Source organism: Scyliorhinus torazame, chromosome 6 (assembly GCF_047496885.1).
Source record: "Scyliorhinus torazame isolate Kashiwa2021f chromosome 6, sScyTor2.1, whole genome shotgun sequence".
Lineage (NCBI taxonomy): Eukaryota > Metazoa > Chordata > Chondrichthyes > Carcharhiniformes > Scyliorhinidae > Scyliorhinus > Scyliorhinus torazame.
This window is the reverse complement of record NC_092712.1, coordinates 8993185-9065273: the sequence shown is the minus strand read 5'-3', so window position 1 is coordinate 9065273 and position 72089 is coordinate 8993185. Positions and strand designations below refer to the sequence as shown.

The 72089-nt window shown below is 49.9% G+C and overlaps 1 protein-coding gene across 2 annotated transcripts; it reads left to right on the top strand.

Moving 5' to 3' along the window:
- Positions 1-38432: 38432 nt before the first annotated feature.
- LOC140424664 (protein rapunzel-like) lies at positions 38433-66153 on the top strand. Of its 2 annotated transcripts, none has more exons than XM_072507919.1 (3): positions 38433-38601; positions 43200-43255; positions 64008-66153. In XM_072507919.1, exon 3 carries the CDS (start codon positions 64057-64059, stop codon positions 65239-65241), a length of 1185 nt encoding a protein of 394 aa, XP_072364020.1. In that variant the 5' UTR covers positions 38433-38601; positions 43200-43255; positions 64008-64056; the 3' UTR covers positions 65242-66153. The 2 variants fall into 2 exon arrangements, with proteins under 2 accessions (XP_072364020.1, XP_072364019.1); XM_072507918.1 differs by having other exon boundaries at positions 38438-38601; positions 43203-43255.
- Positions 66154-72089: the final 5936 nt, after the last annotated feature.

Here is a 72089-nt window from a genome sequence, read left to right as displayed (position 1 = left end):
CGCATCACTCGCTGCAGCAGAGGGTCAGTCGCCGTCTCTGCGCGTATGTGGGCCAGACAAGGATCATCAGCTGGCATATTTGCTGCTGTCAGAGTCACGTGTGCCTCAATTTGACGCACGAACCCCTCCGCATCTGGTGGTGTGCTCACTGCTCGGGAAAGAGTGTCCGCCACTATGAGTTCCTTCCCCGGAGTGTAGATCAGTTCAAAATCGTACCTCCTGAGTTTGAGTAAGATGCGCTGGAGGCGAGGAGTCATGTCGTTCAGGTCTTTGTTAATGATGTTGACCAGGGGGCGGTGGTCAGTTTCGACCGTGAATCGTGGCAGGCCATACACATAGTCGTGGAACTTGTCCAGTCCAGTTAACAAGCCCAGGCATTCTTTTTCGATTTGCGCGTAGCGCTGTTCGGTAGGGGTCATGGCTCGTGAGGCATACGCAACCGGGGCCCATGATGACGTGCTGTCTTTTTGCAGGAGTACCGCTCCAATACCAGATTGGCTGGCGTCTGTTGAGATCTTTGTAGGGCGAGTCGCGTCAAAGAAGGCCAGCACTGGTGCCGTGACCAGTTTGTGCTTGAGCTCCTCCCATTCCTGCTGATGCGACTGGTGCCAGTTGAATTCCGTCGATTTTTTTACGAGATGGCGCATGTTTGTTGTATGAGAAGCCAGGTTGGGAATGAACTTCCCAAGGAAGTTGACCATGCCCAGGAATCTTAAGACAGCCTTCTTGTCAGCCGGTCGTGGCATGGCTGTGATGGCGCTAACCTTGTCTGCATCGGGACGGACCCCGGACCTTGAGATGTGGTCCCCGAGGAATTTCAGCTCCGTCTGGCCGAAAGCACACTTCGCACGGTTGAGACGCAGGCCATTTTGCCGTATGCGGGTGAAGACACGTCGAAGACGATGCATGTGTTCCTGCGGAGTGGTGGACCAAATGATGATATCGTCCACATATACACGTACCCCTTCGATGCCTTCCATCATCTGCTCCATAATGCGGTGGAATACTTCAGATGCCGAAATGATGCCGAATGGCATCCGGTTGTAGCAGAATCTGCCAAAAGGGGTGTTGAATGTGCATAGTCTTCGGCTGGCCGGGTCCAGTTGGATCTGCCAGAATCCTTTGGACGCATCCAATTTAGTGAATATGTTGGCTCGCGCCATCTCGCTGGTGAGGTCTTCTCGTTTTGGGATGGGATAGTGTTCCCGCATGATGTTGTTGTTCAGATCTTTTGGATCTATACATATACGGAGCTCGCCAGAGGGCTTCTTTACACAGACCATGGAGCTGACCCATGGCGTGGGCTCCGTGACCTTGGATAGGACCCCTTGGTCCTGAAGAATCTGCAGTTGTGCCTTGAGGCGGTCTTTGAGAGGCGCAGGAACCCTGCGAGGTGCGTGAACGACAGGGATGGCGTCCGGTCTGAGTCGAATCTTGTACGTGTGTGGCAATGTCCCCATGCCTTCAAAAACCTCCTGGTTGTGAGCGAGGAGGGAATGGAGATTCGCGTGGAACTCAGCATCCGGGAAGTCGGATATCTCATCTGGAGAGAGAGACATGATGCGCTGTACCAGGTGAAGGACCTTACACGCTTGTGCGCCCAGTAACGAGTCCTTTGATGAGCCCACAACTTCGAAGGGGAGTGTGGCCGTGTACCTCTTGTGAGTCACCTGTAGCTGGCAAGATCCTACGGACGGGATAACGTTCCCGTTATAGTCAACCATCTTAAGCCGGGATGGTGTGATGAGTGGTTTGACCTTCATGGCCTGGACTGCAGAGTAAGCAATCAGGTTGGCGGATGCGCCGGTGTCCAGACGGAAGGCGACGCGCGATCGGTTGACCGTCAGGGTGGCACACCACTCATCGTCTGGATTGATGGCATTGACCTTGTTGACATCAATGACGGCAACTCTGAAGTCATCCTGGTCATCTGCATCACTTAACTGGAAGTCTTGATGCGTGGGCTGGACGGTCCTGACTCGTGTGCGAGGTTGTCGAGGATGCGCCGGATCCATGGGTTGAGCCGCACGACAGCGGGCTGCGTAGTGGCCTATCATGGCACATCTGTTGCACTGTTGGTATTTTGCAGGACATTGCCCTTTTAAGTGTAGACCTCCACACTTGCTGCACGTCATGACGTCACGGCGTTCGTTGCGCCACTGCGCATGCGCAGTGCGATCTTGCGGTGGGCGCGCCTGCGCAGTGCGTCCCTCGTTGTGGCCGTTATTCTTGGCGCGCACCTGCGCGGGAGACCGCGAAAAGCGCGGGAAGCGGCCGCTGTCGTCCGGGCCGTGGGGCGGGAAGAAATCGACGGCCTGGATGCGTTCAACGTCGTGGGCGGCCTGGCTTGCCGATTCGACGGCTGGGGACCCCCTCCGTGCCAACTCGGACGCCTGAAATCGGGCAAAACGGCAGGTCGCATTTTCATGGAGGACACAGGCTTCCACAGCAGACGCTAAGGTGAGGCTCTTTATTTTAAGAAGCTGCTGGCGTAGGCCACTGGAGGCAACGCCAAAAACAATCTGGTCCCTGATCATGGACTCTGTGGTGGTGCCGTAACCGCAGGACTGCGCTAGAATCCGGAGGTGCGTCAAAAAGGGTTGAAAAAGCTCCTCCTTACCTTGCAGGCGTTGCTGAAAGATGTATCTTTCGAAAGTTTCGTTTACTTCAGTTTGAAAGTGCTGGTCCATTTTGAGGATGACCGTGTCATATTTGGCCTGGTTTTCGCCTTCCTCGAACACCAGTGAATTAAAGACATCATTTGGGTGGGGGCCTGCGTAGAAGAGGAGCATTGCAATCTTCGAATCATCCGAGACATTCTGTTTTTCGGTGGCACGGATGTACAGGTCAAATCGCTGCCTGTAGAGCTTCCAGTTGGTGCCTAGGTTCCCCGTGACTTGCATCGGCTGCGGTTTGCCGGTGTGGTCCATGTCCAGAATGGCAGGTTGGTAGGCAGGTATCGATCCACTCCTGTACCATGTGGTGTTGGGTGTTCTAACACACAGAAGAGCCAACACAGTTGCATATGGTACAACACTTGTTTATTTAAACTCACTATTTACAACTTGGTCTTTGCACTCTGCACGTGGGGGGCTCCCTGCTTGTGGTGTTTCAACAGCTCTTTCATGCTTCCTTCTCCCCAGACCTACTGCCCTCCAGGTGTCGTGCTCGTGCTTTTTATGTGGTTGGTGTTCTTGTCTGTGATTGGTTGTGGTGTTGTGTACTCTGATTTGCCTGTTAGTGTGTCCATCATGATGTGTGTGTTTGAATATCATGACAATATTTACATGGGGTCTCTGGGAGTGGGTTAATATTTCCAGGGAGTCTCTGGGAGTGGGTTAATATTCACAGGGAGTCTGGAGATTTGTTAATATTTACAGGTGGTCTCTGGGAGTGGGTTAATATTTACAGCAAGTCTCTGAGAGTGTGTTAATATGTACAGGGGGTCTCTGGGAGTGGGTTAATATTTACAGGGAGTCTCTGGGACTGGATTAATATTTACAGTGGGTCTCTGGGAGTGGGTTAATATTTACAGGTGGTCTCTGGGAGTGGGTTAATATTTACAGGGGTTCTCTGGGAATGGGTTAAAATTTAGAGGGGTCTCTGGGAGTGGGGTAATATTTAGAGGGGGTCTCTGGGGGTGGGTTAATATTTACAGGGGGTATCTGGGGGTGGGTTAATATTTACAGGGGGTCTCAGGGAGTGGGTTAGTATTTCCAGGGGGTCTCTGGGAGTGGATTAGTATTTTCAGGGGTCTCTGGGAGTTTGTTAATATTTACAGGGGGTCTCTGGGAGTGGGTTAATATTTCCAGGTGGTCTCTGGGGGTGGGTTAATATTTACAGGTGGTCTCTGGGAGTGGGTCAATATTTACAGGGGGTCACTGGGTGTGGGTTAATATTTACAGGGGGTCTCTGGGAGTGGGTTAATATTTACAGGGGGTCTCTGGGAGTGGGTTAATATTTACATGGGGTCTCTGGGAGTGGGTTAATATTGACAGGGGGTCACTGGGTGTGGGTTAATATTTACAGGGTGTCTCTCAGAGTGGGTTAATACTTACAGGGGGTCTCTGGGAGTGGGTTAATATTTACAGGTGTCTCTGGGGGTGGGTTAATATTTACAGGGGTCTCTGGGAGTGGGTTAATATTTACAGGGTGTCCCTGGGGGTGTGTTAATATATACAGGGGGTCTCGGGGGTGGGTTAATATTTACAGGGGGTTTCTGGGGGTGGGTTAATATTTACAGGGGGTTTCTGGGGGTGGGTAAATATTTACAGAGGGTCTCTGGGGGTGGGTTAATATTTACAGGGGGTCTCTGGGTTTGGGTTAAAATTTACAGGGGGTCTCTGGCGGTGGGGTAATATTTACAGGGGGTCTCTGGGGCTGGGTTATTATTTACAGTGGGTCTCTGGGGATGGGTTAATATTTACAGGGGGTCTCTGGGATTGGGTTAATATTTACTGGGGGTCTCTGGGAGTGGGTTAATTTTTACTGGTGGGTCTCTGGGAGTGGGTTAATATTTACAGTGGGTCTCTGGGAGTGGGTTAATACTTACAGGGGGACTCTGGGAGTGGGTTCATATTTACAGGGGTCTCTGGGGGTGGGTTAATATTTACAGGGTGTCTCTGGGAGTGGGTTAATATTTACAGGGAGTTCTGGGGCTGGGTTAATATTTACAGGGTGTCTCTCGGAGTGGGTTAATACTTACAGGGGGTCTCTGGGAGTGGGTTAATATTTACAGGGGGTCTCTGGGGGTGGGTTAATATTTACAGGGGTCTCTGGGAGTGGGTTAATATTTACAGGGTGTCGCTGGGGGTGTGTTAATATATACAGGGGGTCTCGGGAGGTGGGTTAATATTTAAAGGGGGTTTCTGGGGGTGGGTTAATATTTACTGGGGGTTTCTGTGGGTGGGTAAATATTTACAGAGGGTCTCTGGGGGCGGGTTAACATTTACAGGGGGTCTCTGGGTTTGGGTTAAAATTTACAGGGGGTCTCTGGCGATGGGGTAATATTTACAGGGGGTCTCTGGGGGTGGGTTATTATTTACAGTGGCTCTCTGGGGATGGGTTAATATTTACAGGGGGTCTCTGGGATTGGGTTAATATTTACTGGGGGTTCTCTGGGGTGGGTTAATATTTACAGGGTGTCTCTGGGTGTGGGTTAATATTTACAGGGGCTCTCTGGGGGTGGGTTAATATTTACAGTGTGTCACTGGGGGTGGGTTAATATTTACAGGGGGTCTCTGGAGGTGGGTTAATATTTACAGCGGGTCTCTGGAGGTGGGTTAATATTTACAGGGTGTCTCTGGGAGTGGGCTAATATTGACAGGGGTCTCTGGGGGTGGGTTAATATTTACAGGGTTTCTCTGGGGGTGTGTTAATATTTACAGGGGGTCTCTGGGGGTGGGTTAATATTTACAGGCTGTCTCTGGGGGTGGGTAATATTTACAGGGGTTCTCTGTGGGTGGGTAAATATTTACAGGGGATCTCTGGGATTGGGTAAATATTTACAGGGAGTCTCTGGGAGTGGGTTCATATTTACAGGGGGGTCTCTGTTGGTGGGCTAACAATTACAGGGGGTCTCTGAGAGTGGGTTAATACTTACAGGGTGTCTCTTGGAGTGGGTTAATTTTTACAGGTAGTCTCTGGGAGTGGGGTAATATTTACAGGCTGTCTCTGGGAGTGGATTAATATTTACAGGGGGTCTCTGGGGGTAGGTTAATATTTACAGGGGGTCTCTGGGGGTGGGTTAACATTTACAGGGGGTCTCTGGGGGTGGGTTAATATTTACAGGGGGTCTTTGGGGGTGGCTTAATATTTACAGGGGTCTCTGGGAGTTGGTAAATATTTACAGGGGGTCTCTGTGAGTGGGTTAATATTTACAGGGGGTCTCTGGTAGTGGGTTAATATTTACAGGGAGTCTCTAGGGGGAGGGTTAATATTTACAGGGGGTCTCTGAGGGAGGGTTAATATTTACAGGGGGTCTCTGCGTGTGGGTTAATATTTACAGGGGGTCTCTGGGAGTCGTTAATATTTACAGGGGGTCTTTGGGAGTGTGTTAATATTTACAGGGGGTCTCAGCGAGTGGGTAATATTTACAGGTGGTCTCTGGGTGTGTGTTAATATTTACAGCGGGTCTCTGGGAGTGGGTTAAAATTTACAGGGGGTCTCTGGGGGTGGGTTAAAATTTACAGGGGGTCTCTGGGGGTGGGTTATTATTTACAGGGGGTCTCTGGAGAGGTTAATATTTACAGGGGGTCTCTGGGTGTGGGTTAATACTTACAGGGGGTCTCTGGGTGTGGGTTAAAATTTACAGGGGGTCTCTGGGGGTGGGTTAATATTTACAGGAGGTCTCTGGGGGTGGGTTATTATTTACAGGGGGTCTCTGGGACTGGGTTAATTTTTACTGGTGGGTCTCTGGGAGTGGGTTAATATTTACAGTGGGTCTCTGGGTGTTGGTTAATATTTTCAGGGGGTCTCTGGGAGTGGTTAATATTTACAGGGGGTCTTTGGGAGTGGGTTAATATTCATAGGGGGTCTCTGCGAGTGGGTAATATTTACAGGGGGTCTCTGGGTGTGTGTTAATATTTACAGGGGGGCCTTTGGGAGTGGGTTAATATTCATAGGGGGTCTCTGGGTGTGGGTTAATATTTACAGGGAGTCTCTGGGAGTGGGTTAATATTTACAGGGGGTCTCTGGGTGTGGGTTAATATTTACAGGGGGTCTCTGGGTGTGGGTTAAAATTTACAGGGGGTCTCTGGGGGTGGGTTAATATTTACAGGGGGTCTCTGGGGCTGGGTTATTATTTACAGGGGGTCTCTGGAGTGATTAATATTTACAGGGGGTCTCTGGGTGTGGGTTAATACTTACAGGGGGTCTCTGGGTGTGGGTTAAAATTTACAGGGGTCTCTGGGGCTGGGTTAATATTTACAGGGGATCTCTGGGGGTGGGTTATTATTTACCGGGGGTCTCTGGGAGTGGGTTAATTTTTACTGGTGGGTCTCTGGGAGTGGGTTAATGTTTACAGTGGGTCTCTGGGAGTGGGTTAATACTTACAGGGGGACTCTGGGAGTGGGTTCATATTTACAGGGGTCTCTGCGGGTGGGTTAATATTTACAGGGTGTCTCTCGGAGTGGGTTAATATTTACAGGGGGTCTCTGGGAGTGGGTTAATATTTACAGGGAGTTCTGGGGCTGGGTTAATATTTACAGGGTGTCTCTCGGAGTGGGTTAATACTTACAGGGGGTCTCTGGGGCTGGGTTATTATTTACAGGGGGTCTCTGGAGTGATTAATATTTACAGGGGGTCTCTGGGTGTGGGTTAATACTTACAGGGGGTCTCTGGGTGTGGGTTAAAATTTACAGGGGTCTCTGGGGCTGGGTTAATATTTACAGGGGATCTCTGGGGGTGGGTTATTATTTACCGGAGGTCTCTGGGAGTGGGTTAATTTTTACTGGTGGGTCTCTGGGAGTGGGTTAATGTTTACAGTGGGTCTCTGGGAGTGGGTTAATACTTACAGGGGGACTCTGGGAGTGGGTTCATATTTACAGGGGTCTCTGCGGGTGGGTTAATATTTACAGGGTGTCTCTCGGAGTGGGTTAATATTTACAGGGGGTCTCTGGGAGTGGGTTAATATTTACAGGGAGTTCTGGGGCTGGGTTAATATTTACAGGGTGTCTCTCGGAGTGGGTTAATACTTACAGGGGGTCTCTGGGAGTGGGTTAATATTTAGAGGGGGTCTCTGGGAGTGGGTTAATATTTACAGGGGGTCTATGGGGGTCGGTTAATATTTACAGGGGGTCTCCGGGAGTGGGTTAATACTTACAGGGGGTCTCTGGGAGTGGGTTAATATTTAAAGGGGGTCTCTGGGGGTGGGTTAATATTTACAGGGGTCTCTGGGAGTGGGTTAATATTTACAGGGTGTCGCTGGGGGTGTATTAATATATACAGGGGGTCTCGGGGGGTGGGTTAATATTTACAGGGGGTTTCTGGGGGTGGGTTAATATTTACAGGGGGTTTCTGGGGGTGGGTAAATATTTACAGAGGGTCTCTGGGGGTGGGTTAATATTTACAGGGGGTCTCTGGGGGTGGGTTAATATTTACAGGGGTCTCTGGGAGTGGGTTAATATTTACAGGGTGTCGCTGGGAGTGTGTTAATATATACAGGGGGTCTCGGGGGGTGGGTTAATATTTACAGAGGGTCTCTGGGGGTGGGTTAATATTTACAGGGGGTCTCTGGGTTTGGGTTAAAATTTACAGGGGGTCTCTGGCGGTGGGGTAATATTTACAGGGGGTCTCTGGGGGTGGGTTATTATTTACAGTGGGTCTCTGGGGATGGGTTAATATTTACAGGGGGTCTCTCTGATTGGGTTAATATTTACTGGGGGTTCTCTGGGGTGGGTTAATATTTACAGGGTGTCTCTGGGTGTGGGCTAATATTTACAGGGGCACTCTGGGGGTGGGTTAATATTTACAGTGTGTCACTGGGGGTGGGTTAAAATATACAGGGGGTCTCTGGAGGTGGGTTAATATTTACAGCGGGTCTCTGGAGGTGGGTTAATATTTACAGGGTGTCTCTGGGGGTGGGTTAATATTTACAGGCTGTCTCTGGGGGTGGGTAATATTTACAGGGGTTCTCTGTGGGTGGGTAAATATTTACAGGGGTTCTCTGGGATTGGGTAAATATTTACAGGGAGTCTCTGGGAGTGGGTTCATATTTACAGGGGGGTCTCTGTTGGTGGGCTAACAATTACAGGGGGTCTCTGAGAGTGGGTTAATATTTACAGGGGGTCTCTGGGGGTGGGCTAATATTGACAGGGGTCTCTGGGGGTGGGTTAATATTTACAGGGACTCTCTGGGAGTCGGTTAATATTTAGAGTGGTTCTCTGGGGAGGGATAATATTTACAGGTGTCTCTGGTGGGGGAGTTAATATTTACAGGGGGTTTCTGTGGGTGGGTAAATATTTACAGGGGGTCTCTGGGAGTGGGTTAATATTTACAGGGGGTCTCTGGGAGTGGGTTAATATTTACAGGCTGTCTCTGGGAGTGGATTAATATTTACAGGGGGTCTCTGGGGGTAGGTTAATATTTACAGGGGGTCTCTGGGGGTGAGTTAACATTTACAGGGGGTCTCTGGGGGTGGGTTAATATTTACAGGGGGTCTTTGGGGGTGGGTTAATATTTACAGGGGTCTCTGGGACTTGGTAAATATTTACAGGGGGTCTCTGGGTGTGTGTTAATATTTACAGCGGGTCTCTGGGAGTGGGTTAATTTTGACTGGTGGGTCTCTGGGAGTGGGTTAATATTTACAGGGAGTCTCTGGGATTGGGTTAATATTTACAGGGAGTCTCTGGGATTGGGTTAATATTTACAGGGGGTCCCTGGGAGTGGGTTAATATTTACAAGGAGTCTCTGGGAGTGGGTTAATATTGACAGGGAGTCTCTGAGAGTGGGTTAATATTTACAGGGCGTCTCTGGGAGTGGGTTAATATTTACAGGGGGTCTCTGGGAGTGGGTTAATATTTACAGTGGGTCTCTGGGAGTGGGTTAATATTTACAGGGGGACTCTGGGAGTGGGTTAATATTTACAGGGGGTCTCTGGGAGTGGGTTAATATTTACAGGGGGTCTCTGGTGGTGGGGTAATAATTACAGGGGGTCTCTGGGAGTTGGTTAATATTTACAGGGAGTCTCTGGGAGTTGGTTAATATTTACAGGGGGTCTCTGGGGGGGGGGGGGAGTTAATATTTACAGCGAGTCTCTTAGAGTGTGTTAATATTTACATGGGGTCTCTGGGAGTGGGTTAATATTTCCAGGGAGTCTCTGGGAGTGGGTTAATATTCACAGGTAGTCTGGAGATTTGTTAATATTTACAGGTGGTCTCTGGGAGTGGTTTAATATTTACAGGGAGTCTCTGAGAGTGTGTTAATATGTACAGGGGGTCTCTGGAAGTGGGTTAATATTTACAGGGAGTCTCTGGGAGTGGATTAATATTTACAGTGGGTCTCTGGGAGTGGGTTAATATTTACAGGGGATCTCTGGGAATGGGTTAAAATTTAGAGGGGTCTCTGGGAGTGGGGTAATATTTAGAGGGGGTCTCTGCGAGTGGGTTAATATTTACAGGGGGTCTCTGGGGGTGGGTTCATATTTACAGGGGGTCTCAGGGAGTGGGTTAGTATTTCCAGGGGGTCTGTGGGAGTGGATTAGTATTTTCAGGGGTCTCTGGGAGTTTGTTAATATTTACAGGGGGTCTCTGGGAGTGGGTTAATATTTCCAGGGGGTCTCTGGGAGTGGGTTAATATTTACAGGGGGTCACTGGGTGTGGGTTAATATTTACAGGGGGTCTCTGGGAGTGGGTTAATATTTACAGGGGGTCTCTGGGAGTGGGTTAATATTTACATGGGGTCTCTGGGAGTGGGTTAATATTGACAGGGGGTCACTGGGTGTGGGCTAATATTTACAGGGGGTCTCTGGGAGTGGGTTAATATTTACAGGGTGTCGCTGGGGGTGTGTTAATATATACAGGGGGTCTCGGGGGATGGGTTAATATTTACAGGGGGTTTCTGGGGGTGGGTAAATATTTACAGAGGGTCTCTTGGGGTGGGTGTTAATATTTACAGGGGGTCTCTGGGTTTGGGTTAAAATTTACAGGGGGTCTCTGGCGGTGGGGTAATATTTACAGGGGGTCTCTGGGGGTGGGTTATTATTTACAGTGGGTCTCTGGGGATGGGTTAATATTTACAGGGGGTCTCTGGGATTGGGTTAATATTTACTGGGGGTCTCTGGGAGTGGGTTAATTTTTACTGGTGGGTCTCTGGGAGTGGGTTAATATTTACAGTGGGTCTCAGGGAGTGGATTAATACTTACAGGTGGACTCTGGGAGTGGTTTCATATTTACAGGGGTCTCTGGGGGTGGGTTAATATTTACAGGGGGTCTCTGGGAGTGGGTTAATACTTACAGGGGGACTCTGGGAGTGGGTTCATATTTACAGGGGTCTCTGGGGGTGGGTTGATATTTACAGGGGTCTCTGGGTGTGGGTTAATATTTACAGGGGGTCTCTGCGAGTGGGTTAATATTTACAGGGGGTCTCTGGGAGTGGGTTAATATTTACAGGGAGTTCTGGGGCTGGGTTAATATTTACAGGGTGCCTCTCGGAGTGGGTTAATACTTACAGGGGGTCTCTGGGAGTGGGTTAATATTTACAGGGGGTCTCTGGGGGTGGGTTAATATTTACAGGGGTCTCTGGGAGTGGGTTAATATTTACAGGGTGTCGCTGGGGGTGTGTTAATATATACAGGGGGACTCGGGGGGTGGGTTAATATTTACAGGGGGTTTCTGGGGGTGGGTTAATATTTACAGGGGGTTTCTAGGGGTGGGTAAATATTTACAGGGGTCTCTGGGAGTGGGTTAATATTTACAGGGAGTTCTGGGGCTGGGTTAATATTTACAGGGTGTCTCTCGGAGTGGGTTAATATTTACAGGGGGTCTCTGGAGGTGGGTTAATATTTACAGCGGGTCTCTGGAGGTGGGTTAATATTTACAGGGTGTCTCTGGGAGTGGGTAATATTTACAGGGGTTCTCTGTGGATGGGTAAATATTTACAGGGGATCTCTGGGATTGGGTAAATATTTACAGGGAGTCTCTGGGAGTGGGTTCATATTTACAGGGGGGTCTCTGTTGGTGGGCTAACAATTACAGGGGGTCTCTGAGAGTGGGTTAATACTTACAGGGTGTCTCTGGGAGTGGGTTAATTTTTACAGGTAGTCTCTGGGAATGGGTTAATATTTACAGGGGCTCACTGGGAGTGGGTTAATATTTAGAGTGGTTCTCTGGGGAGGGATAATATTTACAGGTGTCTCTGGGGGGGGGAGTTAATATTTACAGGGGGTTTCTGTGGGTGGGTAAATATTTACAGGGGGTCTCTGGGAGTGGGTTAATATTTACAGGGGGTCTCTGGGAGTGGGTTAATATTTACAGGCTGTCTCTGGGAGTGGATTAATATTTACAGGGGGTCTCTGGGGGTAGGTTAATATTAACAGGGGGTCTCTGGGGGTGGGTTAACATTTACAGGGGGTCTCTGGGGGTGGGTTAATATTTACAGGGGTCTTTGGGGGTGGGTTAATATTTACAGGGGTCTCTGGGAGTTGGTAAATATTTACAGGGGGTCTCTGTGAGTGGGTTAATATTTACAGGGGGTCTCTGGGAGTGGGTTAATATTTACAGGGAGTCTCTAGGGGGAGGGTTAATATTTACAGGGGGTCTCTGGGGGAGGGTTAATATTTACAGGGGGTCTCTGCGTGTGGGTTAATATTTACAGGGGGTCTCTGGGAGTCGTTAATATTTACAGGGGGTCTTTGGGAGTCTGTTAATATTTACATGGGGTCTCAGCGAGTGGGTAATATTTACAGGTGGTCTCTGGGTGTGTGTTAATATTTACAGCGGGTCTCTGGGAGTGGATTTATTTTTACTGGTGGGTCTCTGCGAGTGGGTTAATATTTACAGTGGGTCTCTGGGAGTGGGTTAATATTTACAGTGGGTCTCTGGGAGTGGGTTAATATTTACAGCGGGTCTCTGGGAGTGGATTTATTTTTACTGGTGGGTCTCTGGGGGTGGGTTAATATTTACAGTGGGTCTCTGGGTGTGTGTTAATATTTACAGCGGGTCTCTGGGAGTGGATTTATTTTTACTGGTGGGTCTCTGGAGGTGGGTTAATATTTACAGTGGGTCTCTGGCAGTGGGTTAATATTTACAGGGGGTCTCTGGGGGTGGGTTAATATTTACAGTGGGTCTCTGGGAGTGGGTTAATATTTACAGGGAGTCTCTGGGATTGGGTTAATATTTACAGGGAGTCTCTGGGAGTGGGTTAATATTTACAGGGAGTCTCTGGGAGTGGGTTAATATTGACAGGGAGTCTCTGAGAGTGGGTTAATATTTACAGGGGGTCTCTGGGAGTGGGTTAATATTTACAGGGGGTCTCTGGGAGTGGGTTAATATTTACAGTGGGTCTCTGGGAGTGGGTTAATATTTACAGGGGGACTCTGGGAGTGGGTTAATATTTACAGGGGGTCTCTGGGAGTGGATTAATATTTACAGGGGGTCTCTGGTGGTGGGGTTATAATTACAGGGGGTCTCTGGGAGTTGGTTAATATTTACAGGGAGTCTCTGGGAGTTGGTTAATATTTACAGGGGGTCTCTGGGGGGGGGGAGTTAATATTTACAGCGAGTCTCTTAGAGTGTGTTAATATTTACAGGGGGTCTCTGGGAGTGGGTTAATATTTACAGGGAGTCTCTGGGAGTGGGTTAATATTCACAGGGGCTCTGGGGATTTGTTAATATTTACAGGTGGTCTCTGGGAGTGGGTTAATATTTTCAGGGAGTCTCTGAGAGTGTGTTAATATTTACAGGGGGTCTCTGGGGGTGGGTTAATATTTACAGGGGGTCTCTGGGGGTGGGTTAATATTTACAGGGGGTCTCAGGGAGTGGGTTAGTATTTCCAGGGGGTCTCTGGGAGTGGATTAGTATTTTCAGGGGTCTCTGGGAGTGTGTTAATATTTACAGGGGGTCTCTGGGAGTTTGTTAATATTTACAGGGGGTCTCTGGGAGTGGGTTAATATTTCCAGGGGGTCTCTGGGGGTGGGTTAATATTTACAGGTGGTCTCTGGGAGTGGGTTAATATTTACAGGGGGTCACTGGGTGTGGGTTAATATTTACAGGGGGTCTCCGGGAGTGGGTTAATATTTACAGGGGGTCTCTGGGAGTGGGTTAATATTTACATGGGGTCTCTGGGAGTGGGTTAATATTGACAGGGGGTCACTGGGTGTGGGTTAATATTTACAGGGGGTCTCTGGGAGTGGGTTAATATTTACAGTGGGTCTCTGGGAGTGGGATAATATTTACAGGGGGTCTCTGGGAGTGGGTTAATATTTACAGGGGGTCTCTGGGTTTGGGTTAATATTTACAGGGGGTCTCTGGGAGTAGGTTAATATTTACAGGGGGTCTCTGGGAGTGGGTTAATATTTACAGGGGTTCTCTGGGAGTGGGTTAATATTTACAGGGGGTCTCTGGGAGTGGGTTAATATTTACAGGGGGTCTCTGGGGGTGGGTTACTATTTACAGGGGGTCACTGGGAGTGGGTTATTATTTACAGGGGGTCTCTGGGTGTGGGTTAATATTTACAGCGGGTCTCTGGAGGTGGGTTAATATTTACAGGGTGTCTCTGGGAGTGGGCTAATATTGACAGGGGTCTCTGGGGGTGGGTTAATATTTACAGGCTGTCTCTGGGGGTGGGTAATATTTACAGGGGTTCTCTGTGGATGGGTAAATATTTACAGGGGATCTCTGGGATTGGGTAAATATTTACAGGGAGTCTCTGGGAGTGGGTTCATATTTACAGGGGGGTCTCTGTTGGTGGGCGAACAATTACAGGGGGTCTCTGAGAGTGGGTTAATACTTACAGGGTGTCTCTGGGAGTGGGTTAATTTTTACAGGTAGTCTCTGGGAATGGGTTAATATTTACAGGGGCTCTCTGGGAGTGGGTTAATATTTAGAGTGGTTCTCTGGGGAGGGATAATATTTACAGGTGTCTCTGGGGGGGGGAGTTAATATTTACAGGGGGTTTCTGTGGGTGGGTAAATATTTACAGGGGGTCTCTGGGAGTGGGTTAATATTTACAGGGGGTCTCTGGGAGTGGGTTAATATTTACAGGCTGTCTCTGGGAGTGGATTAATATTTACAGGGGGTCTCTGGGGGTAGGTTAATATTAACAGGGGGTCTCTGGGGGTGGGTTAACATTTACAGGGGGTCTCTGGGGGTGGGTTAATATTTACAGGCGGTCTTTGGGGGTGGGTTAATATTTACAGGGGTCTCTGGGAGTTGGTAAATATTTACAGGGGGTCTCTGTGAGTGGGTTAATATTTACAGGGGGTCTCTGGGAGTGGGTTAATATTTACAGGGAGTCTCTAGGGGGAGGGTTAATATTTACAGGGGGTCTCTGGGGGAGGGTTAATATTTACAGGGGGTCTCTGCGTGTGGGTTAATATTTACAGGGGGTCTCTGGGAGTCGTTAATATTTACAGGGGGTCTTTGGGAGTCTGTTAATATTTACATGGGGTCTCAGCGAGTGGGTAATATTTACAGGTGGTCTCTGGGTGTGTGTTAATATTTACAGCGGGTCTCTGGGAGTGGATTTATTTTTACTGGTGGGTCTCTGGGAGTGGGTTAATATTTACAGGGAGTCTCTGGGATTGGGTTAATATTTACAGGGAGTCTCTGGGATTGGGTTAATATTTACAGGGGGTCCCTGGGAGTGGGTTAATATTTACAGGGAGTCTCTGGGAGTGGGTTAATATTGACAGGGAGTCTCTGAGAGTGGGTTAATATTTACAGGGGGTCTCTGGGAGTGGGTTAATATTTACAGGGGGTCTCTGCGAGTGGGTTAATATTTACAGTGGGTCTCTGGGAGTGGGTTAATATTTACAGGGGGACTCTGGGAGTGGGTTAATATTTACAGGGGGTCTCTGGGAGTGGATTAATATTTACAGGGGGTCTCTGGTGGTGGGGTTATAATTACAGGGGGTCTCTGGGAGTTGGTTAATATTTACAGGGAGTCTCTGGGAGTTGGTTAATATTTACAGGGGGTCTCTGGGGGGGGGGGAGTTAATATTTACAGCGAGTCTCTTAGAGTGTGTTAATATTTACAGGGGGTCTCTGGGAGTGGGTTAATATTTACAGGGAGTCTCTGGGAGTGGGTTAATATTCACAGGGGCTCTGGGGATTTGTTAATATTTACAGGTGGTCTCTGGGAGTGGGTTAATATTTTCAGGGAGTCTCTGAGAGTGTGTTAATATTTACAGGGGGTCTCTGGGGGTGGGTTAATATTTACAGGGGGACTCTGGGGGTGGGTTAATATTTACAGGGGGTCTCAGGGAGTGGGTTAGTATTTCCAGGGGGTCTCTGGGAGTGGATTAGTATTTTCAGGGGTCTCTGGGAGTGTGTTAATATTTACAGGGGGTCTCTGGGAGTTTGTTAATATTTACAGGGGGTCTCTGGGAGTGGGTTAATATTTCCAGGGGGTCTCTGGGGGTGGGTTAATATTTACAGGTGGTCTCTGGGAGTGGGTTAATATTTACAGGGGGTCACTGGGTGTGGGTTAATATTTACAGGGGGTCTCTGGGAGTGGATTAATATTTACAGGGGGTCTCTGGGAGTGGGTTAATATTTACATGGGGTCTCTGGGAGTGGGTTAATATTGACAGGGGGTCACTGGGTGTGGGTTAATATTTACAGGGTGTCTCTGGGAGTGGGTTAATATTTACAGTGGGTCTCTGGGAGTGGGATAATATTTACAGGGGGTCTCTGGGAGTGGGTTAATATTTACAGGGGGTCTCTGGGTTTGGGTTAATATTTACAGGGGGTCTCTGGGAGTAGGTTAATATTTACAGGGGGTCTCTGGGAGTGGGTTAATATGTACAGGGGTTCTCTGGGAGTGGGTTAATATTTACAGGGGGTCTCTGGGAGTGGGTTAATATTTACAGGGGGTCTCTGGGGGTGGGTTACTATTTACAGGGGGTCACTGGGAGTGGGTTATTATTTACAGGGGGTCTCTGGGAGTGGGTTATTATTTACAGGGGGTCTCTGGGTGTGGGTTAATATTTACAGGGGGGTCTCTGGGAGTGGTTAATATTTACAGGGGGTCTTTGGGAGTGGGTTAATATTTACAGGGGGTCTCTGGGAGTGGGTTAATATTTACAGGGGGTCTCTGGGAGTGGGTTAATACTTACAGGGGGTCTCTGGGAGTGGGTCTATACTTACAGGGGGTCTCTGGGAGTGGGTTCATATTTACAGGGGTCTCTGGGGGTGGGTTAATATTTACAGGGTGTCTCTCGGAGTGGGTTAATATTTACAGGGGGTCTCTGGGAGTGGGTTAATATTTACAGGGAGTTCTGGGGCTAGGTTAATATTTACAGGGTGTCTCTCGGAGTGGGTTAATACATACAGGGGGTCTCTGGGAGTGGGTTAATATTTACAGGGGGTCTCTGGGGGTGGGTTAATATTTACAGGGGTCTCTGGGAGTGGGTTAATATTTACAGGGTGTCGCTGGGGGTGTGTTAATATATACAGGGGGTCTCGGGGGGTGGGTTAATATTTACAGGGGGTTTCTGGGGATGGGTTAATATTTACAGGGGGTTTCTGGGGGTGGGTAAATATTTACAGAGGGTCTCTTGGGGTGGGTGTTAATATTTACAGGGGGTCTCTGGGTTTGGGTTAAAATTTACAGGGGGTCTCTGGCGGTGGGGTAATATTTACAGGGGGTCTCTGGGGGTGGGTTATTATTTACAGTGGGTCTCTGGGGATGGGTTAATATTTACAGGGGGTCTCTGGGATTGGGTTAATATTTACTGGGGGTCTCTGGGAGTGGGTTAATTTTTACTGGTGGGTCTCTGGGAGTGGGTTAATATTTACAGTGGGTCTCAGGGAGTGGGTTAATACTTACAGGTGGACTCTGGGAGTGGGTTCATATTTACAGGGGTCTCTGGGGGTGGGTTAATATTTACAGGGGGTCTCTGGGAGTGGGTTAATACTTACAGGGGGACTCTGGGAGTGGGTTCATATTTACAGGGGTCTCTGGGGGTGGGTTAATATTTACAGGGGTCTCTGGGTGTGGGTTAATATTTACAGGGGGTCTCTGCGAGTGGGTTAATATTTACAGGGGGTCTCTGGGAGTGGGTTAATATTTACAGGGAGTTCTGGGGCTGGGTTAATATTTACAGGGTGCCTCTCGGAGTGGGTTAATACTTACAGGGGGTCTCTGGGAGTGCGTTAATATTTACAGGGGGTCTCTGGGGGTGGGTTAATATTTACAGGGGTCTCTGGGAGTGGGTTAATATTTACAGGGTGTCGCTGGGGGTGTGTTAATATATACAGGGGGTCTCGGGGGGTGGGTTAATATTTACAGGGGGTTTCTGGGGGTGGGTTAATATTTACAGGGGGTTTCTAGGGGTGGGTAAATATTTACAGGGGTCTCTGGGAGTGGGTTAATATTTACAGGGAGTTCTGGGGCTGGGTTAATATTTACAGGGTGTCTCTCGGAGTGGGTTAATATTTACAGCGGGTCTCTGGAGGTGGGTTAATATTTACAGGGTGTCTCTGGGAGTGGGCTAATATTGACAGGGGTCTCTGGGGGTGGGTTAATATTTACAGGCTGTCTCTGGGGGTGGGTAATATTTACAGGGGCTCTCTGTGGATGGGTAAATATTTACAGGGGATCTCTGGGAGTGGGTTAATATTTAGAGTGGTTCTCTGGGGAGGGATAATATTTACAGGTGTCTCTGGGGGGGGGAGTTAATATTTACAGGGGGTTTCTGTGGGTGGGTAAATATTTACAGGGGGTCTCTGGGAGTGGGTTAATATTTACAGGGGGTCTCTGGGAGTGGGTTAATATTTACAGGCTGTCTCTGGGAGTGGATTAATATTTACAGGGGGTCTCTGGGGGTAGGTTAATATTAACAGGGGGTCTCTGGGAGTGGGTTAACATTTACAGGGGGTCTCTGGGGGTGGGCTAACAATTACAGGGGGTCTCTGAGAGTGGGTTAATACTTACAGGGTGTCTCTGGGAGTGGGTTAATTTTTACAGGTAGTCTCTGGGAATGGGTTAATATTTACAGGGGCTCTCTGGGAGTGGGTTAATATTTAGAGTGGTTCTCTGGGGAGGGATAATATTTACAGGTGTCTCTGGGGGGGGGAGTTAATATTTACAGGGGGTTTCTGTGGGTGGGTAAATATTTACAGGGGGTCTCTGGGAGTGGGTTAATATTTACAGGGGGTCTCTGGGAGTGGGTTAATATTTACAGGCTGTCTCTGGGAGTGGATTAATATTTACAGGGGGTCTCTGGGGGTAGGTTAATATTAACAGGGGGTCTCTGGGGGTGGGTTAACATTTACAGGGGGTCTCTGGGGGTGGGTTAATATTTACAGGGGTCTTTGGGGGTGGGTTAATATTTACAGGGGTCTCTGGGAGTTGGTAAATATTTACAGGGGGTCTCTGTGAGTGGGTTAATATTTACAGGGGGTCTCTGGGAGTGGGTTAATATTTACAGGGAGTCTCTAGGGGGAGGGTTAATATTTACAGGGGGTCTCTGGGGGAGGGTTAATATTTACAGGGGGTCTCTGCGTGTGGGTTAATATTTACAGGGGGTCTCTGGGAGTCGTTAATATTTACAGGGGGTCTTTGGGAGTCTGTTAATATTTACATGGGGTCTCAGCGAGTGGGTAATATTTACAGGTGGTCTCTGGGTGTGTGTTAATATTTACAGCGGGTCTCTGGGAGTGGATTTATTTTTACTGGTGGGTCTCTGCGAGTGGGTTAATATTTACAGTGGGTCTCTGGGAGTGGGTTAATATTTACAGTGGGTCTCTGGGAGTGGGTTAATATTTACAGCGGGTCTCTGGGAGTGGATTTATTTTTACTGGTGGGTCTCTGGGGGTGGGTTAATATTTACAGTGGGTCTCTGGGTGTGTGTTAATATTTACAGCGGGTCTCTGGGAGTGGATTTATTTTTACTGGTGGGTCTCTGGAGGTGGGTTAATATTTACAGTGGGTCTCTGGCAGTGGGTTAATATTTACAGGGGGTCTCTGGGGGTGGGTTAATATTTACAGTGGGTCTCTGGGAGTGGGTTAATATTTACAGGGAGTCTCTGGGATTGGGTTAATATTTACAGGGAGTCTCTGGGAGTGGGTTAATATTTACAGGGAGTCTCTGGGAGTGGGTTAATATTGACAGGGAGTCTCTGAGAGTGGGTTAATATTTACAGGGGGTCTCTGGGAGTGGGTTAATATTTACAGGGGGTCTCTGGGAGTGGGTTAATATTTACAGTGGGTCTCTGGGAGTGGGTTAATATTTACAGGGGGACTCTGGGAGTGGGTTAATATTTACAGGGGGTCTCTGGGAGTGGATTAATATTTACAGGGGGTCTCTGGTGGTGGGGTTATAATTACAGGGGGTCTCTGGGAGTTGGTTAATATTTACAGGGAGTCTATGGGAGTTGGTTAATATTTACAGGGGGTCTCTGGGGGGGGGAGTTAATATTTACAGCGAGTCTCTTAGAGTGTGTTAATATTTACAGGGGGTCTCTGGGAGTGGGTTAATATTTACAGGGAGTCTCTGGGAGTGGGTTAATATTCACAGGGGCTCTGGGGATTTGTTAATATTTACAGGTGGTCTCTGGGAGTGGGTTAATATTTTCAGGGAGTCTCTGAGAGTGTGTTAATATTTACAGGGGGTCTCTGGGAGTGGGTTAATATTTACAGGGGGTCACTGGGTGTGGGTTAATATTTACAGGGGGTCTCCGGGAGTGGGTTAATATTTACAGGGGGTCTCTGGGAGTGGGTTAATATTTACATGGGGTCTCTGGGAGTGGGTTAATATTGACAGGGGGTCACTGGGTGTGGGTTAATATTTACAGGGGGTCTCTGGGAGTGGGTTAATATTTACAGTGGGTCTCTGGGAGTGGGATAATATTTACAGGGGGTCTCTGGGAGTGGGTTAATATTTACAGGGGGTCTCTGGGTTTGGGTTAATATTTACAGGGGGTCTCTGGGAGTAGGTTAATATTTACAGGGGGTCTCTGGGAGTGGGTTAATATTTACAGGGGTTCTCTGGGAGTGGGTTAATATTTACAGGGGGTCTCTGGGAGTGGGTTAATATTTACAGGGGGTCTCTGGGGGTGGGTTACTATTTACAGGGGGTCACTGGGAGTGGGTTATTATTTACAGGGGGTCTCTGGGTGTGGGTTAATATTTACAGCGGGTCTCTGGAGGTGGGTTAATATTTACAGGGTGTCTCTGGGAGTGGGCTAATATTGACAGGGGTCTCTGGGGGTGGGTTAATATTTACAGGCTGTCTCTGGGGGTGGGTAATAGTTACAGGGGTTCTCTGTGGATGGGTAAATATTTACAGGGGATCTCTGGGATTGGGTAAATATTTACAGGGAGTCTCTGGGAGTGGGTTCATATTTACAGGGGGGTCTCTGTTGGTGGGCGAACAATTACAGGGGGTCTCTGAGAGTGGGTTAATACTTACAGGGTGTCTCTGGGAGTGGGTTAATTTTTACAGGTAGTCTCTGGGAATGGGTTAATATTTACAGGGGCTCTCTGGGAGTGGGTTAATATTTAGAGTGGTTCTCTGGGGAGGGATAATATTTACAGGTGTCTCTGAGGGGGGGAGTTAATATTTACAGGGGGTTTCTGTGGGTGGGTAAATATTTACAGGGGGTCTCTGGGAGTGGGTTAATATTTACAGGGGGTCTCTGGGAGTGGGTTAATATTTACAGGCTGTCTCTGGGAGTGGATTAATATTTACAGGGGGTCTCTGGGGGTAGGTTAATATTAACAGGGGGTCTCTGGGGGTGGGTTAACATTTACCGGGGGTCTCTGGGGGTGGGTTAATATTTACAGGCGGTCTTTGGGGGTGGGTTAAAATTTACAGGGGTCTCTGGGAGTTGGTAAATATTTACAGGGGGTCTCTGTGAGTGGGTTAATATTTACAGGGGGTCTCTGGGAGTGGGTTAATATTTACAGGGAGTCTCTAGGGGGAGGGTTAATATTTACAGGGGGTCTCTGGGGGAGGGTTAATATTTACAGGGGGTCTCTGCGTGTGGGTTAATATTTACAGGGGGTCTCTGGGAGTCGTTAATATTTACAGGGGGTCTTTGGGAGTCTGTTAATATTTACATGGGGTCTCAGCGAGTGGGTAATATTTACAGGTGGTCTCTGGGTGTGTGTTAATATTTACAGCGGGTCTCTGGGAGTGGATTTATTTTTACTGGTGGGTCTCTGGGAGTGGGTTAATATTTACAGGGAGTCTCTGGGATTGGGTTAATATTTACAGGGAGTCTCTGGGATTGGGTTAATATTTACAGGGGGTCCCTGGGAGTGGGTTAATATTTACAGGGAGTCTCTGGGAGTGGGTTAATATTGACAGGGAGTCTCTGAGAGTGGGTTAATATTTACAGGGGGTCTCTGGGAGTGGGTTAATATTTACAGGGGGTCTCTGCGAGTGGGTTAATATTTACAGTGGGTCTCTGGGAGTGGGTTAATATTTACAGGGGGACTCTGGGAGTGGGTTAATATTTACAGGGGGTCTCTGGGAGTGGATTAATATTTACAGGGGGTCTCTGGTGGTGGGGTTATAATTACAGGGGGTCTCTGGGAGTTGGTTAATATTTACAGGGAGTCTCTGGGAGTTGGTTAATATTTACAGGGGGTCTCTGGGGGGGGGGAGTTAATATTTACAGCGAGTCTCTTAGAGTGTGTTAATATTTACAGGGGGTCTCTGGGAGTGGGTTAATATTTACAGGGAGTCTCTGGGAGTGGGTTAATATTCACAGGGGCTCTGGGGATTTGTTAATATTTACAGGTGGTCTCTGGGAGTGGGTTAATATTTTCAGGGAGTCTCTGAGAGTGTGTTAATATTTACAGGGGGTCTCTGGGGGTGGGTTAATATTTACAGGGGGACTCTGGGGGTGGGTTAATATTTACAGGGGGTCTCAGGGAGTGGGTTAGTATTTCCAGGGGGTCTCTGGGAGTGGATTAGTATTTTCAGGGGTCTCTGGGAGTGTGTTAATATTTACAGGGGGTCTCTGGGAGTTTGTTAATATTTACAGGGGGTCTCTGGGAGTGGGTTAATATTTCCAGGGGGTCTCTGGGGGTGGGTTAATATTTACAGGTGGTCTCTGGGAGTGGGTTAATATTTACAGGGGGTCACTGGGTGTGGGTTAATATTTACAGGGGGTCTCTGGGAGTGGATTAATATTTACAGGGGGTCTCTGGGAGTGGGTTAATATTTACATGGGGTCTCTGGGAGTGGGTTAATATTGACAGGGGGTCACTGGGTGTGGGTTAATATTTACAGGGTGTCTCTGGGAGTGGGTTAATATTTACAGTGGGTCTCTGGGAGTGGGATAATATTTACAGGGGGTCTCTGGGAGTGGGTTAATATTTACAGGGGGTCTCTGGGTTTGGGTTAATATTTACAGGGGGTCTCTGGGAGTAGGTTAATATTTACAGGGGGTCTCTGGGAGTGGGTTAATATGTACAGGGGTTCTCTGGGAGTGGGTTAATATTTACAGGGGGTCTCTGGGAGTGGGTTAATATTTACAGGGGGTCTCTGGGGGTGGGTTACTATTTACAGGGGGTCACTGGGAGTGGGTTATTATTTACAGGGGGTCTCTGGGAGTGGGTTATTATTTACAGGGGGTCTCTGGGTGTGGGTTAATATTTACAGGGGGGTCTCTGGGAGTGGTTAATATTTACAGGGGGTCTTTGGGAGTGGGTTAATATTTACAGGGGGTCTCTGGGAGTGGGTTAATATTTACAGGGGGTCTCTGGGAGTGGGTTAATACTTACAGGGGGTCTCTGGGAGTGGGTCAATACTTACAGGGGGTCTCTGGGAGTGGGTTCATATTTACAGGGGTCTCTGGGGGTGGGTTAATATTTACAGGGTGTCTCTCGGAGTGGGTTAATATTTACAGGGGGTCTCTGGGAGTGGGTTAATATTTACAGGGAGTTCTGGGGCTAGGTTAATATTTACAGGGTGTCTCTCGGAGTGGGTTAATACATACAGGGGGTCTCTGGGAGTGGGTTAATATTTACAGGGGGTCTCTGGGGGTGGGTTAATATTTACAGGGGTCTCTGGGAGTGGGTTAATATTTACAGGGTGTCGCTGGGGGTGTGTTAATATATACAGGGGGTCTCGGGGGGTGGGTTAATATTTACAGGGGGTTTCTGGGGATGGGTTAATATTTACAGGGGGTTTCTGGGGGTGGGTAAATATTTACAGAGGGTCTCTTGGGGTGGGTGTTAATATTTACAGGGGGTCTCTGGGTTTGGGTTAAAATTTACAGGGGGTCTCTGGCGGTGGGGTAATATTTACAGGGGGTCTCTGGGGGTGGGTTATTATTTACAGTGGGTCTCTGGGGATGGGTTAATATTTACAGGGGGTCTCTGGGATTGGGTTAATATTTACTGGGGGTCTCTGGGAGTGGGTTAATTTTTACTGGTGGGTCTCTGGGAGTGGGTTAATATTTACAGTGGGTCTCAGGGAGTGGGTTAATACTTACAGGTGGACTCTGGGAGTGGGTTCATATTTACAGGGGTCTCTGGGGGTGGGTTAATATTTACAGGGGGTCTCTGGGAGTGGGTTAATACTTACAGGGGGACTCTGGGAGTGGGTTCATATTTACAGGGGTCTCTGGGGGTGGGTTAATATTTACAGGGGTCTCTGGGTGTGGGTTAATATTTACAGGGGGTCTCTGCGAGTGGGTTAATATTTACAGGGGGTCTCTGGGAGTGGGTTAATATTTACAGGGAGTTCTGGGGCTGGGTTAATATTTACAGGGTGCCTCTCGGAGTGGGTTAAAACTTACAGGGGGTCTCTGGGAGTGGGTTAATATTTACAGGGGGTCTCTGGGGGTGGGTTAATATTTACAGGGGTCTCTGGGAGTGGGTTAATATTTACAGGGTGTCGCTGGGGGTGTGTTAATATATACAGGGGGTCTCGGGGGGTGGGTTAATATTTACAGGGGGTTTCTGGGGGTGGGTTAATATTTACAGGGGGTTTCTAGGGGTGGGTAAATATTTACAGGGGTCTCTGGGAGTGGGTTAATATTTACAGGGAGTTCTGGGGCTGGGTTAATATTTACAGGGTGTCTCTCGGAGTGGGTTAATATTTACAGCGGGTCTCTGGAGGTGGGTTAATATTTACAGGCTGTCTCTGGGGGTGGGTAATATTTACAGGGGCTCTCTGTGGATGGGTAAATATTTTCAGGGGATCTCTGGGAGTGGGTTAATATTTAGAGTGGTTCTCTGGGGAGGGATAATATTTACAGGTGTCTCTGGGGGGGGGAGTTAATATTTACAGGGGGTTTCTGTGGGTGGGTAAATATTTACAGGGGGTCTCTGGGAGTGGGTTAATATTTACAGGGGGTCTCTGGGAGTGGGTTAATATTTACAGGCTGTCTCTGGGAGTGGATTAATATTTACAGGGGGTCTCTGGGGGTAGGTTAATATTAACAGGGGGTCTCTGGGAGTGGGTTAACATTTACAGGGGGTCTCTGGGGGTGGGCTAACAATTACAGGGGGTCTCTGAGAGTGGGTTAATACTTACAGGGTGTCTCTGGGAGTGGGTTAATTTTTACAGGTAGTCTCTGGGAATGGGTTAATATTTACAGGGGCTCTCTGGGAGTGGGTTAATATTTAGAGTGGTTCTCTGGGGAGGGATAATATTTACAGGTGTCTCTGGGGGGGGGAGTTAATATTTACAGGGGGTTTCTGTGGGTGGGTAAATATTTACAGGGGGTCTCTGGGAGTGGGTTAATATTTACAGGGGGTCTCTGGGAGTGGGTTAATATTTACAGGCTGTCTCTGGGAGTGGATTAATATTTACAGGGGGTCTCTGGGGGTAGGTTAATATTAACAGGGGGTCTCTGGGGGTGGGTTAACATTTACAGGGGGTCTCTGGGGGTGGGTTAATATTTACAGGGGGTCTTTGGGGGTGGGTTAATATTTACAGGGGTCTCTGGGAGTTGGTAAATATTTACAGGGGGTCTCTGTGAGTGGGTTAATATTTACAGGGGGTCTCTGGGAGTGGGTTAATATTTACAGGGAGTCTCTAGGGGGAGGGTTAATATTTACAGGGGGTCTCTGGGGGAGGGTTAATATTTACAGGGGGTCTCTGCGTGTGGGTTAATATTTACAGGGGGTCTCTGGGAGTCGTTAATATTTACAGGGGGTCTTTGGGAGTCTGTTAATATTTACATGGGGTCTCAGCGAGTGGGTAATATTTACAGGTGGTCTCTGGGTGTGTGTTAATATTTACAGCGGGTCTCTGGGAGTGGGTTAATATTTACAGTGGGTCTCTGGGAGTGGGTTAATATTTACAGGGGGACTCTGGGAGTGGGTTAATATTTACAGGGGGTCTCTGGGAGTGGATTAATATTTACAGGGGGTCTCTGGTGGTGGGGTTATAATTACAGGGGGTCTCTGGGAGTTGGTTAATATTTACAGGGAGTCTCTGGGAGTTGGTTAATATTTACAGGGGGTCTCCGGGGGGGGGGAGTTAATATTTACAGCGAGTCTCTTAGAGTGTGTTAATATTTACAGGGGGTCTCTGGGAGTGGGTTAATATTTACAGGGAGTCTCTGGGAGTGGGTTAATATTCACAGGGGCTCTGGGGATTTGTTAATATTTACAGGTGGTCTCTGGGAGTGGGTTAATATTTTCAGGGAGTCTCTGAGAGTGTGTTAATATTTACAGGGGGTCTCTGGGGGTGGGTTAATATTTACAGGGGGTCTCTGGGGGTGGGTTAATATTTACAGGGGGTCTCAGGGAGTGGGTTAGTATTTCCAGGGGGTCTCTGGGAGTGGATTAGTATTTTCAGGGGTCTCTGGGAGTGTGTTAATATTTACAGGGGGTCTCTGGGAGTTTGTTAATATTTACAGGGGGTCTCTGGGAGTGGGTTAATATTTCCAGGGGGTCTCTAGGGGTGGGTTAATATTTACAGGTGGTCTCTGGGAGTGGGTTAATATTTACAGGGGGTCACTGGGTGTGGGTTAATATTTACAGGGGGTCTCTGGGAGTGGGTTAATATTTACAGGGGGTCTCTTGGAGTGGGTTAATATTTACATGGGGTCTCTGGGAGTGGGTTAATATTGACAGGGGGCCACTGGGTGTGGGTTAATATTTACAGGGGGTCTCTGGGAGTGGGTTAATATTTACAGTGGGTCTCTGGGAGTGGGATAATATTTACAGGGGGTCTCTGGGAGTGGGTTAATATTTACAGGGGGTCTCTGGGTTTGGGTTAATATTTACAGGGGGTCTCTGGGAGTAGGTTAATATTTACAGGGGGTCTCTGGGAGTGGGTTAATATTTACAGGGGTTCTCTGGGAGTGGGTTAATATTTACAGGGGGTCTCTGGGAGTGGGTTAATATTTACAGGGGGTCTCTGGGGGTGGGTTACTATTTACAGGGGGTCACTGGGAGTGGGTTATTATTTACAGGGGGTCTCTGGGAGTGGGTTATTATTTACTGGGGGTCTCTGGGTGTGGGTTAATATTTACAGGGGGGTCTCTGGGAGTGGTTAATATTTACAGGGGGTCTTTGGGAGTGGGTTAATATTTACAGGGGGTCTCTGGGAGTGGGTTAATATTTACAGGGGGTCTCTGGGAGTGGGTTAATACTTACAGGGGGTCTCTGGGTGTGGGTTAAAATTTACAGGGGGTCTCTGGGGGTGGGTTAATATTTACAGGGGGTCTCTGGGGGTGGGTTATTATTTACAGGGGGTCTCTGGGAGTGGGTTAATTTTTACTGGTGGGTCTCTGGGGGTGGGTTAATATTTACAGGGGGTCTCTGGGGGTGGGTTATTATTTACAGGGGGTCTCTGGGAGTGGGTTAATTTTTACTGGTGGTTCTCTGGGGGTGGGTTAATATTTACAGGGGGTCTCCGGGAGTGGGTTAATTTTTACTGGTGGGTCTCTGGGAGTGGGTTAATATTTACAGGGGTCTCTGGGGTGGGTTAATATTTACAGGGTGTCTCTGGGACTGGGTTCATATTTACAGGGGTCTCTGGGGTTGCGTTAATATTTACAGAGTGTCTTTCGGAGTGGGTTAATATTTACAGGGGGTCTCTGGGAGTGTGTTAATATTTACTGGGAGTTCTGGGGGTGGGTTAATATTTACAGGGGTCTCTGGGAGTGGGTTAATATTTACAGGGTGTCGCTGGGGGTGTGTTAATATATACAGGGGGTCTCTGGGGGTGGGTTAATATTTACTGGGGATTCTCTGGGGTGGGTTAATATTTACAGAGGGTCTCTGGGGGTGGGTTACTATTTACAGGGGGTCTCTATGTGTGGGTTAAAATTTACAGGGGGTCTCTGGGGGTGGGTTAATATTTACAGGGGATCTCTGGGGGTGGGTTTTTATTTACAGGGTGTCTCTGGGGGTGGGTTAATATTTACAGGGGGTCTCTGGGATTGGGTTAATATTTAATGGGGAGTCTCTGGGGTGGGTTAATATTTACAGGGGGTCTCTGGGTGTGGGTTAATATTTACAGGGGGTCTCTGGGGGTGGGTTAATATTTACAGGGTGTCTCTGGGGGTGGATTAATATTTACAGGGGTCTCTGGGGTGGGTTAATATTTACAGGGGGTCTCTGGGAGTGGGTTAATATTTACAGGGGGTCTCTGGAGGTGGGTTAATATTTACAGGGGGTCTCTGTGGGTGGGTAAATATTGACAGGGGTCTCTGGGGGGGAGTTAATATTTACAGGGGGTCTCTCGGAGTCGGTAAATATTTACAGGGGATCTCTGGGAGTGGGTTATTATTTACAGGGAGTCTCTGGGAGTGGGTTCATATTTACAGGGGGGTCTCTGGTGGTGGGCTAATAATTACAGGGGGTCTCTGAGAGTGGGTTAGTACTTACAGGGTGTCTCTGGTAGTCGGTTAATTTTTACAGGGGGTCTCTGGGAGAGGGTTAATATTTAGAGGGGTTCTCTGGGGAGGGATAATATTTACTGGGGTCTCTGGGGGGGGGAGTTAATACTTACAGGGGGTCTCTGTGGGTGGGTAAATATTTACAGGGAGTCTCTTGGCGTGGGTTAATATTTACAGGGGGTCTCTGGGAGTGGGTTAATATTTACAGGGGGTCTCTGGGGGTGGGCAAATATTTACAGTGGGTATCTGGGGGGGGAGTTAATATTTACAAGGGGTCTCTGGGAGTGGATTAATATTTACAGGGAGGTCTCTGGGATTGGGTTAACATTTACAGGGGTCTCTGGGGGTAGGTTAATATTTACAGAGGGTCTCTGGGGGTGGGTTAACATTTACAGGGGGTCTCTTGGTGTGGGTTAATATTTACAGGGGCTCTTTGGGAGTGGGTTAATATTTACAGGGGGTCTCTGGGAGTGGTTAATATTTACAGGGGGTCTTTGGGAGCGTGTTAATATTTACAGGGGGTCTCAGCGAGTAGGTAATATTTACAGGCGGTCTCTGGGCGTGGGTTAATATTTACTGGCGGGTCTCTGGGGGTGGGTTAATATTTAAAGGGGGTCTCTGGAGGTCGGTAAATATTTACAGGGTGTCTCTCGGAGAGGGTTAATATTTACAGGGAGTCTCTGGGATTGGGTTAATATTTACAGGGAGTCTCTGGGAGTGGGTTAATATTTACAGGGAGTCTCTGGGATTGGGTTAATATTTACAGGGGGTCTCTGGTGGTGGGGTAATAATTACAGGGGATCTCTGAGAGTGGGTTAATATTTACAGGGAGTCTCTGGGAGTGGGTTAATATTTACAGGGGTTCTCTGGGGGGGGAGTTAATATTTACAGGGGGTGTCTGTGGGTGGGTAAATATTTACAGAGGGTCTCTGGGAGTTGGTTAATATTTACAGGGAGTCTCTGGGAGTTGGTTAATATTTACAGGGGGTCTCTGGGGGGGGGGGAGTTAATATTTACAGGGAGTCTCTGAGAGGGGGTTAATATTCACAGGGGGTCTCTGGGAGTGGGTTAATATTTACAGTGGGTCTCTGGGAGTGGGTTAATATTTACAGGGAGTCTCTGGGAGTGGGTTAATATTCACAGGGGGTCTGGGAATGCGTTAATATTTACGGGTGGTCTCTGGGAGTGGGTTAATATTTACAGGGAGTCTCTGAGAATGTGTTAATATTTACAGGGGGTCTCTGGGGGTGGGTTAATATTAACAGGGGGTCTCTCGGAGTGGGTTAATATTTCCATGGGGTATCTGGGAGTGGATTAGTATTTTCAGGGGTCTCTGGGAGTGTGTTAATATTTACAGGGGGTCTCTGGGAGTGGGGTAATATTTACAGGGGGTCTCTGAGGGTGGGTTAATATTTACAGGGGGTCTCTGGAGGTGGGTTAATATTTACAGGGTGGTCTCTGGGAGTGGGTTAATATTTCCAGGGGGTCTCTGGGAGTGGATTAATATTTTCAGGGATCTCTGGGAGTGTGTTAATATTTACATGGGTCTCTGGGAGTTTGTTAATATTTACAGGGGGTCTCTGGGAGTGGGTTAATATTTCCAGGGTGTCTCTGGGGGTGGGTTAATATTTACAGGGGGTCTATGGGAGTGGCTTAATATTTACAGGGGGTCACTGGGTGTGGGTTAATATTTACAGGGGGTCTCTGGGAGTGGGTTAATATTTACAGGGGGTTTCTGGGAGTGGGTTAATATTGACAGGGGGTCACTGGGTGTGTGTTAATATTTACAGGGGGTCTCTGGGAGTGGGTTAATATTTAAAGGGGGGCTCTGGGAGTGGGTCAATATTTACAGGGGGTCTCTGGGAGTGGGTTAATATTTACAGGCGATCTCTGGGAGTGGGTTAATATTTACAGGGGGTCTCTGGGAGTTGGTTAATATTCACAGGGGTTCTCTGGGAGTGGGTTAATATTTACAGGGGGTCTCTGGGAGTGGGTTAATATTTACAGGGGGTCTCTGGGGGTGGGTTAATATTTACAGGGGGTCACTGGGAGTGGGTTATTATTTACAGGGGGTCTCTGGGTGTGGGTTAATATTTACAGGGGGTCTCTGGGAGTGGGTTAATATTTACAGGGGGTCTCTGGTAGTGGGTTAATGTTTACAGGGGGTCTCTGGGAGTGTGTTAATATTTACAGGGTGTCTCTGGGAGTTGGTTAATATTTACAGGCGGTCTCTCGGGGAGGGTTAATATTTACAGGGGGTCTCTGGGAGTTGGTTAATATTTCCAGGGGGTCTCTGGAACTGGGTTAATATTTACAGGGGGTCTCTGGGAGTGGGTTAATATTTACAGGGGGTCACTGGGAGTGTGTTAATATTTACAGGGGTCTTTGGGGGTCGGTTAATATTTACAGGGGGTCTCTGGGAGTGGGTTAATATTTACATGGGTTCTCTGGGAGTGTGTTAATATTTACAGGGGTCTTTGGGGGTGGGTTAATATTTACAGGGGGTCTCTGGGAGTGGGTTAATATTTACAGAGTGTCTCTTGGGGTGGGTTAATATTTACAGGGGGTCTCTGGGGCTGGGTTAATATTTACAGAGGGTCTCTGGGGGTGGGTTAACATTTACAGGGGGTCTCTTGGTGTGGGTTAATATTTACAGGGGCTCTTTGGGAGTGGGTTAATATTTACAGGGGTCTCTGGGAGTTGGTTAATATTTACAGGGGGTCTCTGTGAGTGGGTTATTATTTACAGGGAGTCTCTAGGGGGAGGGTTAATATTTACAGGGGGTCTCTGGGGAGGGTTAATATTTACAGGTGGTCTCTGTGAGTGGGTTAATATTTACAGGGGGTCTCTGGGAGTGGTTAATATTTACAGGGGGTCTTTGGGAGCGTGTTAATATTTACAGGGGGTCTCAGCGAGTAGGTAATATTTACAGGGGGTCTCTGGGCGTGGGTTAATATTTACTGGTGGGTCTCTGGGAGTGGGTTAATATTTACAGGGTGTCTCTGGGAGTGGGTTAATATTTACAGGGAGTCTCTGGGATTGGGTTAATATTTACAGGGAGTCTCTGGGAGTGGGTTAATATTTACAGGGAGTCTCTGGGATTGGGTTAATATTTACAGGGGGTCTCTGGTGGTGGGGTAATAATTACAGGGGATCTCTGAGAGTGGGTTAATATTTACAGGGAGTCTCTGGGAGTGGTTTAATATTTACAGGGGTTCTCTGGGAGTTGGTTAATATTTACAGGGAGTCTCTGGGAGTTGGTTAATATTTACAGGGGTTCTCTGGGGGGGGAGTTAATATTTACAGGGGGTGTCTGTGGGTCGGTAAATATTTACAGAGGGTCTCTGGGAGTTGGTTAATATTTACAGGGAGTCTCTGGGAGTTGGTTAATATTTACAGGGGGTCTCTGGGGGGGGAGTTAATATTTACAGGGAGTCTCTGAGAGTGGGTTAATATTTACAGTGGGTCTCTGGGAGTGGGTTAATATTCACAGGGGGTCTCTGGGAGTGGGTTAATATTTACAGGGAGTCTCTGGGAGTGGGTTAATATTTACAGTGGGTCTCTGGGAGTGGGTTAATATTTACAGGGAGTCTCTGGGAGTGGGTTAATATTCACAGGGGTTCTGGGAATGCGTTAATATTTACGGGTGGTCTCTGGGAGTGGGTTAATATTTACAGGGAGTCTCTGAGAATGTGTTAATATTTACAGGGGGTCTCTGGGGGTGGGTTAATATTTACAGGGGGTCTCTGGGAGTGGGTTAATATTTCCAGGGGGTATCTGGGAGTGGATTAGTATTTTCAGGGGTCTCTGGGAGTGTGTTAATATTTACAGGGGGTCTCTGGGAGTGGGGTAATATTTACAGGGGGTCTCTGAGGGTGGGTTAATATTTACAGGGGGTCTCTGGGGGTGGGTTAATATTTACAGGGGGGTCTCTGGGAGTGGGTTAATATTTCCAGGGGGTCTCTGGGAGTGGATTAGTATTTTCAGGTGTCTCTGGGAGTGTGTTAATATTTACTGGGGTCTCTGGGAGTTTGTTAATATTTACAGGGGGTCTCTGGGAGTGGGTTAATATTTCCAGGGTGTCTCTGGGGGTGGGTTAATATTTACAGGGGGTCTCTGGGAGTGGCTTAATATTTACAGGGGGTCACTGGGTGTGGGTTAATATTTACAGGGGGTCTCTGGGAGTGGGTTAATATTTACAGGGGATCTCTGGGAGTGGGTTAATATTTACAGGGGGTTTCTGGGAGTGGGTTAATATTGACAGGGGGTCACTGGGTGTGTGTTAATATTTACTGGGGGTCTCTGGGAGTGGGTTAATATTTACAGGGGGTCTCTGGGAGTGGGTCAATATTTACAGGGGGTCTCTGGGAGTGGGTTAATATTTACAGGGGATCTCTGGGAGTGGGTTAATATTTACAGGGGGTCTCTGGGAGTTGGTTAATATTCACAGGGGTTCTCTGGGAGTGGGTTAATATTTACAGGGGGTCTCTGGGAGTGGGTTAATATTTACAGGGGGTCTCTGGGGGTGGGTTAATATTTACAGGGGGTCACTGGGAGTGGGATATTATTTACAGGGGGTCTCTGGGTGTGGGTTAATATTTACAGGGGGTCTCTGGGAGTTGGTTAATATTCACAGGGGTTCTCTGGGAGTGGGTTAATATTTACAGGGTGTCTCTGGGAGTTGGTTAATATTTACAGGCGGTCTCTCGGGGTGGGTTAATATTTACAGGGGGTCTCTGGGAGTTGGTTAATATTTCCAGGGGGTCTCTGGAACTGGGTTAATATTTACAGGGGGTCTCTGGGAGTGGGTTAATATTTACAGGGGGTCACTGGGAGTGTGTTAATATTTACAGGGGTCTTTGGGGGTCGGTTAATATTTACAGGGGGTCTCTGGGGGTGGGTTAATATTTACAGGGAGGTCTCTGGGAGTGGGTTAATATTTACATGGGTTCTCTGGGAGTGTGTTAATATTTACAGGGGTCTTTGGGGGTGGGTTAATATTTACAGGGGGTCTCTGGGAGTGGGTTAATATTTACAGGGTGTCTCTTGGGGTGGGTTAATATTTACAGGGGGTCTCTGGGGCTGGGTTAATATTTACAGGGTGTCACTGGGAGTGTGTTAATATTTACAGGGGCCCTCTGGGAGTGGGTTAATATTTACAGGGTGTCTCTGGGAGTGGGTTAATATTTACAGGGAGTCTGTGGAAGTGGGTTAATATTTACAGGGGGTCTCTGGGAGTGGGTTAATATTTCCAGGGGGTCTCTGGGAGTGGATTAATATTTTCAGGGATCTCTGGGAGTGTGTTAATATTTACATGGGTCTCTGGGAGTTTGTTAATATTTACAGGGGGTCTCTGGGAGTGGGTTAATATTTCCAGGGTGTCTCTGGGGGTGGGTTAATATTTACAGGGGGTCTATGGGAGTGGCTTAATATTTACAGGGGGTCACTGGGTGTGGGTTAATATTTACAGGGGGTCTCTGGGAGTGGGTTAATATTTACAGGGGGTTTCTGGGAGTGGGTTAATATTGACAGGGGGTCACTGGGTGTGTGTTAATATTTACAGGGGGTCTCTGGGAGTGGGTTAATATTTAAAGGGGGGCTCTGGGAGTGGGTCAATATTTACAGGGGGTCTCTGGGAGTGGGTTAATATTTACAGGCGATCTCTGGGAGTGGGTTAATATTTACAGGGGGTCTCTGGGAGTTGGTTAATATTCACAGGGGTTCTCTGGGAGTGGGTTAATATTTACAGGGGGTCTCTGGGAGTGGGTTAATATTTACAGGGGGTCTCTGGGGGTGGGTTAATATTTACAGGGGGTCACTGGGAGTGGGTTATTATTTACAGGGGGTCTCTGGGTGTGGGTTAATATTTACAGGGGGTCTCTGGGAGTGGGTTAATATTTACAGGGGGTCTCTGGTAGTGGGTTAATGTTTACAGGGGGTCTCTGGGAGTGTGTTAATATTTACAGGGTGTCTCTGGGAGTTGGTTAATATTTACAGGCGGTCTCTCGGGGAGGGTTAATATTTACAGGGGGTCTCTGGGAGTTGGTTAATATTTCCAGGGGGTCTCTGGAACTGGGTTAATATTTACAGGGGGTCTCTGGGAGTGGGTTAATATTTACAGGGGGTCACTGGGAGTGTGTTAATATTTACAGGGGTCTTTGGGGGTCGGTTAATATTTACAGGGGGTCTCTGGGAGTGGGTTAATATTTACATGGGTTCTCTGGGAGTGTGTTAATATTTACAGGGGTCTTTGGGGGTGGGTTAATATTTACAGGGGGTCTCTGGGAGTGGGTTAATATTTACAGAGTGTCTCTTGGGGTGGGTTAATATTTACAGGGGGTCTCTGGGGCTGGGTTAATATTTACAGAGGGTCTCTGGGGGTGGGTTAACATTTACAGGGGGTCTCTTGGTGTGGGTTAATATTTACAGGGGCTCTTTGGGAGTGGGTTAATATTTACAGGGGTCTCTGGGAGTTGGTTAATATTTACAGGGGGTCTCTGTGAGTGGGTTATTATTTACAGGGAGTCTCTAGGGGGAGGGTTAATATTTACAGGGGGTCTCTGGGGAGGGTTAATATTTACAGGTGGTCTCTGTGAGTGGGTTAATATTTACAGGGGGTCTCTGGGAGTGGTTAATATTTACAGGGGGTCTTTGGGAGCGTGTTAATATTTACAGGGGGTCTCAGCGAGTAGGTAATATTTACAGGGGGTCTCTGGGCGTGGGTTAATATTTACTGGTGGGTCTCTGGGAGTGGGTTAATATTTACAGGGTGTCTCTGGGAGTGGGTTAATATTTACAGGGAGTCTCTGGGATTGGGTTAATATTTACAGGGAGTCTCTGGGAGTGGGTTAATATTTACAGGGAGTCTCTGGGATTGGGTTAATATTTACAGGGGGTCTCTGGTGGTGGGGTAATAATTACAGGGGATCTCTGAGAGTGGGTTAATATTTACAGGGAGTCTCTGGGAGTGGTTTAATATTTACAGGGGTTCTCTGGGAGTTGGTTAATATTTACAGGGAGTCTCTGGGAGTTGGTTAATATTTACAGGGGTTCTCTGGGGGGGGAGTTAATATTTACAGGGGGTGTCTGTGGGTGGGTAAATATTTACAGAGGGTCTCTGGGAGTTGGTTAATATTTACAGGGAGTCTCTGGGAGTTGGTTAATATTTACAGGGGGTCTCTGGGGGGGGAGTTAATATTTACAGGGAGTCTCTGAGAGTGGGTTAATATTTACAGTGGGTCTCTGGGAGTGGGTTAATATTCACAGGGGGTCTCTGGGAGTGGGTTAATATTTACAGGGAGTCTCTGGGAGTGGGTTAATATTTACAGTGGGTCTCTGGGAGTGGGTTAATATTTACAGGGAGTCTCTGGGAGTGGGTTAATATTCACAGGGGTTCTGGGAATGCGTTAATATTTACGGGTGGTCTCTGGGAGTGGGTTAATATTTACAGGGAGTCTCTGAGAATGTGTTAATATTTACAGGGGGTCTCTGGGGGTGGGTTAATATTTACAGGGGGTCTCTGGGAGTGGGTTAATATTTCCAGGGGGTATCTGGGAGTGGATTAGTATTTTCAGGGGTCTCTGGGAGTGTGTTAATATTTACAGGGGGTCTCTGGGAGTGGGGTAATATTTACAGGGGGTCTCTGAGGGTGGGTTAATATTTACAGGGGGTCTCTGGGGGTGGGTTAATATTTACAGGGGGGTCTCTGGGAGTGGGTTAATATTTCCAGGGGGTCTCTGGGAGTGGATTAGTATTTTCAGGTGTCTCTGGGAGTGTGTTAATATTTACTGGGGTCTCTGGGAGTTTGTTAATATTTACAGGGGGTCTCTGGGAGTGGGTTAATATTTCCAGGGTGTCTCTGGGGGTGGGTTAATATTTACAGGGGGTCTCTGGGAGTGGCTTAATATTTACAGGGGGTCACTGGGTGTGGGTTAATATTTACAGGGGGTCTCTGGGAGTGGGTTAATATTTACAGGGGATCTCTGGGAGTGGGTTAATATTTACAGGGGGTTTCTGGGAGTGGGTTAATATTGACAGGGGGTCACTGGGTGTGTGTTAATATTTACTGGGGGTCTCTGGGAGTGGGTTAATATTTACAGGGGGTCTCTGGGAGTGGGTCAATATTTACAGGGGGTCTCTGGGAGTGGGTTAATATTTACAGGGGATCTCTGGGAGTGGGTTAATATTTACAGGGGGTCTCTGGGAGTTGGTTAATATTCACAGGGGTTCTCTGGGAGTGGGTTAATATTTACAGGGGGTCTCTGGGAGTGGGTTAATATTTACAGGGGGTCTCTGGGGGTGGGTTAATATTTACAGGGGGTCACTGGGAGTGGGATATTATTTACAGGGGGTCTCTGGGTGTGGGTTAATATTTACAGGGGGTCTCTGGGAGTTGGTTAATATTCACAGGGGTTCTCTGGGAGTGGGTTAATATTTACAGGGTGTCTCTGGGAGTTGGTTAATATTTACAGGCGGTCTCTCGGGGTGGGTTAATATTTACAGGGGGTCTCTGGGAGTTGGTTAATATTTCCAGGGGGTCTCTGGAACTGGGTTAATATTTACAGGGGGTCTCTGGGAGTGGGTTAATATTTACAGGGGGTCACTGGGAGTGTGTTAATATTTACAGGGGTCTTTGGGGGTCGGTTAATATTTACAGGGGGTCTCTGGGGGTGGGTTAATATTTACAGGGAGGTCTCTGGGAGTGGGTTAATATTTACATGGGTTCTCTGGGAGTGTGTTAATATTTACAGGGGTCTTTGGGGGTGGGTTAATATTTACAGGGGGTCTCTGGGAGTGGGTTAATATTTACAGGGTGTCTCTTGGGGTGGGTTAATATTTACAGGGGGTCTCTGGGGCTGGGTTAATATTTACAGGGTGTCACTGGGAGTGTGTTAATATTTACAGGGGCCCTCTGGGAGTGGGTTAATATTTACAGGGTGTCTCTGGGAGTGGGTTAATATTTACAGGGAGTCTGTGGAAGTGGGTTAATATTTACAGGGGGTCTCTGGGAGTGGGTTAATATTTACAGGGGGTCACTGGGTGTGGGTTAATATTTACAGGGAGTCTCTGGGATTGGGTTAATATTGACAGGGGGTCACTGGGTGTGGGTTAATATTTACAGGGGGTCTCTGGGAGTGGGTTAATATTTACAGGGGGTCTCTGGGGGTGGGTTAATATTTACAGGGGTCTTTGGGGCTGGGTTAATATTTACAGGGGATCTCTGGTGGTGAGTTAATATTTACAGGGGGTCTCTGGGAGTGGGTTAATATTTACAGGGGGTCTCTGGGGGTGGGTTAATATTTACAGGGGGTCTCTGGGAGTGGGTTAATATTTCCATGTGGTCTCTGGCAGTTGGTTAATATTTACAGGAGTCTTTGGGGGTGGGTTAATATTTAAACGATGTCTGGGAGTGGGTTAATATTTACAGGGGGTCTCAGGGAGTGGGTTAATATTTACAGGGGGTCTCAGGGAGTGGGTTAATATTTACAGGGTGTCTCTGGGAGTGGGTCAATATTTACAGGGGTCTTTGGGGGTGGGTTAATATTTAAACGGTGTCTGGGAGGGGTGTGAGACAAAGGGGAGTGTCACACGGAGTAAACTTGTTAAAAAAAAGCATTGCAAACTTACAAGTTTGCCTGAATAATCTGGGTGCTCCAGTGTTGAACAGTATTTTGGGCAAGGCATAAACATTAATTTTGACAATGTTCAACCCGAACACTCCTCGAAATGGAGTTTAAAGAAAATAAATAAAGACAAGTTTTGACTCATACTAAAGAAAATCTGTAAAAACAAACTCCTGGATAATGCCAGACGTGGGTTTGTCCTGTCAGGCCCGGGGACGAGTGAAATGTGCTGGCTCTGTGCCTCGGGCTGAGTGTGAAGCGCCTGGTGAACATTGTCAGTGTGATCCCTGCTCTCTGTCTGATAGAATCCAATCAGCCCTGTTGCTCCTCCTTTTCCTGCAGCAAGGTGGGATCTTGCCATGCCTTCCTTTCTGGGGGAGGAGCTGCTATTTAATGTAAACCCTCTGTGTGTGAGAGTTGCAGTTTGCTGAGATAGGGAGAGGGTAGAGCAGCAAATATCTCCGGATCAGAGGCAGTGAGAGACCCTGGGGACATTCACTGTGAGTATGAGAGAGGATTAACCCTCACTGTGTCCCCCTGCCTCAGACACCACCCTCTCTCCCTCCCTCAGACACCCTCCATCTCCCTCAGACACCCTCTCTCCCTCCTTCCCTCTGTCACCCCTTCTTCCCTCTTCCGGTCAGCACTGACCGTCTGTCCGTCCGCCACTGACCCTCTCACACTGACCCTCTCATTGAACCTCACTGTCCCTCACTCACTATCCCTCATTCTCTGTCCCTCACTCTCTGTCCCTCACTCTCTGTCCCTCACTCACTATCCCTCACTCTCTGACCCTCACTCTATGACCCTCACTGTGTCGCTCACTCTCTGTCCCTCACTCTCTGTCCCTCACTCTCTGTCCCTCACTCTCTGTCCCTCACTATCTGACCCTCACTCTCTGTCCCTCACTCTCTGTCCCTTACTCTCTGGCCCTCACTCTTTGTCCATCACTCTCTGTCCCTCACTCTCTGTCCCTCACTCACTATCCCTCACTCTCTGTCCCTCACACTCTTTGACCCTCACTCTCTGACCCTCACTCTATGACCCTCACTGTGTCCCTCACTCTCTGTCCCTCACTCTCTGTCCCTCACTCTCTGACCCTCACTCTATGACCCTCACTCTCTGTCCCTCACTCTCTGTCCCTCACTCTATCTGTGCCTCGCACGCTGTCCCTCACTCTCTGTCTCGCACTCTCTGTCCCTCACTCTCCCTCCCTCTCTCTGTCCCTCACTCTCTGTCCCTCATTCTCCCTCCCTCTCTCTGGCCCTCACTCTCTGCCCCTCATTCTCCCTCCCTCTCTCTGTCCCTGACTCTCTGTCCCGGACTCTCTGACCCTCACTCTCTGACCCTCACTCTCTGTCCCTCACCCTCTGTCCCTCACTCTCTGTCCCTCAATCTCTGTCCCTCACCCTCCCTCCCTCTCTCTGTCCCTCACTCTCTGTCCCTCATTCTCCCTCCCTCTCTCTGACACTCACTCTCTTTCCCTCACTCTCTAACCCTCACTCTTTGTCCCACCCTCTCTCCGTCCCTCACTCTCTCTGTCCCTCACTCTCTGTCCCTCACTCTCTGTCCCTCACTCTCTGTCCCTCACTCTCTGTCCCTCACTCTCTGTCCCTGACTCTCTGTCCCTCACTCTCTGTCCCTCACTCTCTGTCCCTGACTCCCTGTCCCTCACTCTCCCTCCCTCACTCTCTGTCCCTCACTCTATCTGTGCCTCGCACGCTGTCCCTCACTCTCTGTCTCGCACTCTCTGTCCCTCACTCTCCCTCCCTCTCTCTGTCCCTCACTCTCTGTCCCTCATTCTCCCTCCCTCTCTCTGTCCCTCACTCTCTGCCCCTCATTCTCCCTCCCTCTCTCTGTCCCTGACTCTCTGTCCCGGACTCTCTGACCCTCACTCTCTGACCCTCACTCTCTGTCCCTCACCCTCTGACCCTCACTCTCTGACCCTCACTCTCTGTCCCTCATTCTCTGTCCCTCACTCTCAGTGCCTCACTCTATGTCCCTCACACTCTGTCCCTCACTCTCTGTCCCTCAATCTCTGTCCCTCACCCTCCCTCCCTCTCTCTGTCCCTCACTCTCTGTCCCTCATTCTCCCTCCCTCTCTCTGACACTCACTCTCTTTCCCTCACTCTCTAACCCTCACTCTTTGTCCCACCCTCTCTCCGTCCCTCACTCTCTCTGTCCCTCACTCTCTGTCCCTCACTCTCTGTCCCTCACTCTCTGTCCCTCACTCTCTGTCCCTGACTCTCTGTCCCTGACTCTCTGTCCCTCACTCTCTGTCCCTCACTCTCTGTCCCTGACTCCCTGTCCCTCACTCTCCCTCCCTCACTCTCCCTCCCCCACTCTCTGTCCCTCACTCTCTGTCCCTCACTCTCTGTCCCTCACTCTCCCTCCCTCACTCACCCTCCCTCACTCTCTGTCCCTCACTCTCTGTCCCTCACTCTCTGTCCCTCACTCTCTGTCCCTGACTCTCCCTCCCTCACTCTCCCTCCCTCACTCTCTATCCCTCACTCTCTGTCCCTCACTCTCTGTCCCTCACTCTCCCTCCCTCACACTCTGTCCCTCACTCTCTATCCCTCACTCTCAGCCCCTCACTCTCTGACCCTCACTCTCTGTCCCTCGCACTCTGTCCCTCACTCTGTCCCTCACTCTGTCCCTCACTCTCTGTCCCTGGCACTCTGTCCCTCACTCTCCCTCCCTCACTCACCCTCCCTCACTCTCTGTCCCTCACTGTCTGTCCCTCAATTTCTGTCCCTGTCTCTCCCTCCCTCACTCTCCCTCCCTCACTCTCTATCCCTCACTCTCTGTCCCTCACTCTCTGTCCCTCACACTCTGTCCCTCACTCTCTGTCCCTCACTCTCTGTCCCTCACTCTCAGTCCCTCACTCTCTGACCCTCACTCTCTGACCCTCACTCTCTCTGTCCCTCACTCTCTGACCCTCATTCTCTGACCCTCACTCTCTCTGTCCCTCACTCTCTGTCCCTCACTCTCTGTCCCTCACTCTCTGTCCCTCACTCTCTGTCCCTCAATCTCTGACCCTCACTCTCTGTCCCTCCCTCTATCTGTCCCTCCCTCTATCTGTCCCTGTCTCTCTGTCCCTCACTCTGTGGCTCTCACTCTCCCTCCCTCTCTCTGTCCCTCACTCTCTGTCCCTCATTCTCCCTCCCTCTCTCTGCCCCTCACACTCTGTCCCTCACTGTCCCTCACTGTCCCTCACTCTGTGTCCCTCACTCTCTGTCCCTCACTCTCTGTCCCTCACTCTCTGTCCCTCACTCTCTGACCCTCACACTCTGTCCCAGCCTCTCTCTGTCCCTCACTCTCTGACACTCACTCTCTTTCCCTCACTCTCTGACCCTCACTCTCTGTCCCTCACTCTCTAACCCTAACTCTCTGTCCCACCCTCTCTCTGTCCCTCACTCTCTCTGTCCCTCACTCTCTGTCCCTCACTCTCTGTCCCTCACTCACTGTCCCTCACTATCTGTCCCTCACTCTCAGACCCTCACTCTCTGTCCCTCACTCTCTGTCCCTCACACTCTGTCCCTCACTCTCTGATCCTCACTCTCTGTCCCTCACTCTCTGTCCCTCACTCTCTGTCCTTCACTCTAAGACCCTCACTCGCTGTCCGTCACTCTCTGTCCCTCACTCTCTATCCCTCACTCTCTGTCCCTCACTCTCTGTCCCTCACTCTCTGTCCCTCACTCTCTGTCCCTCACTCTCTGTTCCTCACTCTCTGTCCCTCACTCTCTGTCCCTCATTCTCTGTCCCTCACTCTCTGTCCTTCACTCTAAGACCCTCACTCGCTGTCCCTCACTCTCTGTCTCTCACTCTCTCTCCCTCCCTCTCTCTGTCCCTCACTCTCTGTCCCTCACTCTCTGTTCCTCACTCTCTGTCCCTCACTCTCAGTGCCTCACTCTATCTGTCCCTCGCACTCTGTCCCTCACTCTCTGTCCCTCACTCTATGTCCCTCACTCTCCCTCCCTCTCTCTGACACTCACTCTCTTTCCCTCACTCTCTAACCCTCTCTCTCTGTCTCTCACTCTCTGTCCCTCACTCTCTGTCCCTCACTCTCAGTCCCTCACTCTCTGTCCCTCACTCTCTGTCCCTCACTCTCTGTCCCTCACTCTCTGTCCCTCACTCTCTGTCCCTCACACTCTGTCCCTCACTCTCTGTCCCTCACTCTCTGTCCCTCACTCTCTGTCCCTCACACTCTGTCCCTCACTCTCTGTCCCTTACTCTCTGTCCCTCACACTCTGTCCCTCACTCTCTGTCCCTCACTCTCTGTCCCTCACTCTCTGTCCCTCACACTCTGTCCCTCACTCTCTGTCCCTCACTCTCTGTCCCTCACACTCTGTCCCTCACTCTCTGTCCCTCACTCTCAGTCCCTCACTCTCTGCCCCTCACTCTCTGTCCCTCACTCTCTGTCCCTCACGCTCTGTCCCTCACACTCAGTCCCTCACTCTCAGTCCCTCACTCTCTGTCCCTCACTCTCTGTCCCTCACTCTCTGTCCCTCACTCTCTGTCCCTCACTCTCAGTCCCTCACTCTCTGTCCCTCACTCTCTGTCCCTCACGCTCTGTCCCTCACTCTCAGTCCCTCACTCTCTGTCCCTCACTCTCTGTCCCTCACGCTCTGTCCCTCACTCTCTGTCCCTCACTCTCTGTCCCTCACTCTCTGTCCCTCACGCTCTGTCCCTCACTCTCAGTCCCTCACTCTCTGTCCCTCACTCTCTGTCCCTCACTCTCTGTCCCTCACTCTCTGTCCCTCACGCTCTGTCCCTCACTCTCAGTCCCTCACTCTCTGTCCCTCACTCTCCCTCCCTCCTGTGCATGCTGCAAGTCCGGAGCGGCTGGAAAACCTGCTCAGCGAGTCTGAAAAGTGAAATGAAATGAAAATCGCTTTTTGTCACAAGTAGGCTTCAAATGAAGTTACTGTGAAAAGCCCCTAGTCACCACATTCCGGCTCCTGTTCGGGGAGGCTGGTACGGCATCTGTGCAGAGAGAGAGAAATAAATTTACATTTACAGTCTGGATAACTTGTGACAACAGAGTCCCTGCTGGTTGCCCAACAACACGGTTTTTATTCATTTGTTTTAATTCCAGCAGCGGCGGCAGGAGAGGATTCTGGGAGACGTTCACTCAGTCACCTTGAGCAGCAGGTAAGTGATTGGCTGGGACTGGGAGGCAGGATTTCTTTTCCATTTTCTCTTTTACTTGTGGCATTGTAGTTGTTGTTGGAAGTTAACTTAAGGGTTAAGTCACGACCTGAGATCCCAGACCCATGTCATGCTCCTCTTGTGCGATGTGGGAGCTCAGGGACACGTCCACTGTCCCTGGCTCCTTCACGTGCCGGACGTGTGTCCAGCTGCAGCTCCTGTTAGAGCGCTTGACGGCCCTGGAGCTGCGGATGGACTCACTTTGGAGCATCCGCGATGCTGAGGAAGTCGTGGAGAGCACGTTTAGTGAGTTACTCACACCGCAGTTAAGCATTACTGAGGGAGATAGTGCATGGGTGACCACCAGACAGAGGAAGAGTAGGAAGGCAGTGCAGGGGTCCCCTGCGGTCATCTATCTGCAAAACAGATATACCGCTTTGGATACTGTTGGGGGAGATGGCTCACCAGGGGAAGGCAGCAGCAGCCAGGTTCATGGCACCGTGGCTGGCTCTGCTGCGCAGCTGGGCAGGAAGAAGAATGGCAGGGCTATAGTGATAGGGGACTCAATTGTAAGGGGAATAGACAGGCGGTTCTGCGGACGCAATCGAGACTCCAGGATGGTATGTTCCCTCCCTGGTGCAGGGGTCAAGGATGTCTCGGAGCAGCTGCAGGACATTCTGGGGGGGAGGGTGAACAGCCAGCTGTCGTGGTGCACATAGGCACCAACCATGTAGGTAATAAATATGATGCGGTCCCACATGCTGAATTTAGAGAGTTCGGAGTTAAATTAAAAAGTAGGACCTCAAAGGCAGTAATCTCAGGATTGCTACCAGTGCCACGAGCTAGTCAGAGGAGGAATGTCAGGATAGAGAGGATGAATACGTGGCTCAAGGGATGGTGCAAGAGGGAGGGATTCAAATTCCTGGGGCATTGGAACCGGTTCTGGGGCATGTGGGACCAGTGCAAACCGGATGGTCTGCACCTGGGCAGGACTGGAACCGATGTCCTAGAGGGAGTGTTTTCTCGTGCTGTTGGGGAGGGTTTAAACTAATGTGGCAGGGGGATGGGAACCGATGCAGGAAGTCGGAGGGAAGTAAAGGGGGGACAGAGAAAAGTGGAAGGCAGAGAAACAAAAATCAAAAATCAAAAAGTGCCACAGTGCAGAGTACAGAGACTGTGGAGAACTCAGTGAATGGGTGCAGTGAGGCTAAGAGAAATAAAACACAGGGAAAGTGTACAAAACATCATCAGAGAGATGGTCTGAGAAAGCAGGGCGGAGAGCAAGGGAAGTCTAGATTAAACTGCATTTATTTCACGGGCAAGGCTGATGAACTCAGGGCATGGATAGGTACATGGGACTGGGATATTAAAGCTATTACTGAAACATGGCTAAAGGAGGGGCAGGACTGGCAGCTCAATGTTCCAGGGTACAGATGCTATGGGAAAGATAGAGCAGGAGGCAGGAGGGGAGGGGGAGTTGCGTTTTTGATTAGGGACAGTATCACGGCAGTACAGAGAGAGGATATATCTGAGAGTTCGCTCACTGAGTCTATATGTGTCTTATAGATAAGGCTCTCTGAGTCTTATTTTTCAGTCAGAAAAATAAGAAGGGTGCGGTCACTTTGATGGGACTGTACTACAGGCCCCCAAATAGTCGCTTAAAATTGACGAGCAAATATGTAAGAATACAGATAGCTGCTGGGAAAATAGTGTGGTAATCGTTGGGGAATTTAACTTTCCCAACATTAACTGGGGCAGCCATAGCATTAGGGGTTTGGATGGAGAGAAATTTGTTGAGTGTATTCAGGAGGAATTTTTCATTCAAGATGTGGATGGCCCAACTAGAGAGGAGACCAAATGTGACCTCCTCTTGGGGATTAAGGAAGGGCGGGTGACAGAAGTGTCAGTCAGGGATCAATTTGGGACCAGTGAGCATAATTCCATTAGTTTTAAGTTAGCTATGGAGAATGATAGTTCTGGCCCAAAAGTTAAAATTCTAAATTGGGGCAAGGCCAATTTTGATGGTATTAGACAGGAACTTTCAAAGCTTGACTGGGGGAGTCTGTTTACAGACAAAGGGACAGCTGGTAAGTGGGAGGCTTTCAAAAGGGTGTTAACCAGGGTTCAGGGTGAGCACATTCCATTTAGAGTGAAGGGCAAGGCTGGGAGGAGGAGGGAACCCTGGATGACTCGGGATATTGAGGCCATGGTCAATAGGAAGAAGGAGGCACATGACACGCAGAGGCAGCTGGGATCAAGTGGATCCCTTGAAGAGTAGAGAGGTTGTCGGAAAAGAGTTTAAGAGAGAAATCAGGAGGGACAAGGGGGGAATTGCTTTGGCAGGTAAGGCAAAGGAAAATCTAAAGAGCATCTACAAATACATCGAATCGGGACTGGACCAACTCAGTTAATGGTAGGGAGTTGGGGAGAGTTACAAAACAAAGAGATCTCGGGGTACAGGTTCATAGCTCCTTGAAGGTGGAGTCCCAGGTGGACAGGGAGGAGAATATATATATAATTTACAGTGCAGAAGGAGGCCATTCGGCCCATCGAGTCTGCATCGGCTCTTGGAAAGAGCCCCCTACCCAAGCCCACACCCCCACCCTATCCCCATAACCCAGTAACCCCACCGGACACGAAGGGCAATTTTAGACACTAAGGGCAATTTAGCGCGGCCAACCCACCTAACCTGCAAGTCTTTGGACTGTGGGAGGAAACCGGAACACCCGGAGGAAACCCACGCACACACGGGGAGAACGTGCAGACTCTGCACAGACAGTGAACCAAGCCGGGAATCGAACCTGGGACCCTGGAGCTATGAAGTAATTGTGCTATCCACAACGCTACCGTGCTGCCCGTGAAGAAGGCATTCAGCATGCTACATTTCATTGGTCAGAATATTGAATACAGGAGTTGGGACGTCTTGTTGAAGTTGTACAAGACATTAGTAAGGCCACACATGGAATACTGTGTTCAGTTCTGGTCACCCTATTACGAAAGGATATTATTAAACTTGAAAGAGTGCAGAAGAGATTTACAAGGATGCTATCAGGACTTGATGGTCTGGGTTATAAGGAGAGGCTGGGACTTTTTTCCCTGTTTGTCCTAGATCTAAGTTTCCACCCTAGCTCCCTGAATTCCTGCCTTACATCCCTATCCCTTTTCCTACCTAAGTCGTTGGTACCTATGTGGACCACGACTTGGGGCTGCTCCCCATCCCCCTTAAGGATCCCGAAAACACGATCCGAGACATCAGGCACCCTGGCACCTGGGAGGCAACACACCAACCGTGAGTCTCTCTCGTTCCCACAGAATCTCCTATCTATCCCCCTAACTATGGAGTCTCCAATTACTAATGCTCTGCTCCTCTCTCCCCTTCCCTTCTGAGCAACAGGGACAGACTCTGTGCTCGAGACCTGTACCCCATGGCTTACCCCTGGTAAGTCCCCCCCCCCCAACAGTATCCAAAGCTTGTTACTAAGGGGAACGACCACAGGGGATCCCTGTGCTGACTGCTTCCTCCCAGCCCCTCTCACCGTCACCCATCTATCTTTATTTTTTTTTAATTCAAAAAAATATACTTTATTCATAAAATCTATCATAAACATTACAGAACATTTGGAATTGTCTTGACTGTACATTTCCGGCAGAGTTACACATTGCCTTGACTTGCTTCCATTCGATTTGGATATTATCATACACAGATCACTCTTTACATTACAATTCCTTCTTAAATATTTCCATTGACATGTTTGTTTTATACATTGGAATGTTGGTGGCCCAGGCCGAGGGGGGTTTACACTGTTACCCGCCCCTCGGTGTACATTTGCTGGAAAGACCTTACACAGTGGTCTTTCCCCATTGCGCCTTGGCGGCAGCTTCCCCAAGCGTCACCCATCTATCTTTATTCTTCGGGGTAACTACATCCCTGAAGGTTCTATCTATGACCACCTCAAGTGACACTTGACAACAGCTCCTCCACAAACCACCTTCAAGTTCGGGTGAGCACACAGATGTATGCAAATTTCCCCCACAACTGCCAATCAGCAGCTCTCCTCTACTGCCCTCTGCTGGATGCTTGTCTTCACTTGAACAGCGAGCGTCTCTTGCTGAGATACACCTTCACGTTAGAGTGAGCACACAGATGTATGCAAATTTCCCCCACAACAGAGAATCAGCAGCTCTGCTCGACTGCCCTCTGCTGGATGTTTGTCTTCACTTGAACAGCTAGGGTCTCTTGCTGAGGTACACCTTCAAGTTAGGGTGAGCACACAGATGTATGCAGATTTCCCCCGTAACAGCCAATCAGCAGCTCTGCTCTACTGCCCCCTGCTGGATCCAGCACGGTACAGCACAGGGTTCGATACAGAGTAAAGCTCCCTCTACACTGTCCCCATCAAACACTCCCAGGACAGGTACAGTACGGGGTTAGATACAGAGTAAAGTTCCTTCTACACTGGCCCCATCAAACACTCCCAGGACAGGTACAGCACGGGGTTAGATACAGAGTAAAGCTCCCTCTACACAGTCCCCATCAAACACTCCCAGGACAGGTACAGCACGGTGTTAGATGCAGAGTAATGCTCCCTCTACACTGTCCCCATCAAACACTCCCAGGACAGGTACAGCACGGGGTTAGATACAGAGTAAAGCTCCCTCTACACTGTCCACATCAAACACTCCCAGGACAGGTACAGCACGGGGCTAGATACAGAGTAAAGCTCCCTCTACACTGTCCCCATCAAACACTCCCAGGACAGGTACAGCACGGGGTTAGATACAGAGTAAAGCTCCCTCTACACTGTCCCCATCAAACACTCCCAGGACAGGGACAGCACGGGGTTAGATACAGAGTAAAGCTCCCTCTACACTGTCCCCATCAAACACTCCCAGGACAGGTACAGCACGGGGTTAGATACAGAGTAAAGCGCCCTCTCCACAGTCCCCATCAAACACTCCCAGGACAGGTACAGCACGGTGTTAGATACAAAGTTAAGCTCCCTCTACACTGTCCCCATCAAACACTCCCAGGACAGGTACAGTACGGGGTTAGATACAGAGTAAAGATCCCCCTACACTGTCCCCATCAAACTCTCCCAGGACAGGTAGAGCACGGGGTTAGATGCAGAGTAAAGCTCCCTCTACACTGCCCCCATCAAACACTCCCAGGACAGGTAGAGCACGGGGTTAGATACAGAGTAAAGCTCCCTCTACACTGTCCCCGTCAAACACTCCCGGGACAGGTACAGCACGGGGTTAGATACAGAGTAAAGCTCCCTCTACACTGCCCCGTCAAACACTCCCAGGACAGGTACAGCACGGGGTTAGATACAGAGTAAAGCTCCCTCTACACTGTCCTCATTAAACACTCCCAGGACAGGTACAGCACGGTGGTAGATACAGAGTATAGCACCCTCTACACTGTCCCCATCAAACACTCCCAGGACAGGTACAGCACGGGGTTAGATACAGAGTAAAGCTCACTCTACACTGTCCCCATCAAACACTCCCAGGACAGGTACAGCAAGGCGTTATATACAGAGTAAAGCTCCCTCTACACTGTCCCCATCAAACACTTCCAGGACAGGTGCAGCACGGGGTTAGATACAGAGTATAGCTCCCTCTACACTGTCCCCATCAAATACTCCCACGACAGGTACAGCACGGGGTTAGGTACAGAGTAAAGCTCCCTCTACACTGTCCCCATCAAACACTCCCACGACAGGTACAGCACGGGGTTAGATACAGAGTAAAGCTCCCTCTACACTGTCCCCATCAAACACTCCCAGGACAGGTACAGCACGGGGTTAGATACAGAGTAAAGCTCCCTCTACACTGTCCACATCAAACACTCCCAGGACAGGTACAGCACGGGGTTAGATACAGAGTAAAGCTCCATCTACACTGTCCCCATGAAACACTCCCAGGACAGGTACAGCACGGTGTTAGATACAGAGTAAAGCTCCCTCTACACTCTCCCCATCAGACACTCCCAGGACAGGTACAGCACGGTGTTAGATACAGAGTAAAGCTCCCTCTACATTGTCCCATCAAACACTCCCAGGACAGGTACAGCATGGGGTTAGATACAGAGTAAAGCTCCCTCTACACTGTCCCCATCATACACTCCCAGGACATGTACAGCACGGGGTGAGATACCGAGTAAAGCTCCCTCTACACTGTCCCAAGCAAACATTCCCGGGACAGGTACAGCACGGGGTTAGATACAGAGTGAAGCTCCCTCTACACTGTTCCCATCAAACACTCCCAGGACAGGTACAGCACGGGGTTAGATATAGAGTAAAGCTCCCTCTACACTGTCCCCATGAAACACTCCCAGGACAGGTACAGCACGGGGTTAGATACAGAGTAAAGCTCCCTCTACACTGTCCCCATCAAACACTCCCAGGACAGGTACAGCACGGGGTTAGATACAGAGTAAAGCTCCCTCTACACTGTCCCCATCAAACACTCCCAGGACAGGTACAGCACGGGGTTAGATACAGAGTGAAGCTCCCTCTACACTGTCCCCGTCAAACACTCCCAGGACAGGTACAGCACGGGGTTAGATACAGAGTAAAGCTCCCTCTACACTGTCCCCGTCAAACACTCCCGCGACAGGTACAGCACGGGGTTAGATACAGAGTAAAGCTCCCTCTACACTGTCCCCATCAAACACTCCCACGACAGGTACAGCACGGGGTTAGATACAGAGTAAAGCTCCCTCTACACTGTCCCCATCAAACACTCCCAGGACAGGTACAGCACGGGGTTAGATACAGAGTAAAGCTCCCTCTACACTGTCCCCATCAAACACTCCCAGGACAGGTACAGCACGGGGTTAGATACAGAGTAAAGCTCCCTCTACACTGTCCCCATCAAACACTCCCAGGACAGGTACAGCACGGGGTTAGATACAGAGTAAAGCTCCCTCTACACTGTCCCCATCAAACACTCCCAGGACAGGTACAGCACGGGGTTAGATACCGAGTAAAGCTCCCTCTACACTGTCCCCATGAAACACTCCCAGGACAGGTACAGCACGGTGTTAGATACAGAGTAAAGCTCCCTCTACACTCTCCCCATCAGACACTCCCAGGACAGGTACAGCACGGTGTTAGATACAGAGTAAAGCTCCCTCTACATTGTCCCATCAAACACTCCCAGGACAGGTACAGCATGGGGGTAGATACAGAGTAAAGCTCCCTCTACACTGTTCCCATCATACACTCCCAGGACATGTACAGCACGGGGTGAGATACCGAGTAAAGCTCCCTCTACACTGTCCCCAGCAAACACTCCCGGGACAGGTACAGCACGGGGTTAGATACAGAGTAAAGCTCCCTCTACACTGTTCCCATCAAACATTCCCAGGACAGGTACAGCACGGGGTTAGATATAGAGTAAAGCTCCCTCTACACTGTCCCCATGAAACACGCCCAGGACAGGTACAGCACGGGGTTAGATACAGAGTAAAGCTCCCTCTACACTGTCCCCATCAAACACTCCCAGGACAGGTACAGCACGGGGTTAGATACAGAGTAAAGCTCCCTCTACACTGTCCCCATCAAACACTCCCAGGACAGGTAAAGCACGGGCTTAGATACAGAGTGAAGCTCCCTCTACACTGTCCCCGTCAAACACTCCCAGGACAGGTACAGCACGGGGTTAGATACAGAGTAAAGCTCCCTCTACACTGTCCCCGTCAAACACTCCCGCGACAGGTACAGCACGGGGTTAGATACAGAGTAAAGCTCCCTCTACACTGTCCCCATCAAACACTCCCACGACAGGTACAGCACGGGGTTAGATACAGAGTAAAGCTCCCTCTACACTGTCCCCATCAAACACTCCCAGGACAGGTACAGCACGGGGTTAGATACAGAGTAAAGCTCCCTCTACACTGTCCCCATCAAACACTCCCAGGACAGGTACAGCACGGGGTTAGATACAGAGTAAAGCTCCCTCTACACTGTCCCCATGAAACACTCCCAGGACAGGTACAGCACGGTGTTAGATACAGAGTAAAGCTCCCTCTACACTGCCCCCATCAGACACTCCCAGGACAGGTACAGCACGGTGTTAGATACAGGGTAAAGCTCCCTCTACATTGTCCCCATCAAACACTCCCAGGACAGGTACAGCATGGGATTAGATACAGAGTAAAGCTCCCTCTACACTGTCCCCATCATACACTCCCAGGACAAGTACAGGACGGGGTGAGATACCGAGTAAAGCTCCCTCTACACTGTCCCCAGCAAACACTCCCGGGACAGGTACAGCACGGGGTTAGATACAGAGTAAAGCTCCCTCTACACTGTTCCCATCAAAAACTCCCAGGACAGGTACAGCACGGGGTTAGATACAGAGTAAAGCTCCCTCTACACTGTCCACATCAAACACTCCCAGGACAGGTACAGCACGGGGCTAGATACAGAGTAAAGCTCCCTCTACACTGTCCCCATCAAACACTCCCAGGACAGGTACAGCACGGGGTTAGATACAGAGTAAAGCTCCCTCTACACTGTCCCCATCAAACACTCCCAGGACAGGGACAGCACGGGGTTAGATACAGAGTAAAGCTCCCTCTACACTGTCCCCATCAAACACTCCCAGGACAGGTACAGCACGGGGTTAGATACAGAGTAAAGCGCCCTCTCCACAGTCCCCATCAAACACTCCCAGGACAGGTACAGCACGGTGTTAGATACAAAGTTAAGCTCCCTCTACACTGTCCCCATCAAACACTCCCAGGACAGGTACAGTACGGGGTTAGATACAGAGTAAAGATCCCCCTACACTGTCCCCATCAAACTCTCCCAGGACAGGTAGAGCACGGGGTTAGATGCAGAGTAAAGCTCCCTCTACACTGCCCCCATCAAACACTCCCAGGACAGGTAGAGCACGGGGTTAGATACAGAGTAAAGCTCCCTCTACACTGTCCCCGTCAAACACTCCCGGGACAGGTACAGCACGGGGTTAGATACAGAGTAAAGCTCCCTCTACACTGCCCCGTCAAACACTCCCAGGACAGGTACAGCACGGGGTTAGATACAGAGTAAAGCTCCCTCTACACTGTCCTCATTAAACACTCCCAGGACAGGTACAGCACGGTGGTAGATACAGAGTATAGCACCCTCTACACTGTCCCCATCAAACACTCCCAGGACAGGTACAGCACGGGGTTAGATACAGAGTAAAGCTCACTCTACACTGTCCCCATCAAACACTCCCAGGACAGGTACAGCAAGGCGTTATATACAGAGTAAAGCTCCCTCTACACTGTCCCCTTCAAACACTTCCAGGACAGGTGCAGCACGGGGTTAGATACAGAGTATAGCTCCCTCTACACTGTCCCCATCAAATACTCCCACGACAGGTACAGCACGGGGTTAGGTACAGAGTAAAGCTCCCTCTACACTGTCCCCATCAAACACTCCCACGACAGGTACAGCACGGGGTTAGATACAGAGTAAAGCTCCCTCTACACTGTCCCCATCAAACACTCCCAGGACAGGTACAGCACGGGGTTAGATACAGAGTAAAGCTCCCTCTACACTGTCCACATCAAACACTCCCAGGACAGGTACAGCACGGGGTTAGATACAGAGTAAAGCTCCCTCTACACTGTCCCCATGAAACACTCCCAGGACAGGTACAGCACGGTGTTAGATACAGAGTAAAGCTCCCTCTACACTCTCCCCATCAGACACTCCCAGGACAGGTACAGCACGGTGTTAGATACAGAGTAAAGCTCCCTCTACATTGTCCCATCAAACACTCCCAGGACAGGTACAGCATGGGGTTAGATACAGAGTAAAGCTCCCTCTACACTGTCCCCATCATACACTCCCAGGACATGTACAGCACGGGGTGAGATACCGAGTAAAGCTCCCTCTACACTGTCCCAAGCAAACATTCCCGGGACAGGTACAGCACGGGGTTAGATACAGAGTGAAGCTCCCTCTACACTGTTCCCATCAAACACTCCCAGGACAGGTACAGCACGGGGTTAGATATAGAGTAAAGCTCCCTCTACACTGTCCCCATGAAACACTCCCAGGACAGGTACAGCACGGGGTTAGATACAGAGTAAAGCTCCCTCTACACTGTCCCCATCAAACACTCCCAGGACAGGTACAGCACGGGGTTAGATACAGAGTAAAGCTCCCTCTACACTGTCCCCATCAAACACTCCCAGGACAGGTACAGCACGGGGTTAGATACAGAGTGAAGCTCCCTCTACACTGTCCCCGTCAAACACTCCCAGGACAGGTACAGCACGGGGTTAGATACAGAGTAAAGCTCCCTCTACACTGTCCCCGTCAAACACTCCCGCGACAGGTACAGCACGGGGTTAGATACAGAGTAAAGCTCCCTCTACACTGTCCCCATCAAACACTCCCACGACAGGTACAGCACGGGGTTAGATACAGAGTAAAGCTCCCTCTACACTGTCCCCATCAAACACTCCCAGGACAGGTACAGCACGGGGTTACATACAGAGTAAAGCTCCCTCTACACTGTCCCCATCAAACACTCCCAGGACAGGTACAGCACGGGGTTAGATACAGAGTAAAGCTCCCTCTACACTGTCCCCATCAAACACTCCCAGGACAGGTACAGCACGGGGTTAGATACAGAGTAAAGCTCCCTCTACACTGTCCCCATCAAACACTCCCAGGACAGGTACAGCACGGGGTTAGATACAGAGTAAAGCTCCCTCTACACTGTCCCCATGAAACACTCCCAGGACAGGTACAGCACGGTGTTAGATACAGAGTAAAGCTCCCTCTACACTCTCCCCATCAGACACTCCCAGGACAGGTACAGCACGGTGTTAGATACAGAGTAAAGCTCCCTCTACATTGTCCCATCAAACACTCCCAGGACAGGTACAGCATGGGGGTAGATACAGAGTAAAGCTCCCTCTACACTGTTCCCATCATACACTCCCAGGACATGTACAGCACGGGGTGAGATACCGAGTAAAGCTCCCTCTACACTGTCCCCATCAAACACTCCCAGGACAGGTACAGCACGGTGTTAGATACAGAGTAAAGCTCCCTCTACACTGCCCCCATCAGACACTCCCAGGACAGGTACAGCACGGTGTTAGATACAGGGTAAAGCTCCCTCTACATTGTCCCCATCAAACACTCCCAGGACAGGTACAGCATGGGATTAGATACAGAGTAAAGCTCCCTCTACACTGTCCCCATCATACACTCCCAGGACAAGTACAGGACGGGGTGAGATACCGAGTAAAGCTCCCTCTACACTGTCCCCAGCAAACACTCCCGGGACAGGTACAGCACGGGGTTAGATACAGAGTAAAGCTCCCTCTACACTGTTCCCATCAAAAACTCCCAGGGCAGGTACAGCACGGGGTTGGATACAGAGTAAAGCTCCCTCTACACTGTCCCCATCAAACACTCCCACGACAGGTACAGCACGGGGTTAGATACAGAGTAAAGCTCCCTCTACACTGTCCCCATCAAACACTCCCAGGACAGGTACAGCACGGGGTTAGATACAGAGTAAAGCTCCCTCTACACTGTCCCCATCAAACACTCCCAGGACAGGTACAGCACGGGGTTAGATACAGAGTAAAGCTCCCTCTACACTGTCCCCATCAAACACTCCCAGGACAGGTACAGCACGGGGTTAGATACAGAGTAAAGCTCCCTCTACACTGTCCCCATCAAACACTCCCAGGACAGGTACAGCACGGGGTTAGATACAGAGTAAAGCTCCCTCTACACTGTCCCCATGAAACACTCCCAGGACAGGTACAGCACGGTGTTAGATACAGAGTAAAGCTCCCTCTACACTCTCCCCATCAGACACTCCCAGGACAGGTACAGCACGGTGTTAGATACAGAGTAAAGCTCCCTCTATATTGTCCCATCAAACACTCCCAGGACAGGTACAGCATGGGGGTAGATACAGAGTAAAGCTCCCTCTACACTGTTCCCATCATACACTCCCAGGACATGTACAGCACGGGGTGAGATACCGAGTAAAGCTCCCTCTACACTGTCCCCAGCAAACACTCCCGGGACAGGTACAGCACGGGGTTAGATACAGAGTAAAGCTCCCTCTACACTGTTCCCATCAAACACTCCCAGGACAGGTACAGCACGGGGTTAGATATAGAGTAAAGCTCCCTCTACACTGTCCCCATGAAACACTCCCAGGACAGGTACAGCACGGGGTTAGATACAGAGTAAAGCTCCCTCTACACTGTCCCCGTCAAACACTCCCAGGACAGGTACAGCACGGGGTTAGATACAGAGTAAAGCTCCCTCTACACTGTCCCCATCAAACACTCCCAGGACAGGTAAAGCACGGGCTTAGATACAGAGTGAAGCTCCCTCTACACTGTCCCCGTCAAACACTCCCAGGACAGGTACAGCACGGGGTTAGATACAGAGTAAAGCTCCCTCTACACTGTCCCCGTCAAACACTCCCGCGACAGGTACAGCACGGGGTTAGATACAGAGTAAAGCTCCCTCTACACTGTCCCCATCAAACACTCCCACGACAGGTACAGCACGGGGTTAGATACAGAGTAAATCTCCCTCTACACTGTCCCCATCAAACACTCCCAGGACAGGTACAGCACGGGGTTAGATACAGAGTAAAGCTCCCTCTACACTGTCCCCATCAAACACTCCCAGGACAGGTACAGCACGGGGTTAGATACAGAGTAAAACTCCCTCTACACTGTCCCCATGAAACACTCCCAGGACAGGTACAGCAGGGTGTTAGATACAGAGTAAAGCTCCCTCTACACTGTCCCCAGCAAACACTCCCGGGAAAGGTACAGCACTGTGTAAGATACAGAGTAAAGCTCCCTCTACACTGTCCCCATCAAACACTCCCAGGACAGGTACAGCACGGGGTTAGATATAGAGTAAAGCTCCCTCTACACTGTCCCCATTAAACACTCCCAGGACAGGTACAGCACGGGGTTAGATACAGAGTATAGCTCCCTCTACACTGTCCCCAGCAAACACTCCCGGGACAGGTACAGCACGGGGTTAGATACAGAGTAAAGCTCCCTCTACACTGTCCACACCAAACACTCCCAGGACAGGTACAGAACGGGGTTAGATATAGAGTAAAGCTCCCTCTACACTGTCCCCATCAAACACTCCCAGGACAGGGACAGCGCGGGGTTAGATATAGAGTAAAGCTCCCTCTACACTGACCCCATGAAACACTCCCAGGACAGGTCCAGCACGGTGTTAGATACAGAGTTAAGCTCCCTCTACACTGTCCCCATCAAACACTCCCAGGACAGGTACAGCACGGGGTTAGATACAGAGTAAAGCTCCCTCTACACTGTCCCCATCAAACACTCCCAGGACAGGTACAGCACGGGGTTAGATACAGAGTGAAGCTCCCTCTACACTGTCCCCGTCAAACACTCCCAGGACAGGTACAGCACGGGGTTAGATACAGAGTAAAGCTCCCTCTACACTGTCCCCGTCAAACACTCCCGCGACAGGTACAGCACGGGGTTAGATACAGAGTAAAGCTGTCTCTACACTGTCCTCATTAAACACTCCCAGGACAGGTACAGCACGGGGTTAGCTACAGAGTAAAGCTCCCTCTACACTGTCCCCATCAAACACTCCCAGGACAGGTACAGCACGGGGTTAGATACAGAGTTTAGCTCCCTCTACACTGTCCACATCAAACACTCCCAGGACAGGTACAGCACGGGGTTAGATACAGAGTAAAGCTCCCTCTACACTGTCCCCGTCAAACACTCCCGCGACAGGTACAGCACGGGGTTAGATACAGAGTAAAGCTGTCTCTACACTGTCCTCATCAAACACTCCCAGGACAGGTACAGCACGGGGTTAGCTACAGAGTAAAGCTCCCTCTACACTGTCCCCATCAAACACTCCCAGGACAGGTACAGCACGGGGTTAGATACAGAGTATAGCTCCCTCTACACTGTCCACATCAAACACTCCCAGGACAGGTACAGCACGGGGTTAGATACAGAGTAAAGCTCACTCTACACTGTCCCCATCAAACACTCCCAGGACAGGTACAGCCAGGCGTTATATACAGAGTAAAGCTCCCTCTACACTGTCCCCATCAAACACTCCCAGGACAGGTACAGCACGGGGTTAGATACAGAGTAAAGCTCCCTCTACACTGTCCCCATCAAACACTCCCAGGACAGGTACAGCACGGGGTTAGATACAGAGTAAAGCTCCCTCTACACTGTCCCCATCAAACACTCCCAGGACAGGTACAGCACGGGGTTAGATACAGAGTAATGCTCCCTCTACACTGTCCCCATCAAACACTCCCAGGACAGGTACAGCACGGGGTTAGATACAGAGTAAAGCTCCCTCTACACTGTCCCCATGAAACACTCCCAGGACAGGTACAGCACGGTGTTAGATACAGAGTTAAGCTCCCTCTACACTGTCCCCATCAAACACTCCCAGGACAGGTACAGCACGGGGTTAGATACAGAGTAATGCTCCCTCTACACTGTCCCCGTCAAACACTCCCGCGACAGGTACAGCACGGGGTTAGATACAGAGAAAAGCTCCCGATACACTGACCTCATTAAACACTCCCAGGACAGGTACAGCACGGGGTTAGATACAGAGTAAAGCTCCCTCTACACTGTCACCATCAAACACTCCCAGTACAGGTACAGCACGGGGTTAGCTACAGAGTAAAGCTCCCTCTACACTGTCCCCATCAAACACTCCCAGGACAGGTACAGCACGGGGTTAGGTACAGAGTATAGCTCCCTCTACACTGTCCCCATCAAACACTCCCAGGACAGGTACAGCACGGGGTTAGATACAGAGTAAAGCTCCCCTACACTGTCCCCATCAAACACTCCCAGGACAGGTACAGCACGGGGTTAGATACAGAGTAAAGCTCCCTCTACACTGTCCCCATCAAACGCTCCCAGGACAGGTACAGCACGGGGTTAGATACAGAGTAAAGCTCCCTCTACACTGTCCCCATCAAACACTCCCAGGACAGTTACAGCACGGGGTTAGATACAGAGTAAAGCTCCCTCTACACTGTCCCCATTAAACACTCCCAGGACAGGTACAGCAAGGTGTTAGATACAGAGTAAAGCTCCCTCTACACTGTCCCCATCAAACACTCCCAGGACAGGTACAGCACGGGGTTAGATACAGAGTGAAGCTCCCTCTACACTGTCCCCGTCAAACACTCCCAGGACAGGTACAGCACGGGGTTAGCTACAGAGTAAAGCTCCCTCTACACTGTCCCCATTAAACACTCCCAGGACAGGTACAGCACGGGGTTAGATACAGAGTATAGCTCCCTCTACACTGTCCACATCAAACACTCCCAGGACAGGTACAGCACGGGGTTAGATACAGAGTAAAGCTCCCTCTACACTGTCCCCGTCAAACACTCCCGCGACAGGTACAGCACGGGGTTAGATACAGAGTAAAGCTGTCTCTACACTGTCCTCATTAAACACTCCCAGGACAGGTACAGCACGGGGTTAGCTACAGAGTAAAGCTCCCTCTACACTGTCCCCATCAAACACTCCCAGGACAGGTACAGCACGGGGTTAGATACAGAGTATAGCTCCCTCTACACTGTCCACATCAAACACTCCCAGGACAGGTACAGCACGGGGTTAGATACAGAGTAAAGCTCACTCTACACTGTCCCCATCAAACACTCCCAGGACAGGTACAGCCAGGCGTTATATACAGAGTAAAGCTCCCTCTACACTGTCCCCATCAAACACTCCCAGGACAGGTACAGCACGGGGTTAGATACAGAGTAAAGCTCCCTCTACACTGTCCCCATCAAACACTCCCAGGACAGGTACAGCACGGGGTTAGATACAGAGTAAAGCTCCCTCTACACTGTCCACACCAAACACTCCCAGGACAGGTACAGCACGGGGACAGATACAGAGTAAAGCTCCCTCTACACTGTCCCCATCAAACACTCCCAGGACAGGTACAGCACGGGGTTAGATACAGAGTAAAGCTCCCTCTACACTGTCCCCATGAAACACTCCCAGGACAGGTACAGCACGGTGTTAGATACAGAGTTAAGCTCCCTCTACACTGTCCCCATCAAACACTCCCAGGACAGGTACAGCACGGGGTTAGATACAGAGTAATGCTCCCTCTACACTGTCCCCGTCAAACACTCCCGCGACAGGTACAGCACGGGGTTAGATACAGAGAAAAGCTCCCGATACACTGACCTCATTAAACACTCCCAGGACAGGTACAGCACGGGGTTAGATACAGAGTAAAGCTCCCTCTACACTGTCACCATCAAACACTCCCAGTACAGGTACAGCACGGGGTTAGCTACAGAGTAAAGCTCCCTCTACACTGTCCCCATCAAACACTCCCAGGACAGGTACAGCACGGGGTTAGGTACAGAGTATAGCTCCCTCTACACTGTCCCCATCAAACACTCCCAGGACAGGTACAGCACGGGGTTAGATACAGAGTAAAGCTCCCCCTACACTGTCCCCATCAAACACTCCCAGGACAGGTACAGCAAGGCGTTATATACAGAGTAAAGCTCCCTCTACACTGTCCCCATCAAACGCTCCCAGGACAGGTACAGCACGGGGTTAGATACAGAGTAAAGCTCCCTCTACACTGTCCCCATCAAACACTCCCAGGATAGGTACAGCACGGGGTTAGATCCAGAGTAAAGCTCCCTCTACCCTGTCCCCATCAAACCCTCCCAGGACAGGTACAGCACGGGGTTAGCTACAGAGTAAAGCTCCCTCTACACTGTCCCCATTAAACACTCCCAGGACAGGTACAGCACGGGGTTAGATACAGAGTGATGCTCCCTCTACACTGTCCCCGTCAAACACTCCCAGGACAGGGACAGCACGGGGTTAGATATAGAGTAAAGCTCCCTCTACACTGTCCCCATGAAACACTCCCAGGACAGGTACAGCACGGTGTTAGATACAGAGTTAAGCTCCCTCTACACTGTCCCCATCAAACACTCCCAGTACAGGTACAGCACGGGGTTAGATACAGAGTAAAGCTCCCTCTACACTGTCCCCATCAAACACTCCCAGGACAGGTACAGCACGGGGTTAGATACAGAGTAAAGCTCCCTCTACACTGTCCACACCAAACACTCCCAGGACAGGTACAGCACGGGGACAGATACAGAGTAAAGCTCCCTCTACACTGTCCCCATCAAACACTCCCAGGACAGGTACAGCACGGGGTTAGATACAGAGTAAAGCTCCCTCTACACTGTCCCCGTGAAACACTCCCAGGACAGGTACAGCACGGTGTTAGATCCAGAGTTAAGCTCCCTCTACACTGTCCCCATCAAACACTCCCAGGACAGGTACAGCACGGGGTTAGATACAGAGTAATGCTCCCTCTACACTGTCCCCGTCAAACACTCCCGCGACAGGTACAGTACGGGGTTAGATACAGAGAAAAGCTCCCGATACACTGACCTCATTAAACACTCCCAGGACAGGTACAGCACGGGGTTAGATACAGAGTAAAGCTCCCTCTACACTGTCACCATCAAACACTCCCAGTACAGGTACAGCACGGGGTTAGCTACAGAGTAAAGCTCCCTCTACACTGTCCCCATCAAACACTCCCAGGACAGGTACAGCACGGGGTTAGGTACAGAGTATAGCTCCCTCTACACTGTCCCCATCAAACACTCCCAGGACAGGTACAGCACGGGGTTAGATACAGAGTAAAGCTCCCCCTACACTGTCCCCATCAAACACTCCCAGGACAGGTACAGCACGGGGTTAGATACAGAGTAAAGCTCCCTCTACACTGTCCCCATCAAACGCTCCCAGGACAGGTACAGCACGGGGTTAGATACAGAGTAAAGCTCCCTCTACACTGTCCCCATCAAACACTCCCAGGACAGTTACAGCACGGGGTTAGATACAGAGTAAAGCTCCCTCTACACTGTCCCCATTAAACACTCCCAGGACAGGTACAGCAAGGTGTTAGATACAGAGTAAAGCTCCCTCTACACTGTCCCCATCAAACACTCCCAGGACAGGTACAGCACGGGGTTAGATACAGAGTGAAGCTCCCTCTACACTGTCCCCGTCAAACACTCCCAGGACAGGTACAGCACGGGGTTAGCTACAGAGTAAAGCTCCCTCTACACTGTCCCCATTAAAAACTCCCAGGACAGGTACAGCACGGGGTTAGATACAGAGTATAGCTCCCTCTACACTGTCCACATCAAACACTCCCAGGACAGGTACAGCACGGGGTTAGATACAGAGTAAAGCTCCCTCTACACTGTCCCCGTCAAACACTCCCGCGACAGGTACAGCACGGGGTTAGATACAGAGTAAAGCTGTCTCTACACTGTCCTCATTAAACACTCCCAGGACAGGTACAGCACGGGGTTAGCTACAGAGTAAAGCTCCCTCTACACTGTCCCCATCAAACACTCCCAGGACAGGTACAGCACGGGGTTAGATACAGAGTATAGCTCCCTCTACACTGTCCACATCAAACACTCCCAGGACAGGTACAGCACGGGGTTAGATACAGAGTAAAGCTCACTCTACACTGTCCCCATCAAACACTCCCAGGACAGGTACAGCCAGGCGTTATATACAGAGTAAAGCTCCCTCTACACTGTCCCCATCAAACACTCCCAGGACAGGTACAGCACGGGGTTAGATACAGAGTAAAGCTCCCTCTACACTGTCCCCATCAAACACTCCCAGGACAGGTACAGCACGGGGTTAGATACAGAGTAAAGCTCCCTCTACACTGTCCACACCAAACACTCCCAGGACAGGTACAGCACGGGGACAGATACAGAGTAAAGCTCCCTCTACACTGTCCCCATCAAACACTCCCAGGACAGGTACAGCACGGGGTTAGATACAGAGTAAAGCTCCCTCTACACTGTCCCCATGAAACACTCCCAGGACAGGTACAGCACGGTGTTAGATACAGAGTTAAGCTCCCTCTACACTGTCCCCATCAAACACTCCCAGGACAGGTACAGCACGGGGTTAGATACAGAGTAAAGCTCCCTCTACACTGTCACCATCAAACACTCCCAGTACAGGTACAGCACGGGGTTAGCTACAGAGTAAAGCTCCCTCTACACTGTCCCCATCAAACACTCCCAGGACAGGTACAGCACGGGGTTAGGTACAGAGTATAGCTCCCTCTACACTGTCCCCATCAAACACTCCCAGGACAGGTACAGCACGGGGTTAGATACAGAGTAAAGCTCCCCCTACACTGTCCCCATCAAACACTCCCAGGACAGGTACAGCAAGGCGTTATATACAGAGTAAAGCTCCCTCTACACTGTCCCCATCAAACGCTCCCAGGACAGGTACAGCACGGGGTTAGATACAGAGTAAAGCTCCCTCTACACTGTCCCCATCAAACACTCCCAGGATAGGTACAGCACGGGGTTAGATCCAGAGTAAAGCTCCCTCTACCCTGTCCCCATCAAACCCTCCCAGGACAGGTACAGCACGGGGTTAGCTACAGAGTAAAGCTCCCTCTACACTGTCCCCATTAAACACTCCCAGGACAGGTACAGCAAGGTGTTAGATACAGAGTAAAGCTCCCTCTACACTGTCCCCATCAAACACTCCCAGGACAGGTACAGCACGGGGTTAGATACAGAGTAAAGCTCCCTGTACACTGTCCCCATCAAACACTCCCAGGACAGGGACAGCACGGGGTTAGATACAGAGTAAAGCTCCCTCTACACTGTCCCCATCAAACACTCCCAGGACAGGTACAGCACGGGGTTAGATACACAGTAAAGCTCCCTCTGCACTGTCCCCATCAAACACTCCCAGGACAGGTACAGCACGGGGTTAGATACAGTGTGTAGCTCCCTCTACACTGTCCCCATCAAACACTCCCAGGACAGGTACAGCACGGGGTTAGATACACAGTAAAGCTCCCTCTACACTGTCCCCAGCAAACACTCCCGGGACAGGTACAGCACGGGGTTAGATACAGAGTAAAGCTCCCTCTACACTGTCCCCATCAAACACTCCCAGGACAGGTACAGCACGGGGTTAGATACAGATTATAGCTCCCTCTACACTGTCCACATCAAACACTCCCAGGACAGGTACAGCACGGGGTTAGATACAGAGTAAAGCTACCTCTACACTGTCCCCAGCAAACACTCCCAGGACAGGTACAGCACGGGGTTAGATACAGAGTAAAGCTGTCTCTACACTGTCCCCATCAAACACTCCCAGGACAGGTACTGCACGGGGTTAGATATAGAGTAAAGCTCCCTCTACACTGTCCCCATCAAACACTCCCAGGACAGGTACAGCACGGGGTTAGATACAGAGTAAAGCTCCCTCTACACAGCTGGACCCCAAGATCAGCTCTGATGCATTGAGTGATGCCCATATGGTCTAACCCTTCTCCTGTTGCTTGTGTTGTTGTTTAAACAGTTTGCAGTTCACACGTCTCTGCCTGTTTGCTTCTTCGAACATGCTCTGTGTCAGCTCATTGTAGACGCACAGGGGAATTGGCATCCAGATTGAGAGAGGGATGTGGACTGAGCACAACTCACTGCCCCCTCCTCCCAACCCCCCACCCTGCCGCCCTCTACCCCACCCCCAGCCCCCATCCTGCCGCCGTCTTCCTCCCTACCCCACCCCCCACCCCACAGGCCCCCGTCCCCAGTGAATTACAGAGTCACATATAAACTATTCTAACTTTCTTTTCAGGGACAACAGGAGGAAGTGACCATCCAAACAAGAGACTCGGATCCTCAGAATGGCTGGAACTGCAGCAGACACTTTGGAACTGGCAAAAGCCTCCACTGAGGTTGTGGAAGCATTTGTTGTGGTGAAAAATGCCATGTCAGTAATTGAGAGTTTCAGTAAGCTAGCCTCTGCAGCCGGAGCAGTGGGGGCTGTTATTGGAGTAGCTGCAGCAGTTCTTAAACTTTGTATGGGAGATGTGGATAGTGCAGAGCTGAAATACATGAAGGAGCAATTCCAGATAGTCAGGAACCAGCTCGATGTTATTTCAGATCAGATTCACGAAGTGCTTCGTGCAATTGAGAGCAGTACAGCCAATAATCAATATTTCCCCATTGAAGAGAATCTGAAAAATCAGTTCAGGAAATACATGGACCTCCTGAATGTAGCAGCAGAGTTCCGGGAGAGTGAGAAACGAGAGTTTCTCTCACACTTCACTGCGACTAAAGGTGACCAGAACCTTTACACTCTCTATGATGCTGTGGTGGAAAATTCTTCCATCTTTGGCAAACCCATCCTGGAAACCGCCATGCTATATGATCAGAGAAATCGACGCCTCATGGAAGAGCTCTGCTCCCGACTGAAGCAGCTCTTCTGTATTGGCCTGATTGCCACATTGGGTCACGCTGCCCTCACTGGAACTGACGTTGAGGCGTTAAAGAAAGAATGGAATGGAAAATTGGGTGAGGTTGAGAGTAGAATGAAATCCATGGTAGATCGATGCATAAATGAATTTGCCGAGCAGGCAGAAATAGATGTTAAAAAAATGATACAAGATAAAGGTGGGAGAAATAACAAGGATTGTGTAAGCTATATAAAAGATGGATTGGTGAAGAAATATGACTGGGTTTGCTGGTCTGTGCGGGTCTATGACGATATCTCTGGGTTCGACAATCACTGTGTCATTGGTCCCAATCGGTTTCACTTTTTCAGACTCAATAATATGAATGCTGTTGTCTCCTATGCCATTGGTCCAAAAGCTCTTAATGAGGCACAAATCAAGAAGTTAATGGAGGGGAAAGATGGCTGGAATGATGCAAGAAAAGTTGCTGACTCTGTGCACAATAGTCTTCCCTCGGGGGATGTTGTACACGCAGTGAGACGATACAAGGGGCTGTGGGGGGCCTGGAACTTTCCCCAAAATAGTCATTTCTGGGAAAATTATTCAGGAGTGACCCTGTGTGTCCATTCCACATAAATGTCCCCCTGAGCTTCTCAGTTACTCCGCCCCTGATTCAATGCTGCTGTTCCCAGGGAATGTGTGTCTGTGATATGTGGACACAGTGCGTTATTGTTCATCGCTATCCTACTTCTAACAAATTAATCCTGAAAATTATTCTGATACTGAAAATGATCCTAACCTTTACTGAGAGCTAAGCAACTAATTACATCCAATCAGAAATCTGGTCAGTCATGTCCATTCAAAGTCACTGTCAGGGTGTGTGAGGGTCAGTGGGTGGGTCCATATTGAGGGGCCAGCTTGAGTTGAGGAGACAAAGGAGGTTATTATGTGAGGACCGGTCTGGAATCATATGGAATAAACGGTCTGGCGGAGGCCACTACGCAGAGCCCACATGAACCAGCTCAACAGAGAGCAAAGGGGCAGACTGGTTCATTATTCTCAGTGACAGATATGTGTGTCTGAGTGCATATGTTCAGCTCATCATGAACCACATCCAGCTTTCATTTCATGGAATCTTCAGCTAGTGAGGAGGGTTCTAGACAACAGAGTTCACAAGGCCCATCGTCCTGACACTACCCAATGACAGAGCTCCATTGGGAATCTCCACACTATCACAGTTCACTGTCAATATACAGACTGAACACTGACTCATGTAGAATATATTGTCTAACATTTGTGTAAGCAACGGACATGGATTGCAAAAGCTCTGTAATCAATGATGGTGCAATTAATTTTCAATGAATACATCTGTAACTATCTGATTTCAGCCACTAGCTCAGTTTGTAACTGTGAAGAAGCCTCTGTAAATTGGACATTCATTATCTTTCTGTCCAATATCTTCGACTCTTTCCAGTTTAATTTCTATAATTTCTGAGGTTTGTTTAAAATGCTTGGGACTGCTGAAATAAAATTGGTTCATACCATTGACTGCGGTGTGCTGAACTAACTCAATCAGGCAATAGGCGGTGACTCTCTGTGCAATTATTATTAAAGTCCATTCGGAAGATTTCTTTGTCACGTCAGCCACACACTGATTGGTGCGTTTTCTGAGTGAAACATGGCCTGGCTCTCAATTGGCGGATGTGGAATGCCCATTTCCTGACGGTTCATTGAGATGCAGAGCTAACTTAGTGGCGAGGTGTTCCTAGTTATTCTTTAATAAGATGTGGACATCAGTCCCATGGCCAACGTTTATCGCCCAACACTAATTGCCCTGGACAAGTTGGTGAGGTGCCTTCCTGAACTGTTGCAGACCTTGTGCTGATAGTCACATCCCATAATACAACAAATAAAAAGCAACTGCGTGGCTCGCTGGACTGGGTCAGAGGGGGGTTCAGAGACAGCCACATTGCTGTGGGTTTGGAGTCACGTGTAAGTTGGGCCCAGTAAGGATGGTGTTACGGACAGGGGGGAGCGGCAAACTGAACTACTTTCTTTTTCCGCTCCCTCTAACGGTATAGGAAGATAGATTCATTTACACATATTTATAATAACCTGCGAATGCAGAAACTCACTCCCACTGCAATCCCGGCTCGGACGACTTACCTTCCCAGCATTTTGACCTTTGCTCATAATGAGCCCAGGTGGTTGACCTCTGACCCTTCCTGGGATGCTCGAACTCGACGGGTCCCACTGTTTCCCCAAGTCCTCGCGAGGATTATGACACCCCTTCCCGCCCCTCCCCAAGTCCTCGCGAGGATTATGTCACCCCTTCCCGCCCCTCCCTCAAGTCCTCGCGAGGATTATGTCACCCCTTCCCGCCCCTCCCCCAAGTCCTCGCGAGGATTATGTCACCCCTTCCCGCCCCTCCCCAAGTCCTCGCGAGGATTATGTCACCCCTTCCCGCCCCTCCCCCAAGTCCTCGCGAGGATTATGTCACCCCTTCCCGCCCCTCCCCCAAGTCCTCGCGAGGATTATGACACCCCTTCCCGCCCCTCCCCCAAGTCCTCGCGAGGATTATGACACCCCTTCCCGCCCCTCCCCAAGTCCTCGCGAGGATTATGACACCCCTTCCCGCCCCTCCCCCAAGTCCTCGCGAGGATTATGACACCCCTTCCCGCCCCTCCCCAAGTCCTCGCGAGGATTATGACACCCCTTCCCGCCCCTCCCCAAGTCCCCCGTCAGCCACAATGGAGGGGGTCTCCTGTGCCACTTCACCCACGGCTCTGTGTCTGCCGGTGCTGGCACTGGGTCAGCTGGGGGGGGGGTACCGAGTAGCCGAAGGCCGTTACCGGGCAGACCGCCATGGAGGGATTTCGTGACCTCAGTGCCGGACACGCAGCCATGTCCGAACCTGAGGCATCGTCCTCTTGCTGGGCTGGACACAGTGACCCGGACGGCTGGTCCCTCAACCTGAGAGCGGGGGGGGGGCTCCTGCTGTGGTGAAGGCGGTACTATCACCGTTAGCCGTCCTGACCTGCAGGCCCGCGCCTGGTTAAGGGTCTGTCACTGACTTCAGACCGTATGGGAGGTGGGGCCTGATCGTCCCAATACCACCCCAGAATCCAGAACGCTCCATCGCCAAAGCTTCCAGTTTATACCACGTCCCCACACCAAACGCCCACTCTGGCACCCGCAAACCAACCACTCTCGTTGCCGCTCGACCTTGGCACTGAGGTTGGGTAAGATCAGACTCAGCTCAGTCCAGAGACATTCACCCATCAAACGCTGTGCCAGTGAAATCCCAATCGCCATGGGCAACAGGACGCTCGCCAGCCGCCTGTCCATGGACCCCGTCAACTCTTCAATCCCCGTTTAAACGTCAGGACCGCCCGCTCTGCCAGTCCATTGGAGGAAGGATGATATGGGGCGGTCTGGATGGCGAATGTTGTTCCGCTGAGTAAACGCGGCCAGCTCCGGCCTGATGAAAGGGGGGCCATTGGCCGTCACCTCCGGGTCCTGTGGCTGCTGAAGGACCTTTAGCTTCTCAGTCATGGCCCTGGACATTGTGGAGGTCACCCTGTACACCTCCAGCCACCTCGAGTGGGCACCCACCACCACGAGGAACATGACCCCAGGAATGACCTTGGATGGCCAGCGTGCAAGTCCTGTAGCAGTGCTTCCTGACACTCGGCACCCAACAATATAACGTCACCCCCCAAACAGCCTGGCGACCCTGTGAGGGAAAGGCCGGAGAGTCGGTGGGAGGGTCTCCGTCATACCCCCGCTCAGCGGTGCGAGCTGCAGCTTCACCTGCTCCGGGTGCCGCTGTGCCCACACGCGCCCCCGAGCAGTCATCACCATCCCGCTGTGCCCACACGCGCCCCCGAGCAGTCATCACCATCCCGCTGTGCCCACACGCGCCCCCGAGCAGTCATCACCATCCCGCTGTGCCCACACGCGCCCCCGAGCAGTCATCACCATCCCGCTGTGCCCACACGCGCCCCCGGGCAGTCATCACCATCCCGCTGTGCCCACACGCGCCCCCGAGCAGTCATCACCATCCCGCTGTGCCCACACGCGCCCCCGAGCAGTCATCACCATCCCGCTGTGCCCACACGCGCCCCCGAGCAGTCATCACCATCCCACTGTGCCCACACGCGCCCCCGAGCAGTCATCACCATCCCACTGTGCCCACACGCTCCCCCGAGCAGTCATCACCATCCCGCTGTGCCCACACGCGCCCCCGAGCAGTCATCACCATCCCACTGTGCCCACACGCTCCCCCGAGCAGTCATCACCATCCCGCTGTGCCCACACGCGCCCCCGGGCAGTCATCACCATCCCGCTGTGCCCACACGCGCCCCCGAGCAGTCATCACCATCCCGCTGTGCCCACACGCGCCCCCGGGCAGTCATCACCATCCCGCTGTGCCCACACGCGCCCCCGAGCAGTCATCACCATCCCGCTGTGCCCACACGCGCCCCCGAGCAGTCATCACCATCCCGCTGTGCCCACACCCGCCCCCGAGCAGTCATCACCATCCCGCTGTGCCCACACGCGCCCCCGAGCAGTCATCACCAGCAAGGTGGCCATAAAATTCAGCCTCACGATCACCTCTTCCGCAACAGGTGGAGACGGGGCGCTGGCAACGGCAGGTAGCTGGGGGCATCCACGTGGGCAATCCTGGTACCTGGGCGGAGCTGGAAGGTGTATTTGTCCACGGGCAGGAGGAGCGCCCAACGCTGGATCCTGGCCGATGTGATTGGTGGGATGACTTTACCCCCCCGGAAGAGACCGAACAACAGCTTGGCGAACATTACGGGAAGAAAATGTCGCCCAGACACTTGCTGATCTTGTTGCCATTACAGAGACCTGGTTGAGGGGAGGGCAGGATTGGCAGCTAAACGTTCCAGGATTTAGATGTTTCAGGCGGGATAGAGGGGGATGTAAAAGGGGAGGCGGAGTTGCGCTACTGGTTAGGGAGAATATCACAGCTGTACTGCGGGAGGACACCTCAGAGGGCAGTGAGGCTATATGGGTAGAGATCAGGAATAAGAAGGGTGCAGTCACAATGTTGGGGGTTTACTACAGGCCTCCCAACAGCCAGCGGGAGATAGAGGAGCAGATAGGTAGACAGATTTTGGAAAAGAGTAAAAACAACAGGGTTGTGGTGATGGGAGACTTCAACTTCCCCAATATTGACTGGGACTCACTTAGTGCCAGGGGCTTAGATGGGGCGGAGTTTGTAAGGAGCATCCAGGAGGGCTTCTTAAAACAATATGTAGACAGTCCAACTAGGGAAGGGGCTCTGGACCTGGTATTGGGGAATGAGCCCAGCCAGGTGGTAGAAGTTTCAGTCGGGGAGCATTTCGGGAACAGTGACCACAATTCAGTAAGTTTTAAAGTGCTGGTGGACAAGGATAAGAGTGGTCCGAGGGTGAATGTGCTAAATTGGGGGAAGGCTAATTATAACAATATTAGGCAGGAACTGAAGAACCTAGATTGGGGGCGGATGTTTGAGGGCAAATCAACATCTGACATGTGGGAGGCGTTCAAATGTCAATTGAAAGGAATTCAGGACCGGCATGTTCCTGCGAGGAAGAAGGATAAATACGGCAAATTTCGGGAACCTTGGATAACGAGAGATATTGTAGGCCTCGTCAAAAAGAAAAAGGAGGCATTTGTCAGGGCTAAAAGGCTGGGAACAGACGAAGCCTGCGTGGAATATAAGGAAAGTAGGAAGGAACTTAAGCAAGGAGTCAGGAGGGCTAGAAGGGGTCACAAAATGTTATTGGCAAATAGGGTTAAGGAAAATCCCAAGGCTTTTTACTCGTACATAAAAAGCAAGAGGGTAGCCGGGGAAAGGGTTGGCCCAATGAAGGACAGGCAAGGGAATCTATGTGTGGAGCCAGAGGAAATGGGCGAGGTACTAAATGAATACTTTGCATCAGTATTCACCAAAGAGAAGGAATTGATGGATGTTGAGTCTGGAGAAGGGGGTGTAGATAGCCTGGGTCACATTGTGATCCAAAAAGACGAGGTGTTGGGCGTCTTGAAAAATATTCAGGTGGTTAAGTCCCCAGGGCCTGATGGGATCTACCCCAGAATACTGAAGGAGGCTAGAGAGGAAATTACTGAGGCCTTGACAGAAATATTTGGATCCTCACTGTCATCAGGTGATGTCCCGGAGGACTGGAGAATAGCCAATGTTGTTCCTCTGTTTAAGAAGGGTAGCAAGGATAATCCCGGGAACTACAGGCCGGTGAGCCTTACTTCAGTGGTAGGGAAATTACTGGAGAGAATTCTTCGAGACAGGATCTACTCCCATTTGGAAGCAAATGGACGTATTAGTGAGAGGCAGCATGGTTTTGTGAAGGGGAGGTCGTGTCTTACTAACTTGATACAGTTTTTCGAGGGGGTCACAAAGATGATTGATGCAGGTAGGGCAGTGTTGTCTATATGGACTTCAGTAAAGCCTTTGACAACGCCCCTCATGGCTGACTGGTACAAAAGGTGAAGTCACACGGGATCAGAGGTGAGCTGGCAAGATGGAAACATAAGAACATAAGAACTAGGAACAGGAGTAGGCCATCTGGCCTCTCGAGCCTGCTCCGCCATTTAATGAGATCATGGCTGATCTTTGTGGACTCAGCTCCACTTTCCGGCCCGTACACTGTACTGTAGATTCAATGATAATCTATGATTAATCTAGGACATAGGTTCGGCACAACATCATGGGCCGAAGGGCCTGTTCTGTGCTGTATTTTCTATGTTCTATGTTGTACACCATATCCCCGAATCCCTTTATTCTTTAGAAAGGTATCTATCTTTTTCTTAAAAACTGCTCAACTGCTTCACTGGGCAAGGAATTCCATAGATTCACAACCCTTTGGGTGAAGAAGTTCCTCCTAAACTCAGTCCTAAATCTACTTCCCCTTATTTTGAGGCTATGCCCCCTAGTTCTGCTTTCACCCGCCAGTGGAAACAACCTGCCCGCATCTATCCTATCTATTCCCTTCATAATTTTATATGTTTCAATAAGATCCCGCCCGCATCCTTCTAAACTCCAATGAGTACAGTCCCAGTCTACTCAACCTCTCGTCATAATCTAATCCCCTCAACTCTGGGATCAACCTAGTGAATCTCCTCTGCACACACTCCTTCCGAACTATGAGATCATTAATCAATCCTGCCTCATTACACAGGACCAGATCTAGGACCGCTTGTTCCCTTGTAGGTTCCATTACATACTGTTCCAGGAAATTATCCCGGACACATTCTATAAACTCCTCCTCAAGGCTGCCTTTACCAACCTGGTTAAACCAATCGACATGCAGATTAAAATCTCCCATGATAACCGCTGTACCATTTCTACATGCATCCGTTATTTCTTTGCTTATTGCCTGCCCTACCATCCTGTTACTATTTGGTGGCCTATAGACTACTCCTATCAGTGACCTTTTCGCCTTCCTATTCCTGAT

Excerpts from the sequence above, each read along its gene's own strand:
- LOC140424664 (XM_072507919.1), top strand. The coding sequence starts at position 64,057 with ATGGCTGGAACTGCAGCAGACACTTTGGAACTGGCAAAAGCCTCCACT.